Consider the following 72089-nt stretch of genomic DNA (forward strand, 5'->3'; position numbering starts at 1 on the left):
TCTATGAAATATTCCATGTTGTCTTCCCTTTCTTGAATATCATGCTCTGTTTATATATTGAAAAAGTATAAGTTGAATGAAGAAAATTAGTTATGTTCTAATTCTTAGGAAAAGTCCTCTTATTTCTCTTAATATTCTCTTACTATTTTTTTTCCAGTATTAATTTTCTTTGTCTTTGTTCCCTCTCATCTCCAGTGGGACTAAATTGGGGTATGGATCTTGAAGAAAAATATTCAGGAATATATAAGGTAAGTTTTCAAATACAAGCACAAATACAGACATTCATGATAAATGTAATCAATAGTCAGGAATGTTAGAAGTCAGAATTCTAGAAAACTTAGCCAGGTTTCTGAGAAGTATACTTATCTTGAAGCAAACAGTTTGACTTTATTAGTCAGATAGCTAAAGCCCCTAAACAATCATTAAACTTATCTTAATATTACTATAGTCAAAGTGGAAACTAAATGACTCCATAGAATTTTAGAGCCCCAAGCACCTTGATGAGGTACTTTTTCAATAAATGAGTTTAACACACAGGAAGGGAGATCATCTCTTTTATTTCAAAATATATTGTTGAGCTGACATGACACTTTAAGTTTCAAGACTGTATTTTACTGACTATAAATTCCTATACAACCCAAGTCAGTCAGAAAACAGAGCTCTAGAACTGCTAGTCCAAAGGCTGCTGTCAAATCTTTTTCAATGACTATGATTCTGAAAAGTATACAATAGCCTGGTTGATTTGCAGACTTATCAATGTCACACTTGGGGATTCACAGAAATTCTCAAAAGAGAGAACTGTTCAAATGTCTGGAATTTTTCATGAATAAGTGAGCTCTAGATTTTCAAATCTTGGTGCACATTCTTTCCCCTCTATTTCTCTTCTCTAGCTCTCCTGAGATATTATTAGCCAGTAGTGTTCTGAAGATATTTTGAAAATACTCATTGCAGTGGTCTGAAAGACTGTTGTCTTTTTGGTTATTATAATTCTGACAGGTGTGAGATGATACCTCATTGTAGTTTTGATTTACATTTCCCTGATGGTTAGTAACATTGAGCATCTTTTCATGTGCCTATTGGCCACTTGCATGTTTTCTTTAGAAAAATGCTTATTTGAGACCTTTGCCCATTTCTCCATTGGGTTGTAGTTTGTTTTACATATTGATTTGTACGAGTTCTTCAAATCGTTTGTATGCATGTGTGCTAAGTCGCTTCAGTTATATCTGACTCTTTGTGACCCTGTGAGCTGTAGACCACCAGGATCCTCTGTCCATGGGATTCTACAGGCAAGAATACCAGAGTGGGTTGCCATTCCCTCCTCCAGAGGATCTTCCTGCCCCAGGGATGGAACCTGCATCTCTTATGACTCCTGCACTGGCATGAGGGTTTTTTAGCACTAGTGTTAAAAGTTTGTAGAACTTGAGAACACCTGAGAAGTTCACAGTTTGTATATTAACCCTTTATTGGACATCACGCTTATGCTCCTGCTTAGTTGCTCAGCCATGCCCGACTCTGTGACTTCATGGACTGTAGCTGGCCAGGATTTTCTGTCAATGTGATTTTCCAGTCAAAAATACTGGAGTGGGCTACCTTTTCTTCCTCCAAGTGTTTTTCCCAACCCAGGGACTGAATCCATATCTTCAGAGGTTCCTTCATTGTCAGGCAGATTCTTTTACCACTGAGCAACCTCGGAAGCCTTCATTTACAAATATCTTTTCTCATACAGTGAGCTTCCTATGTGGCACAGTGGTAAAGAATCCACCTGCCATTGCAGGTGATGCAAGAGACTCAGATTTGATCCCTGGATTGGGAAAATCCCCTGGGAGAATAGAGTAGGTAGTGGCAATCTGCTCAAGTATTCTTGCCTGGAAAATTCTATGGACAGATGAACCTGGCGGGCTACCGTCCACGGGGTCACAAAGAGTTGGACACAACTGAGCACATGCACACGCACTCTCCCATGCAGTAGGTTGCCTTTTCATTTTGTTGATTATTTCCTTCACTGCTGCAAAGCTTTTAAATTTGATTTGGTCTCACTTGTTTCTTTTTGCTTCTGTTTCCTTTGCCTGATGAGACACTTTCAAAAAATATTGCTGAGACCTATGTCAAAGAGTATATGCCTATATTTTCTTCTGAGAGTTTTATGATTTCAGGTCTTAAATTTGAGTTTGTAATACATTTTGAGTTTATTTTTATATGGCATGAGGAAATGTTCTATTTTCATTGTTTCATATGTAGTTGTTCAGCTCTCCCATCACCAGTTATTGCAGAGATTATCTTTTCCCTGTTATATAATTTTTGCCCCTTTTGTCACAGATTAATCAACCATATGTGTGTGGGTTTATTTTGACTCTATTCTCTTCAATTGATCTATGTGTCTGTTTTTGTGCTAGTACTATATTGCTTTGATCATTATAACTTGTACGATAGTCTGAAGTCAGGGAGTGTGATGCCTCTAGCTCTTGTCTTTTTTTCTCAACAGACCTGGAGGGTATTATCCTTAGTGACATAAGTTAAACAGAGAAAGACAAATCCTGTATGTTTTCACTTATATGTGGATTCTAAAGTATAAAACAAATAAATATAACAAAGCAGAATCAGAGTCACAGATACAGAGAACACACTAGTGGTTATCAGGATGGAGAGGGTTAGGAGGAGGGGCAGAATATGTGAAAAGAATTAAGAGGTACAACTACTAGGTATAAAATAAGTGTTACAAGGATGCAGTCTACAGTATGGGGAATATAGCCAATATTTTTAATGACCTTAAATGCAGTAAAACCTTTACAAATAATTGAAACACTATGTTAAACACCTGAAACTAATATAATATTGCAAATCAACTACATTTCAACACATTAAAAAAGCTTATCCTGAGAAAAACTTATTGATGCTTGTATAGTACTTTAATTATAAATGCTCTTGATTATTTAAAAAATGAAGAATTTGTGTTTCAGTAGAAAATGAACTTAAATGCTCAGCAATATGTGATCAAAAATTTCACACAATGAAATGTTGTATAGTCATTAAAATGTTGGTTATGAAAGCATTAAGATAGAAAATAACGTATTTTAAAAAAGTAAAATTGTAGAGTGTAGTTTCAACTAGATAGAAAATCATGGAAAATAGACTCAATAAAAATACACCAAAAAAATTAAGGTGATAGAATAACGTTGGACACACTCAGGACTAGTTCCCCCAGCTATACACATGCACCTTGCTAGCTTGACTCCCATCAGAGGACTTCACTGCCATGTCCACACCTGTGGCAGGAATGTAGCCACAGGAGTGTATGTTGACAACCAGTGCCCAGGCAGCTGCTACTGGGACCAGATCCAGCCTTGTCTCCCATCAATAGTTTGCACAACTGGGTTCACCAGCAGAAAATGACTCCAGATATTCACCACAGGGCCCCTACCCAACAGGTAGCAATTCTCATATCAAAGAAAAGAGACCTTAAAATAAAGGTTACAAGAGATAAGGCAGGACAATACATAATGATCGAAGGATCAATCCAAGAGGAAGACATAACAACTGTAAATATCTATGCACCCAACATAGGAGCACCTCAATACATAAGACAAACAGTAACAGACATAAAAGAAGAAATTGACAGTAACAATAATAGTAGGAAACTTTAATACCCCACTCACACCAATAGACAAATCATCAAAACAGAAAATTAATAAGGAAACACAAATCTTAAGTGATACATTAGGTGAGATGTATCTCATTGATATCTTCAGGACATTCCATCAAAATGCAGAAGAATACACCTTCTTCTCAAGTGCACATAAAACATTCTCCAGGATAGACCATATCTTGAGTCAAAAATCAAACCTCACTAAACTTAAGAAAATTGAAATCGTATCAAGCATCTTCTCCAACCACAATGCTATGAGATTAGATATAAATTGCAAGAGAAAAAAAAAAAACTGTAAAAAACACAAACACTTGGAGATTAAATAACACATTTCTGAATAACCAACAGGTTACTGAAGAAATCAAATGGGAAATCAAAAAATTTCTAGAAACAAATGCCAATGAAAACATGGCAACTCAAAACCTATGGGATGTAGTAAAAGTAGTTCTAAGAGGGAAGTTTATAGTAATACAATCCTACCTCAAGAAACAAGGGAAACATTGAACAGACAGCCTAACTTTACACCTAAAACACTGGAAAAACAAGAACCAAAATCCCCAAAATTAGTAGAAGGAAATAAATCATAAAGATCTGAGCAGAAATAAATGTAACAAAAATGAAAGAAACAATAGTAAAGGTTAATAAACTAAAAGCTGGTTCCTTGAGAAGATAAACAAAATTGACAAAACTTTAGCTAGGCTCATCAAGAAAAAAAGAGAAGAATCAAATCAACAAAATTAGAAATGAAAAAGGAGAGGTTACATCAGACAATGCAGGGCTACAGAGGATTATAAGAGAAGATTATGAGCAACTATATGGTAATAAAATAGATAACCTGTAAGGAATGGACAGATTCTTAGAAAAGTTCAATCTTCCAAAACTGAACTAGGAAGAATTAGAAAATATGAACAGCCCAATTACAAGCACTGAACTTGAAACTGTGATCAAAAACCTCCCAAAAAACAAAAGCCCAGGACCAAATGGCTTCACAGGAGAATTCTATCAAACAATTAGAGAAGAGCTAATGCCTATCATTCTAAATCTCTTTCAAAAATTTGAAGAAGGAAAACTTCCAAATATTTTCTACAAGGCCACCATCACCCTGATACCAAAACCAGACAAAGACAACACACATAAAAGAAAACTACAGGCTAATATCTCTGAAGAGCATAGATGCAAAAATCCTCAACACAATTTTAGCAATCAGAATTCAGCAAAACATCAACAAACTCATACACCATTATGAAGTTGGGTTTACTCCAGAGATGAAAAGATTCTTCAATATATGCAAGCAAATCAATGTTATACACCTTATTAACAAATTGAAAGATAAAAGCCATATGATAAACTCAATAGATGCAGAAAAAACCTTTGATAGAAATCCTTTTAATCAATGCCCATTTATGATTAAAACTCTTTAAATAATGTGCATAGAAGGAAACTACCTCAACATAGTAAAGGCCATATGTGATAAGCCTAAAGCAAACATTATTCTCAATGGTGAAAAACTGAAAGCATTCCCCCTAAGATCAGGATCAAGACAAGGGTGTCCACTTTCACCACTATTATTCAACATAGTTCTGGAAGTAATCATAGTTCAGCAATCAGAGAAGAAAAAGAAATAAAAGGAATCCAGATTGGAAAAGAAGAAGTAATGCTCTTATTATTTGCAGATGACATGACACTGTTCATAGAAAACCCCAAAGATACTATCAAAGTATTACTAGAGCAAATCAGTGAATTTAGCAAAATTTCAGGATACAAAATCAATATACAGAAATCACTTGCATTTTTATATATGAACAATGAAAAATCAGAAAGAGAAATTAAGGAATCAATCCCATTTGCATTGCAACAAAAATAAATAAATATCTAGGAATAAACTTACCTAAGTAGGCAAAAGAACTGTACATGAAAAATTATAAGATATTAAAGAAAGAAATCAAAGACTACATAAACAGATGGAGAGATATTCCATGTTTTTGGGCAGAAAGAATCAATATTTTGATATATATACTACCAACATAATCTACAGATTCAATGTGATCGTTGTCAATTTACCAATGGCATTTTTCACAGATCTAGAACAAAATATTTCACAATTCATGTGGAAACACAAAAGACCCCAAACTGACAAAACAGTCTTGAGAAAGAAGAATGGAACAGGAAGAATCAAACTTCCTGACTTCAGATTATACTACAAAGCTACAGTCATCAAGGCAGTATGGTAATGACACTAAAGCAGATATATAGACCAATGGAACAAGATAGAAAGCCCAGAAATAAACCCATGCACCTTGGGTACCTTATTTTTGACAAAGGAGGCAAGAATATACAATGGGGCAAAGACAGCCTCTTCAATAAATGGTGCTGGGAAAACTGGACAACTACATGTAAAGAATGAAATTAGAACACTTCTTAACACCATACACAAAGATAAACTCAAAATTGAATAAAGACCTAAATGTAAGACCAGAAAGTATAAAACTCTTAAAGGAAAATATAGGCAGAACATTCAACGACATAACGAAGCAAGATTCTCTATGACCCACCTCCTCGAGTGACGTGAATAAAAACAAAAGTAAAGAAGTGAGATCTGGTTAAACTTAAAAGCTTTTGCACAGCAAAGGAAACTATAAGCTAGGTGAAATGACAACCCTCAGAATGGGAGAAAATAATGACAAGTGAAGAAACTGACAAAGGATTAATTTCCAAAATATACAAGCAGCTCATACAACTCAATACCAAAAAAACAAAAAATGCAATCAAAAAGTGGGAAAAAGACCTAAACAGACATTTCTCAAAGAAGACATGCAGAGGGCTAAGAAACATAGAAAAGATGCTCAACATTGCTCATTATTAGGGAGATTCAAATAAAAACTTCATTGAGATATCACCTCACACTGGTCAGAATGGCCCTCATCAAAAAGTCAACAAACAATAAATTCTGGAGAGGGTGAGAAGAAAAAGGAATGCTCTTGCACTGTTGGTGGGAATGTAAATTGATATAGCTACTGTGGAAGATGGTATGAGATTCCTTAAAAAAACTCGGAATAAAATCACCACATGACCCAGCAATCCCACTCCTAGGCATATACCCTGAGGAAACCAAAATTGAAAAAGACACATGTATCCCACTGTTTATTGCAGCACTATTTACAATAGCTAGAACATGGAAGTGACCAAGATGCCTATTGACAGATGATTGGATATGGGGGTTATGGTACATATATCCAGTGGAATATTGCTCAGCCATAAAAATGAACACATTTGAGTCAGTTCTAGAGGTGGATGAACCTAGACCCTACTATAAAGAGTGATGTCAGTGAGAAAGAAAAAGATAAATATTATATTCTAATGCATATATATGGAATCTAGAAAAATGGTACTGAAGAATTTATTTACAGGGCAGCAATGGAGACACAGACATATAGTAAAGAGTTGTTGGCATGGGGAGATGGGAGGAGAGGGTGAGATATATGGAAAGAGTAACATGGAAACTTACATTACCATATGTAAAATAGATTAGATCAAATCAGTCGATCAATCGTGTCCAACTCTTTGCAACTCCATGAATCGCAGCACGCCAGGCCTCCCTGTCCATCACCAACTCCCAGAGTTCACCCAGACTCACGTCCATCGAGTCAGTGATGCCATCCAGCCATCTCATCCTCCGTTGTTCCCTTCTCCTCCTGCCCCCAATCCCTCCCAGCATCAGAGTCTTTTCCAATGAGTCAACTCTTCCCATGAGGTGGCCAAAGTACTGGAGTTTCAGCTTCAGCATCATTCCCTCCAAAGAAATCCCAGGGCTGATCTCCTTCAGAATGGACTGGCTGGATCTCCCTGCAGTCCAAGGGACTCTCAAGAGTCTTCTTCAACACCACAGTTCAAAAGCATCAATTCTTTGGTGCTCAGCCTTCTTCACAGTCCAACTCTCACATCCATACATGACCACAGGGAAAACCATAGCTTTGACTAGACGAACCTTCGTTGGCAAAGTAATGTCTCTGCTTTTGAATATGCTATCTAGATTGGTCATAACTTTCCTTCCAAGGAGTAAGCGTCTTTTAATTCCATGGCTGCAGTAACCATCTGTAGTGATTTTGGAGCCCAGAAAAATAAAGTCTGACACTGTTTCCACTATTTCCCCATCTATTTCCCATGGAGTGGTGGGACCGGATGCCATGATCTTCGTTTTCTGAATGTTGAACTTTAAGCCAACTTTTTCACTCTCCACCTTCACTTTCATCAAGAGGCTTTTGAGTTCCTCTTCACTTTCTGCCATAAGGGTGGTGTCATCTGCATATCTGAGGTTATTGATTTCTCCCGGCAATCTTGATTCCAACTTGTGTTTCTTCCAGTCCAGCGTTTCTCATGATGTACTCTGCATATAAGTTAAATAAACAGGGTGACAATATACAGCCTTGATGAACTCCTTTTCCTATTTGGAACCAGTCTGTTGTTCCATGTCCAGTTCTAACTGTTGCTTCCTGACCTGCATACAAAGTTCTCAAGAGGCAGATCAGGTGGTCTGGTATTCCCATCTCTTTCAGAATTTTCCACAGTTGATTGTGATCCACACAGTCAAAGGCTTTGGCATAGTGATAGCCCACAGAAATTTGCTGTATGGCTCAGGAAACTCAAACAGGGCCTCTGTATCAACCTAGAGGGGTGAGATGGGGAGAGAAATGGGAGGGAGGTTCCAAAGGGAGGGGATGTATACATACCTATGGCTGATTCATACTGAGGTTTGACAGGAAACAACAAAATTCTGTAAAGCAATTATCCTTCAATAAAAAATAAATTAATTTTTAAAAAGTGAATGGAAACTGCCATTTGCAGCAATATGGGTGGTTCTGGAGATAATCATACTAAGTCAGGTAAGTCAGACAGAGAAAGACAAGTATCACATTATATCACTTTTATGTGGAATCTTAAACATTTTGACAGAAATGACCTTATCTACAGAACAGAAACAGACTCACAAACATAGAAAATGAACTTATGGTTACTGAGGAGAACAGTTGAGGGCAGGGATAGACTAGGAGCTTGAAACTGACATGTACATTCTGCTATATTTAGAACAGATAGCCAGTAGATCCCTACCATGTACCCCAAGGAACTGTGCTCAGTATTCTGTGATAACTTCAATGGAAAAATAATTTGAAAAGAACAGAAAGGAAATAAATGAATACAATGCAAATAATTTAATTGAAAATGATCAAAGGACATGAATAAACATTTTTCTAAAGATAAATTGTCAATAGGTACACTACAGGTGCTTGACATTACTAATTATCAGGGAAATGTAAATCAGAAACACAATGAGGTTTTACCTCATACATGTTAGAATATTTATTATCAAATACAAGAAATAATAAATGCTGGTGGTGATGTAGAGACATGAGAAACCTGGTATTCTTCTTGGGGAATATGTATTTGCATAGTCACTATAGAAAACAGTGTAGAGATTTCTGCACAAATATATATATATATATATATATATATATATATATATATATAAGCAATATCATATATTTGTCTTTCTCTGTCTGACTTATTTCACTTAGTATGACAATCTCTAAGTCCATCTATGTTGCTGAAAATGGCATTATTTCATTCTTTTCTTGTGGCTGAGGAATAATCTCTTGTACATGTGTACCATGTACAGTAGCTTTTTTGTCCATTTCTCTGTTGATGAACATTTTGGTTGCTTCCATGTCCTGGCTATTGTAAATAGTGCTGCGGTGAATATTAAAGTGCATGTATATTTTTAAATTATAGCTTTCTCTAGGTAAATGCTCTCTCTAGGTAAATGCTCAGGAGGGGGATTGTTGCATCATATGGTAGTTCTATTTTTAGATTTTAAGAAACTTCTCTACTGTTCTTCATAGTGTCTATACCAATTTACATTCCCTTCAAAAGTGTAGGAGGGTTCCCATTCCTCTACATTCTCTCCAGTATTTCCTTTTTTGTAGATTTGTTGATTATGGTCAAAAATAGAACTACTATATGATTCAGAATTCCCACTTCTGGTTATTTGTCCAGAGGAAATACAATTATAATCTCCTAGGGAGATCTGCATCCCCATGTTCATTGTAGCATCATTCACAATAGCCAACATACAGAAACAATATAAGTGTAAGTCAAGAGATAAATTAATACAGAAGATGTGTTGTTGTATGAAGTGAAATATTATTCAGTCATAAAATAGAAAGAAAGTCTCCCATTTGTGACAATATGGATGGATCCTGATGGCATTATGCTAAGTGAAGTATGTCAGGGAGAGAAAGACAAACACAGTACGATCTCATTTATTTTTGGAAGAAAATAAAGTCGTAGAAACAGGAAAGAGGTGGTTAATAGGAGCTGAGCCCAGGAGAGGTAATGCAGATTGTGAGTCAAATAATACAAAACTTTTATTTATAGATAAATAAGTCTGGAGATCTCAGGTACAGCATGGTGACTACAGTTAACATTATTGTATTATATTGCTATTTTTGTTGTTGCTAAGTCACTTGAGTCATGTCTGACTCTGTGTGACCCCATAGATGGCAGCCCACAAGGCTCCCCCGTCCCTGGGATTCTCCAGGCAAGAACACTGGAGTAGGTTGCCATTTCCTTCTCCAATGCATGAAAGTGAAAAGTGAAAAGGAAGTAGCTCAATCGTGTCTGACTCTTCGCGACCCCATGGACTGCAGCCTACCAGGCTCCTCCGTCCGTGGGATTTTCCAGGCAAGAGTACTGGAGCGGGGTGCCATCGCCTTCTCTGATTGCATTATATGAATCACAACAAACTGGAAAATTCTTAAAAAGATGGGATTATAAAATCACTTCATCTGCCTCCTTAGAAACCTGCATGCAGGTCAAGAAGCAACAGTTAGAACTGGATGTGGAACAATGGATTGGTTCAAAATTGGGAAAGGAGTACATCAAAGCTGTATATTGAACCCTGCTTATTTAACTTATATGCAGAGTACATCATGCGAAATGCTGGGCTGTGTTAATCACTTGCTGTCATCAAGATTGCCAGGAGAAATATCAATAACCTCAGATATGCAGATGGCACCACACTTAAGGCAGAAAGTGAGGAGTAACTAAAAAGCCTCTTGATGAAAATGAAAGACAAGAGTGAAAGAGCTGGCTTAAAACTCAACATTCAAAAAACTAAGATCATGGCATCCAATCCCATCACTTCATGGCAAATAGATGGGGAAACAATGACAGATTTTATTTTCTTAGGCTCCAAAATCACTGCAGATGGTGACTGCAGCAATTAAATTAAAAGATGCTTGCTCCTTGGAAGAAAAGCTATGACAGACATAGACAGCACATTAAAAGCAGAGACATTACTTTGGCAACAAAGGTCCATATAGTCAAAGCTTTGCTTTTTCCACTTGTCGTGTATGGATGTGAGAATTGGACCATAAAGAAGACTGATTACCAAAGAATTGATGCTTTCGAACTGTGGTGTTGGAGAGTCCCTTGGATTGTGAATAGAACAGATCAGCCAATCCTAAAGGAAATAAATCCTTAATATTCATTGGAAGGACTGATGTTAAAGCTGAAACTCCAATACTTTGGCCACCCGATGCAAAGAACTGACTCATTTGAAAAGACCCTGATGCTGGGAAAGATTGAAGGCAGGAGGAGAAGGGGACCACAGAAGATGAGATGTTTGGATGACATCACCAGCTCAATGGGCATAAGTTTGGGTAAGCTCCAGGAGAAGGACAGGGAAGCCTGATGTGCTGTAATCCATGGGGTTGCAAAGAGTCAAACATGACTGAGTAACTGAACAACAGCAAACCTATTGTATAATTTAAAGTTGCTATGAGACTAAATCTTAAATGTTCTCATTATGGCAGCAACAACAAAAATGATAACCATGTGAGATGAATGATGTGTAAATTAACCTTATTTAATAAAAAATTGCTATATATACATGTTCCAAATCATCACATTGCATTACACCTTAAATTAAGGCATTGTTAATTATGTATGACTAAAACTTCGGGGGTGGGGGGAAGCATGTGATTCATGATAGCATTAAGGATTTTTGTCACAAAGGCAATACAGCAATTGTAGGGTATATGTATATTATGTAAATTCAGTTCTGTGCTATGTTGTAGAAGTAGAACAAACAGCTTATAATGGATATTATGCAAAGACATGGGATCATGAAATTTTAAGGACTGTATATATAAAAAACTGATTGATTGTTCTATACGTTGGTATGAAATACAATAAAGTATTTTGTACATTTACAAATGATTGAAATTGAAGCTGAGTTCTAAAACTGAGTTTCGCTACTTAGTGTTATGATTAATATCTCTATTCAAAGCATCATTCCATCTCTTCTCCCCTCTGACCTGTACTAAATAAACACTATCAACCAGAGTCAGATGGTTCTGTTGCTGATGACGTTGTTACTGTACTTTTACATTGTAAAAGTCCTGTTGTCAGTATTATCATTAACATAAAACCTCAGTTGTTTCTTTTTTTTTTTTTTTTTCTTTAGGAAAGGATAGCAAACCCCTGATCCATGAAATACCTGGCCTTGGAATTATAAACCAGAGACATTCTTTCTCCTAAAACTATGGTAAAGAAGTGTCACAAGACAAGACATAACTCAACTTCTTTGCTCTTCCCCTTAAAAGAAGTCTTTAACACAAAGACTTAGATGGAGTGGATATGAGACTGGTCTCCCACCCCATTGCATGATGTCCTGCAAATAAATACTTACTTTGCTACAAACACCCCATGTCAGAGCTTGAATTTCAGAGTCATGGGTATCAGCAGGCTTTGGTTACAGAATGAAAGTCTAGACTAGATGCCACCAAGTAGTTGTATTTCAATTAAAAGCCAATATACCCTTCCCCCCTTATTTATCAACATCTAAATTCCGAAGGAGATCAGCCCTGGGATTTATTTGGAGGGAATGATGCTGAAGCTGAAACTCCAGTACTTTGGCCACCTCATGCAAAGAGTTGACTCATAGGAAAAGACTCTGATGCTGGGAGGCATTGGGGGCAGGAGGAGAAGGGGACGACAGAGGATGAGATGGCTGGATGGCATCACTGACTCGATGGATGTGAGTCTGAGTGAACTCTGGGAGTTGGTGATGGACAGGGAGGCCTGGCGTGCTGCAATTCATGGAGTTGCAAAGAGTCGGACACGGCTGAGCGACTGAACTGAACTGAACTGAACGCTAGCAGTGTTCAATCTGTCTTTTTCTCAAAGAAACATTTCTATCCTGGTCTTTTTGAGAAGCTCTTTTCTTTCTTTTTTTTTTTTTCATATTTTTTTTTAAATTTTATTTTATTTTTAAACTTTACATAACTGTATTAGTTTTGCCAAATATCAAAATGAATCCGCCACAGGTATGGAATGGGGAGGGAGGAGGGAGGAGGGTTCAGGATGGGGAACACATGTATACCTGTGGTGGAGAAGCTCTTTTCTTGAATCTGCATTTTATTAAAAATGACTGACCTAACAAAGAGGGAAAGATAATATATTTTAAAGATATTTAGTGTCACACAGAAATGAAGTTCTACATTTCTTTAAATTTAAGAAATAGAAGTCAAATTCAAGTATTATAAGGTGGGGCATTATTTTCTTTAAGAATAATTAACTGTTCTCTAGAAGGAAGCCTGAAGCATCAGAAAATCACTGATTAAAATCTTGAGAGAGAAATTTTTCAAAGCGTTATCAATAATAAAGACAAACATATAGGCAACTTCACTAATAGCTTTTACTTAGGTAAATATTAATCATCTACAGTGAGCCCAACCAGACTTAACAGTATAGGCTGTACCAGTGGTTTTAATCATTCTTAGAGATTTTTAAAATTTTATTTTATTGGTTTACAATACAACATTGCTTTACAATGTTGCATTAGCTTCTGCTGTACAAAGAAGCAGATCAGCTATATATATACACATATTCTTTCCTTCTTGGACCTCCTTCCCAGCCCCACTCCCCAATTCTGTCCATCCAGGTTATCAGGGACCACTGAGCTGAAATTCCTGTGCTTGATAGCAAGTTTCCACTAGCTGTGTTACATGTGGAAGTTTATATAAGTCAGTCCTCATCTCCCAGTTTGTCCCACCTGCCCCTCCACCCCCATGTCCACATGTCCATTCTCCACATCTGCATCTGTATTCCTGCCCTGGAAATAGATTCATCATAATAAGTTTTTTCTAAATTCCACATTTATGCATTAATGTGTGATATTTGTTTTTCTCTTTCTGACTTATTTCACCCTGAATGGCAGATTCTGTGGCCATCCACATCTCTAGAAAAGACTCAATTTTATTCTTTTTAAAAGTTCAGTAACATATCTGTGCATACATGTACCATATCTTCTTTATCTATTCATCTATCATTGGACATTTAGGTTGTTGCCAAGTACTGGGTATCATAGTTCTGCAGTGAACATTGGGGTACATGTGTCATTTTGAATTATGGTTTTCTCAGGGTATTCAAGGCATAAGCCCAGTAGAGAGATGGTTGGGTCATATGGTAGTTCTATGTTTAGTTTTTAAGAGAGACTTTATGCTGTTCTCCACAGTGACTGTCTCAATTTACACTTCCAACAACTGTTCAAGAGGGTTCCCTTTTCTCTATACTCTCTCCAAAATTTACCATTTGCAGATTTTTTTTTTTTTCTGATAATGGCCATTCTGACTGGTATGAGGTTATACCTCATTATAGTTTTGATTTTCACTTATCTAAAAACAGTAACTATTTATAATAAATAGCAGACAAGATGGTGGAGTAGAAAGAAATGTGCTTATCTTCTCCTGTGGGAACTCCAAAATTGCAACTTGCTGCTGAATAACCATCAACAGGAGAATGTTGGATCTCACCAAAAACAGATAACCAACATACAAGGACAAAGGAGCAGCTCCAACAAGATGGTTCAGCTCAGTTCAGTTTCTCAGTCATGTCCGATTGTTTGCTATTCCATGAGACGCAGCACACCAGGTCTCCCTGTTCATCACCAACTCCTGGAGTTTACCCAAACTAATGTCCATAGAGTTGGTGATGCCATCCAACCATCTCATCCTCTGTCGTCCCCATCCTGATGCTGGGAAAGCCCCCAATCTTTTGGGGATTCTTTTCAAATGAGTCAGCTCTTCGCATCACGTGGCCAAAATATTGGAGTTTCAGCTTCAACATCAGTCCTTCCAATGAACACGCAGGACTGATCTCCTTTAGGGTGGACTGGTTGGATCACCTTGCAGTCCAAGGGACTCTCAAGAGTCTTCTCCAACACCACAGTTCAAAAGCATCAATTCTGTGCTCAACTTTCTTCACTGTCCAACTCTCACAGCCATACGTGACTACTGGAAAAACCATACCCTTGATTAGATGGAACTTTGTTGACAAAGTAATGTCTCTGCTTTTTAATATGCTGTCTAGGTTGGTCATAGCTTTCCTTCCAAGGAGCAAGCGTCTTTTAATTTCATAGCTGCAATCACCATCTGCAGTGATTTTGGAGCACCCCCAAAATAAAGTCAGCCACTCTTTCCACTGTTTTTCCATCTGTTTGCCATGAAGTGAAGGGACCGGATGTCATGATCTTAGTTTTCTGAATGTTGAGCTTTAAGCCAACTTTTTTACCTTCCTCTTTCACTTTCCTCTTTCACTTTCATCAAGAGGCTCTTTAGTTCTTCTTCACTTTCTGCCATAAGGATGGTGTCATCTGCATATCTGAGGTTATTGATATTTCTCCTGGCAGTCTTGATTCCAGCTTGTGCTGCTGCTGCTCCTGCTAAGTCGCTTCAGTCGTGTCCAACTCTGTATGATCCCATAGATGGCAGCCCACCAGGCTCCCCCGTCCCTGGGATTCTCCAGGCAAGAACACTGGAGTGGGTTGCCATTTCCTTCTCCAATGCATGAAAGTGAAAAGTGAAAGTGAAGTTGTTCAGTCGTGTCTGACTCTGTGCGACCCTTCTAGCTTGTGCTAGGATGGGAAAAAATGAGTTTAGAATCAAACCCAATATCCACCAGAGATGCTCGGAGGGCTCAATCAAAACCTTGTGTGCACCAGGAGACCTGACAGAGACTGAGCCAGACCTGCCCTTTAGTGTTCGAGTATCTCCTGCAGAAGGACAGGTCAGCAGTGGCCTGTTACAGGGGTAGGGGCTCTGGGTGCAGCAGACCTGGGTGTGGCATAAGGCCTCTTGGAGGAAATCTCCATTAACTCCACCATAGAGCTGCCGAGCAGATGACCCACAAACTGCAGAACAATTATATCAAATAAATTCTTGCACTGTTAGAAAGTTCTAAAACCCACAACAGATTTCCCAATGTAGGGATCCGGCAAAAGGACTGAAATCCCCAGGGAATTTGACTTTGGAGGCTACTAGGATTTGATTACACATATTCCACAGGACTGGGGAAAAAGACTCTTGGAGGGCACAAACGAAATGTTGTGTGCACCAGGGGCCAGGAGAAAGGAGCAGTGACCCCATAGGAGACTGATCCAGACTTGCCTGTGAGTGTGCAGGAATGGAGGCATGGGTCAATAGGGAAGGAACACAGCCCCGCCCATTAACAGAAAACTGGATTAAAGATTTACTGAGCATGGCCTGCCCATGAGAATAAGATCCAGTTCCCCCCACAGTAAGTCTCTTATCCTATTCATCAGAGGGCAGGCAGAATGAAAACCATAATCACAGAAAACTAACCAAACTGATCACACAGAACAGAGCCTTGTCTAACTCAATGAAACCATGAGCCATACCATGTAGGATGGGTCATAGTGGAGAGTTCTGGCAAAAAAATGGCCCACTAGAGAAGGGAAGGTAAACCACTTCAGTATTGTGCCTTGAGAACCCCATCAACAGTATGAAAGGTAAAAAGATGTGACACTGAAAGATGAACTCCCCAGATCAGTAGGTGTCCAATATGCTACTGGAGAAGAGTGGAGAAATAACACCAGAAAGAATGGGAAGAAAGAACCAAAGCAAAAACAACACCCAGTGTGGATGTAGCTGGTGATGGAAGTAAAGTTCAATGCTGTAAAGAAAAATATTTCATAGCAACTTGGAATGTTAGATCCATGAATCAAGGGAATCTAGAAGTGGTCAAACAGAAGATGGTAAGAGTAAACATTGACATTTTAGGAATCAGTGAAATAAAATGGATGCATTTAATTCAGATGATCATTTTATCTACTAATACGGGCAAGAATACCTTAGAAGAAATGGAGTACCCATCATAATCAACAAAGAGTCTGAAACGCAGTACTTGGCTGCAATCTCAAAAATCTCAAAAATGAAAGAAAGATCTCTGTTCATTTCCAAGGCAAATCATTCAATATCACAGTAATCCAAGTCCATACCCCAACCACTAATGTCAAAGAAGCTGACGTTGAATGGTTCTATGATGTTCTATAAGACCAGAGCTTCTAGAACTAACTCCTAGAACTAACTTCTAGAACTAAAAAAAGAAAAATTTTTCATCATAGGGGACTGGAATGCAAAAGTAGGAAGTCAAGAGATACTTGGAATAACAGCCAAGTTTAGCCTTGGAGTACAAAATAAAGCAGGGAAAAGGCTAACAGAATTCTGTGAAGAGAACACAATGGTCATCGCAAACACCCTCTTTCAACAACACAAGTGATGACTTTACACATGGACATCACCAAATGATCAATACTGAAATCAGATTGATTATATTCTTTGTAGCAAAGATAGATAACCTCTATACAGTCAGCAAAAACAAGACCAGGAGCTGACTGTGGCTCAGATCATGAATTCCTTATTGCCAAATACAGACTGAAATTGAAGAAAGTAGGGAAAACTACTAGACCATTCAGGTACGATCTAAATCAAATCCCTTATGATTATACAGTAGAAGTGACAGATTCAAGGAATTAGATCTAATAGACAGAGTGCCTGAAGAACTATGGACAGAGGTTTGTGACATTGTGCAGGAGGCAGTGATCAAGACCATCCCCAAGAAAAGAAATGCAAAAAGGTTGTCTGAGGAGGCCTTAACAAATAGCTGAGAAAAGAAGAGAAGCTAAAGGTAAAGGAGAAAAGGAAAGATATACCCATCTGAATGCTGAGTTCCAAAGAACAGCAAGGAGAAATAAGAAAATCTTCCTCAGTGATCAATGCAAAGTGATCTAAAGGGAAAAAAAAAAAAAAAAAAGAAAAGAAATTAGAATAAGAAAGACTAGAGATCTCTTCAAGAAAATCAGAGATACTGAGGGAATATTTCATGCAAAGATGGGAACAATAAAGGACAGAAATGGTATGAACATAAAGAAGTAGAAGTTATTAAGAAAAGGTGGCAAGAATAAACAGAAGAAGTATACAAAAAAATATCTTCATGACCCAAATAACCATGATGGTGTGATCACTCACCTAGAGCCAGACATCCTGGAGTCTAAAATCAAGTGGGTCTTAGGAAGTATCAGTATGAACAAAGCTACTGGAGGTGATAGAATTCCAGCTGAACCATTTCAAGTCCTAAAGGATGATGCTGTGAAAGTGCTGCACTCAACATGTCAGCAAATTTGGAAAACTGAACAGTGGCCACAGGACTGGAAAAGATGATTTTTCAATTCAATCACAAAGAAAGGCAATGCCAAACAATGTTCAAGTTGCCACACAATTGCACTCATCTCACATGCTAGCAAAGTAATACTCAAAATTCTGCAAGCCAGGCTTCAACAGTACATGAACTATGAACTTTCAGATGTTCAAGCTAGATTTAGGGAAGGCAGAGGAACCAGATGTCAAATTGCTAACACCTGTTGCATCATTAAAAAAGCAAGAGAGTTCCATAAAAAAAAATCTAGTTCTGCTTTATTGATTACGTCAAAGCCTTTGACTGTGTAAATCACAACAAACAGTGAAAAATTCTTAAGAAGATGGGAATACCAAACCACCTGACCTGTCCCTTGAGAAATATGTATGCAGGTCAGGAAGCAAAAGTTAGAACTGGATGTGGAACAATGGGCTGGTTCCAAATTGGGACAGGAATACATCAAGGTTGTATATTGTCACCCTGCTTATTTATCTTCTCTATTCAGAGTACATCATGGGAAATGTCAGGCTGCATGAAGCACAAGCTGGAATCAAAATTGCCAGGAGAAATATCAATCACTTCAGATATGCAGATGACACCACCCTTATGGCAGAAAAGGAAGAAGAACTAAAGAGCCTCATGATGAAAGTGAAAGAGGAGAGTGAAAAAGTTGGCTTAAAACTCAACATTCATAAACTAAGATCATGGCATCTGGTTCCATCACTTCATGGCAAATAGATGGGGACACAATGGAAACAGTAACAGTCTTTATTTTCTTGGGCTCCAAAATCACTGCAGATGGTGACTGCAGCCATGAAATTAAAAGACACTTTCTCCTTGCAAGAAAATCTATGACAAAAGTTGACAACATATTAAAAAGCAGAGGCATTCCTTTGCTGACAAAAATCTATCTACTCAAAGCTATGATTTTTCTAGTAGTCATATATGGTGTGAGAGTTGGACTATAAAGAAAGCTGAGGGCACAGAACTGATGCTTTGGAACTGTGGTGTTTTATCTTATTTTTTAAATTTAATTTTATTTAACTTTACAATATTGTATTGGTTTTGCCATATATCAAAATGAATCTGCCACACGTATACATGTGTTCCTGAAACCTCCTCCCTCCTCCCTCCCCATACCATCCCTCTGGGTCATCCCAGTGCACCAGCCCCAAACATCCAGTATCGTGCATCGAACCTGGACTGGGGACTCGTTTCATATATGATATTATACATATTTCAATGCTATTCTCCCAAATCATCCCACCCTCTCCCTCTCCCACAGAGTCCAAAAGACTGTTCTATGCATCTATGCCTCTTTTGCTGTCTCGCATACAGGGTTACTGTTACCATCTTTCTAAATTCCATATATATGCATTAGTATACTGTATTGGTGTTTTTCTTTCTGGCTTACTTCACTCTGTATAATACGCTCCAGTTTCATCCACTTCATTAGAACTGATTCAAATGTATTCTTTTTAATGGCTGAGTAATACTCCATTGTGTATATGTACCACTGCTTTCTTATCCATTCATCTGCTGATGGACATCTAGGTTTTTTCCATGTTCTGGCTATTATAAACAGTGCTGTGATGAACATTGGGGTACACGTGTCTCTTTCCCTTCTGGTTTCCTCAGTGTGTATGCCCACCAGTGGGATTGCTGGATCATAAGGCAGTTCTATTTCCAGTTTTTTAAGGAATCTCTACACTGTTCTCCATAGTGGCTGTAGTAGTTTGCACTCCCACCAACAGTGTAAGAGGGTTCCTTTTTCTCCACACCCTCTCCAGCATTTATTGCTTGTAGACTCTTGGATCGCAGCCATTCTGACTGGAGTGAAATGGTACCTCATAGTGGTTTTGATTTGCATTTCTCTGATAATGAATGATGTTGACCATCTTTTCATGTGTTTGTTAGCCATCTGTATGTCTTCTTTGGAGAAATGTCTATTTAGTTCTTTGGCCCATTTTTTGATTGGGTCATTTATTTTTCTGGAATTGAGCTGTAGGAGTTGCTTGTATATTTTTGAGGTTAGTTGTTTGTCAGTTGCTTCATTTGCTATTATTTTCTCCCATTCTGAAGGCTGTCTTTTCACTTTGCTTATAGTTTCCTTCATTGCATAGAAGCTTTTAAGTTTAATTAGGCCCCATTTGTTTATTTTTTTTTCCTTCAACTCCTGGAAATATTTATTTATTTATTCACTTGTTTGTTATTTAGTTTTTCCTATCTGTCCAATTTTTTGTTTTCTTTTGTATTTTTTTAACTTTATTTTTAAACTGTACAAAATTGTAATAGTTTTGCCAAATATCAAAATGAATCCGTTATTTTTGCCTTTATTTCCAATATTCTGGGAGGTGGGTCATAGAGGATCCTGCTGTGATGTATGTTGGAGAGTGTTTTGCCTATGTTCTCCTCTAGGAGTTTTATAGTTTCTGGTCTTATGTTTAGATCTTTAATCCACTTTGAGTTTATTTTTGTGTATGGTGTTAGAAAGTGCTCTAGTTTCATTCTTTTACAAGTGGTTGACCAGTTTTCCCAGCACCATTTGTTAAAAAGATTGTCTTTAATCCATTGTATATTCTTGCTTCCATTGTCAAAAATAAGTTGTTCATATGTGCGTGGATTTATCTCTGGGCTTTCTATTTTGTTCCATTGATCTATATTTCTGTCTTTGTGCCAGTACCATACTGTCTTGATGACTGTGGCTTTGTAGTAGAGCCTGAAGTCAGGCAGGTTGATTCTTCCAGTTCCATTCTTCTTTCTCAAGATAGCTTTGTTTATTCGAGGTTTTTTTGTGTTTCCATACAAATTGTGAAATTATTTGTTCTAGTTCTGTGAAGTTAGAAGACCCTTGACAGTCCCTTGGACTGCAAGGAGATCAAACCAGTTAACCCTAAAAGAAATCAATCCTGAATATTCTTTGGAAGGACTGATGCTGAGGCTAAAACTCTAATACTTTGGCTACCTTATGTGAAGACCTGACTCAAAAGAAAGAAAAGACCCAGATACTGGGAAAGGTTGAAGGCAGGAGGAGAAGGGGATGACAGAGGATGAGATTGGTGGATGACATTACTAACTTGATGGACTTTAGCAAGTTCCAGGAGTTGATGATGGACAGATAAGCCTGGCATGCTGCTTCCATGGGGTTGCAAAGAGTCAGACACAACTGAGCAACTGAACAGAACTGTTAGTTACTTTATAATGTTGTGTTAGTTTATTCTGTACAGCCAAGTGAGCTAGCTATGTGTATACATATATCCCATCTCTTCTGGATTCCTTTCCCATTTAGGTTAGCATACTAACTTTTAATTAAATTTTAATTAAAACAAATTTTAATTAAACTAAATTTTAATTAAAACAAAATTCAAATTTTTAAGAAGCTGAGTTGGTAGTATGGATATGCTTTATTAAAATAAAGAAATGTATACTTTAATTATTATTTAAGAGGGTAATTTATATAGCAACACAAAGAAAAGAAAATAAAGATATGCTTAATCGTGCCTGATAGATATTTTTTATTCGTTGATGTATAGGAAATTCAGGAACTAATAGTAAAGGAGTGTATTAGGATAATCATCTCTTTGTCTGTTTACATATTTACTGGTAAAGTAGGTTTACAAATTTCAATAGACCTAATCTGCTTCAGTTTTAAATATTTACTATTGCCAATTAAGACTTTTGTCAGTCAAATATTCACATAAAAGTACATATTGAATTCAGCCATTACTCATGCTTTAAGTGAAATTTATGAAGGAGAAAGTAACTTTCCAAATTGTTAAGCTATTTTGTTATTAGAGAGAAAGTGAGTACCCTAGTTCTTGTTTACCTTTGAAAGATGGACTATTATAAGTCTCAGTAATTAACACAAACAAAAAAAGAAAACAAGACAAGGCTCTAGAAAATGCATTAAGGGGAATCAATTATCTGCCAGAACATCTTGGATACTGAGTAGTTCACTATGTCAATAAAAACATAACCACATCTCAAAGAATTTTCTTTTATTACAGTGGTTCACAAATCTATGTGAAAGACTTACACAGAATCAAAATATTCCGGCTATGTTTCTCTATTATCAATCTTTGAGTACTGTACACCATTTTTACTCTAAATACTACAAAATAGTAGACAAGGTTGGCATCAAGTTAATTTCTACAAGTTTGCTTTCCTGTAATATTTTGACTCTGATATGTCCTTCATGACATGTTTACATAGATTGAGAGATTAAAATGTACAATTCTAAGGTAATCTTTAAATTTTCACTTTATTTCATTCTTTACCCTTTTAATTACCACTGCAAATTCAGGTTGTATGAAAATACTGTTTTCATGGCATTTGAAGAGAAGAAAGTCCTTATATGAGAAGATGTCAGTTTGATTGTCACTGAATCTGAATTGAGAAAATAAAGCTTGCTTAAATATATGTTGGAAGATCCTAAGAAACAAAAGCAATAGTAACAGGGAGAAGCTGTTCTGAGTTTGTACCAATAGCTAACTTTTGTGCTGTCAGACCCAATATCAAAACAAAACAAACAACCCAATCAAAAGATGGGCAGAAAATCTAAACAGACATTTCTCCAAAGAAGACATACTGGTGACCAAAAAGTGGATGAACAGTTGCCAATATCAGTTCAGTTCAGTTCAGTTGCTCAGTTGTGTCCGACTCTTTGTGACCCCATGAATCGCAGCACGCCAGGCCTCCCTGTCCATCACAAACACCCGGAGTTCACCCAGACTCAAGTACATCAAGTCAGTGGTGCCATCCAGCCATCTCATCCTCTGGTGTCCCCTTCTCCTCCTGCCCTCAATCCCTCCCAGCATCAGAGTCTTTTCCAGTGAGTCAACTCTTCGCATGAGGTGGCCAAAGTATTGGAGTTTCAGCTTCAGCATCATTCCCTCCAAAGAAATCCCAGGGCTGATCTCCTTCAGAATGGACTGGTTGGATCTCCTTGCAGTCCAAGGGACTCGCAAGAGTCTTCTCCAACACCACAGTTCAAAAACATCAATTTTTCGGTGCTCAGCCTTCTTCACAGTCCAACTCTCACATCCATACATGACCACAGGAAAAACCATAGCCTTGACTAGACGAACCTTCGTTGGCAAAGTAATGTCTCTGCTTTTCAATATGCTATCTAGGTTGGTCATAACTTTTCTTCCGAGGAGTAAGCGTCTTTTAATTTCATGGCTGAAGTCACCATCTGCAGTGATTTTGGAACCCAGAAAAATAAGGTCTTATGCTGTTTCCACTATGTCCCCATCTATTTCCTATGAAGTGATGGAATCAGATGCCATGATCTTCGTTTTCTGAATGTTGAGCTTTAAACCAACTTTTTCACTTTCCATATTCAATTTCATCAAGAGGCTTTTGAGTTCCTCTTCACTTTCTGCCATAAGGGTGGTGTCATCTGCGTATCTAAGGTTATTGATATTTTTCCCGGCAATCTTGATTCCAGCTTGTGTTTCTTCCAGTCCAGTGTTTCTCATGATGTACTCTGCATAGAAGTTAAATAACCAGGGTGACAATATACAGCCTTGACATATTCCTTTTCCTATTTGGAACCAGTCTGTTGTTCCATGTCCAGTTCTAACTGTTGCTTCCTGACCTGCATACAAATTTCTCAAGAGGCAGATCAGGTGGTCTGGTATTCCCATCATTTCAGATTTTTCCAGTTTATTGCGGTCCACAGAGTCAAAGGCTTTGGCATAGTCAATAAAGCACAAATAGCTGTTTTTCTGTAATTCTTTTTGTTTTTCCATGATCCAGAAGATGTTGGCAATTTGATCTCTGGTTCTTCTGCCTTATCTAAAACCAGCTTGAACATCAGGAAGTTCACGGTTCACATGTTGCTGAAGCCTGGCTTGGAGAATTTTGAGCATTACTTTACTAGCATGTGATATGAATGCAATTGTGTGGTAGTTTGAGCATTCTTTGGCATTGCCTTTCTTTGGGATTGGAATGAAAACTGACCTTTTCCAGTCCTGTGGCCACTGCTGAATTGTCCAAATTTGCTGACATATTGAGTGCAGCACTTTCACAGCATCATCTTTCAGGATTTGAAAGAGCTCAACTGGAATGCCATCACCTCCACTAGCTTTGTTCATAGTGATGCTTTCTAAGGCTCACTGGACTTCACATTTCAGGATGTCTGGCTCTAGGTCAGTGATCACACCATTGTGATTATCTGGGTCGTGAAGATCTTTTTTGTACAGTTCTTCTGTGTATTCTTGCCACCTTTTCTTAATATCTTCTGCTTCTGTTAGGTCCATACCATTTCTGTCCTTTACCGAGCCCATCTTTGCATGAAATGTTCCCTTCATATCTTTAATTTTCTTGAAGAGATCTCTAGTCTTTCCCATTCTGTTGTTTTCCTCTATTTCTTTGCATTGATCACTGAGGAAGGCTTTCCTATCTCTTCTTGTCATTCTTTGGAACTCTGCATTCAGATGCTTATATTTTTCTTTTCTTCTTTGCTTTTCTCTTCTCTTCTTTTCACAGCTATTTGTAAGGCCTCCCCAGACAGCCATTTTGCTTTTCTACATTTCTTTTCCCTGGGGATGGTCTTGATCCCTGTCTCCTGTACAATATCAGGAACCTCATTCCATAGTTCATCAGGCACTCTGTCTATCAGATCTAGGCTCTTAAATCTATTTCTCACTTCCACTGTATAATCATAAGGGATTTGATTTAGGTCATAACTGAATGGTCTAGTGATTTTCCCTACTTTCTTCAATTTAAGTCTGAATTTGGTAATAAGGAGTTCATGATCTGTGCCACAGTCAGCTACTGGTCTTGTTTTTGTTGACTCTATAGAGCTTCTCCGTCTTTGGCTGCAGAGAACATAATCAATCTGATTTTGGTGTTGACCATCTGGTGATGCCAATATCACTATGTATTAAACAAAAGCAAATCAAAACTACAATGAGGTTATCACCTCAAAGCAGTCAGAGTGGCCATCATCAAAAAGTCTACAAATAATAAATACTGGAAAGGGTGTGAAGAAAACAGAATCCTCCTACACTGTCAGTGGGAATACAAACTGGCACAGTCACTATGGAGAACATCATGGTGATTTCTTCAAACACTAAAAATAGAGCTACCATACGATCCAGCAACTTCAGTCCTGGGAATTTATAGAGAAAAGCATACTTATAAAAGACACATGTACTCCAAAGTTCATTACAGCACTATTTACAATAGGCAGGACATGATGGCAGCCTATATGCCAACTGAGAGGGGAACGGATAAAGAAGATGTGATACGTACATGCAATGGAATACTACTCAGCCACAAAAGAATAAAATGATGCCATTTGCAGCAGCCTAGATGAACCTAGAGATTATCATACTAAGTGAAATGTCAGACAGAAACTTATATGTGAAATCTTAAAAAATGATACAAATGAACTTATTTACAAAACAGAAACAGACTCACAGACAGAGAAAACACACTATAGTTACCAAAGGGAAAAACTAAGGGTGAAGCACACATTAGGAGTTTGAGATTAATATATCACATATATGTAAAGTAGATGATCAACAAGGACCTACTGTATAGCACAGAAAACTCTACTCAATACTTGTAGTAATCTAAATGGGAAAATAATCTGAAAGAAAAAATGGATATATGCATATGTATTGGACTCCAGTAGTGTTGCCCAGAAAATTTCATGGACAGAGGGGCCTGGCTGGCTACAACCCATGGAGTCACAGAGTTGAACGTGACTGAGCACACAGCACATGTACATGTATATGTATAACTGAGTCACTTTGTTGTACATCTGAAACTACCCCAGTATTGTAAATCAATTACACTCCAATATAAAATTAAAAAATACAATAGTGAAGTAAAAGTTGCTTGATTATCATGTCTGACTCTTTGCAACCCCACGGACTATACAGTCTATGGAATTCTCCAGGCCAGAATACTGGAATGGGTAGCCATTCTCATCTCCATCGGATCTTCCCAACCCAAGAATCGAATCCAGGTCTCTCATACTGCAGGCAGATTCTTTACCAGCTGACCCACCAGGGAAGCACAAAAATACAATAATATCTGTAATAATTAAATGAACAGATTAAATATTGGAATTATAGCTTTTGCAGATAATTCTCATAATTTTGGGTTCTTACATGTAAAATTCGACATTTCTTCCAAGAATCATTTGGGAAGTAAATAAGTTTTTATATAATTCTGAAATATATAATTAAACTGATTATCAACATTTGTCCCTTTGTAGTATTAAATAGAGAAAACAAAAATTGTAAGTAATTGAGAACTGCAGATTTCTTTCCTTAGGAAACACAATGCTATGAGACTTTCTAAATGTTTGTTTTATTCTTAAAATTACAATAAATAGTAAGAATAATTTTAGAATTTCATATACATTCAAAATTGTACATGATTTGCTACTTTTACTCTGTACTGTAGATCATTAAAGGAATCTGTGGATATTAGTGATGCCTGCACAGTCTGTGTTATATATTGTGCTCTATCCAAATCTCCTTGAGCTCAGAAAATAATTTTTTTTTTTCAATAGAGAGAAAAAGTGGAGGGACAAAGCCTTTAAATTATATTCCAAATGGTGGTGGCTTAGTTTTTTTATTTTCAAAATGATTTCACTATTGTTACTCTGTGATGATACTAGTTTGCAATTCTCTGATGCAATATTTTTTTGGGGGGAATATCCTTGTGTGACAAACCTGGACAGTGTGCTGAAAAGCAGAGACATTACTCTTCCAACAAAGTTATGTATGCTGCTAAGTCACTTCAGTCATGTCTGACTCTGTGCGACCCCCATAGATGGCAGCCCACCAGGCTCCCCTGTCCCTGGGATTCTCCAGGCAAGAACACTGGAGTGGGTTGCCATTTCCTTCTCCAATGCATGAAAGTGAAAAGTGAAAGTGAAGTCGCTCAGTCGTGTCCTACTCTTCACCACCCCACGGACTGCAGCCCACCAGGCTCCTCCGTCCATGGGATTTTCTAGGCAAGAGTACTGGAGTGGGGTGCCATCGCCTTCTCTGAAATTATGTGTAATCAAGGCGATTCTTTCCAGTGGTCACATAGAGTTGTGAGAGATGGATTGTAAAGAAGGCAGAATGCCTAAGAATTGATGTTTTTGAACTGTGGTGCTGTAGAAGACTTTTGAGAGTCCCTTAGGCAGCAAGAAGATCAAACCAGTCAATCTTAAGGGAAATCAACTCTGAATACTCAATAGAAGGATTAATGCTGAAGCTGAGACTCTAGGTCATCTGATGTGAACAGCTGACTCATTGGAAAAGTCCCTGATGTTGGGAAAGATTGAAGGCATAAGAAAAAGAGGGTGTCAGAAGATAAGATGGCTGGATGACATCACCAATGCAATGGACAGAAAGTTGGGCACATTTTGGGAGATGTTGAGGGACAGGGAGGTCTGGTGTGCCAACTGGGTGACTGAACAACAACAATCCTTGTGTGAAATTATAGTCACTGACCATAGAAACATCTATTTTTATCATCACTCATGCTTCTGCTCTACTAAGAAAGAGTGATTCCCATAAGACAGAATTATATACTAAATCTAATTTAAAAATTCAACTCAGCTTTTGCTGAAGAATGCAGGAAAAATGCATCCATCCATTCATTCAAAAGACATTTATTATAAGAGTATATCAAACCAAGATCTCTGTTTGATATAAAGAAAACTGAGGTACAGCAAACAAGCAGCTTATATACAAGCCATGATGACTTGTATATTCCACACTATAATGAAGGATATAGAAGAGTTACAAGTAACATGTATGGTAGATCAAATAGCTGATACTTTTAGATTTCCTAGCACATTCTGTTTGTCTTCTTACTCCAATAAAATAAACCCTTTTTTATATGCCAAAAAAAAAAAAAAAAGTCAGTCCAGGAGGATTTGGGGAGATGAGTGTTGGATTTTAGATTTAAATAGTAAACCAGGTCTGTTCAATCAATGTCCTTTTACTCTTGGCCTCACAGATAAATTCAGTCAGACTAGAGTCCTATGGGGGTCATTCTCTGTGGTAACAAGGAAGATGGGTTCTTTCTGTTGTTGCTAAGTTGATTAAACGTAAGCCTGCATCTGCTCGAGAACACATTTCTTACACATAACTATTTGCTTGAAAATAATACTGACTCAGTGGGGATCAGAGCTGAAAGATAAAAAGAGATAAACAGTAATCCTGGTATTTTGATACCATTTCTAAAGCCTGGATCCTGTAATTTCTGTGAAGATCAGCCTCTATGTTTTTATGGTATAAGTTAATTTATCTTTCAACCTTAAGTTGTGTTGAGTTTATTTTACTTAGCTTCATTACCACGTAGAGAAGAGACTTAGAGAAGAGAGAGGATACCTATACACGAAAGGATCACATGAGACTCCATGATGGATATATTATTTTTTAACTGAACTCCTCCTCTGTACTAGTGTGGTAGACGCTAAGTATCTAACGTAAAAGAATATCAGATGTGGTCCTATATCCATCAAATTAGTTGTGGTGGTGAAAGTAATAAAGAAGCACTTTTATAGTAGTGCTGATCTTGGGTGACCTCAGTCTGCAGTGGTTTAAAGCAGGGCATTTGTTTCCAGCCAGAAGGTGAGGCCAGATCATGGCAATGAGAGCACCGAATCCTATCCATTAGACCAGTGGACAGTGCCAAGCCCCTGGCCCTTCAGCTTTGTGGAAAGTAATTCCCATAATGATGGAAAGTAGTAAAACAAGTAAAGTGTTTATTAGAAAGAAAAAGAGTACAGTACATGTGGATAGCCACATGAGCAGGCTCAGAGAGAGTCACACACTCTTGGTGACTTGAATCACTTTTATGGGGCATTTCTTCCAGATTTCCTTTGGTTAATCATTTTGATTTTCCTGGTCCTAAGGCCATACTTGGTATATCTCAGGAACCCCCATGTGTGGGTGTTCATTTCTTACTTAGCCAAGATGAATTTCAGTGAAGAGGCCATGGGTGGTTGACATCACTTACTGTGAGGTGACATTCCTTTCCATTTTGACCTCCTTGAAGCCTTTCTGTGCATGTGTAGCTGGGGAGGTCTCCTTGACTTTAAGAATGAGGGATATGTGATCTTTTATCTCTTATCTGCACAAAGAACAGTCTCCTTCATCATATTACTTTTATGGAATTTCTGCTATTATGGAGTTTCTGTCAACAGAGGAGCAACTGTTTATCCTGGAGTCCCATCTATCTCCTGCTTCACTGTAATGTGACAAGGTCCATGAAGGAAAAAAATAGATGCTGAGACTGAGATAAGGTAGTCAAGAAAGGCCTCTCAGAAGAGGAAGTGACATTCAGACTCAATCTGAAGAATGAGAAGAGATTGTGGAGGAGAGTTGAAGTGTGTGTGTTGCATACATAAAGAGTCTTTGTAAATACATACAAAAGAAAAAGAGTCTTTATTTCAATAAGGCCAACTTCTATGGGTTCAGGCTTCTGAAATGTTTTTGGATGGAAGCCATACTTAGTTCAGTATTGCCCAACTCTTTGCAACCCCAGGGATTGTAGCCCACAAGTCTCCTCTGTCTATGCAGATTTTCCAGGCAAGAATACTGGAGTGGGTCGCCATGCCCTCTTCCAGAGGATCTTTCCAACCCAGGGATGAAACCCAGGTCTTCCACATTGCACATTGCTTTACCATCTGAGCCACCAGAGAAGCCAAGAACTCTGGAAAATTCATGTCAATTAAGTATTTCTTAGATTCACTACATTAAAGTTTTCTCTGATTTTAAATTAACTGATCTATTTATACATTTCAGTAAGTTCTTTTGTTTGTGAGATATAAATTCTATGATAAATTGGGACTATTTCTGGGGTGGGATCTTCACTTTTAGAAGAACTGAAGGATTCTGTAAAATGAAAACTGAATAGTTGTAAATTTCAAATACCTGCAATTTCCCCCATACCTCATTTGGCAGCTTAGATCCATTCCAAGCACATTTTAGTCAAATGCCTCACTTAGCCTTCAAGCTAACATAGCTTCTTTGTGGCACTGAAACTCTTGTCAAATTCATTGCTGACTGCATCATTTGTGTTCCTCTTAAGAATGATTGGAGAGAGAGAGGAAGGGAAAGAAAAAGAGAAAAAAGATAAAGAAATAATACTTGGAACATTTGAGGAATGTCCTTGGGTGAACCCTTACTGGTATTTTTTCTCTCCTGCCTGGTTCTGCAGAGTAAGCAAGTTAATTCCTGCCTTGAAATCATTTTGTGAAAGGTTTATAACTTGACATCTGCTGAGTCATAACATCAAAATGGTTTTCCCAAGTTCATTGTAAGATAAATCAGGTCGACTCTTAGGTAGTAGCATTGATTCTGCATTAATCACCCAATTCCCTCTGCAATTTTTCTAAAGTGTATGAGCCTGTTATTTCTTCTAGAAAAATGTGCCTTTTAGAGATATGAATGTAACACTGCTAAACCTAAGTTTTTATAATTGCAAATTATGTCTATATGTTTTAGTTATTGTTGGTTCATTTGCTTTACTTTGCTTTGGTTGATCTCCAAACTTTAGTATGCTAAAATTGTATTGTTTGAATTCTAATGTGTCCTATATCATGAATACTGAAAACTCTAAGTTGATTATCTAAGGTAATTACATAAATGGTGATAGTAAGATTCTATTTAGCTGCTGTGATGATAACATACTCCTGCTTTTTCACAGGAGGATAAACCTGGAATTTTGTTATGAATTCAACGTTCATAAAAGTAACAAAGGCAAACCAATAGAAAATGTTTCCTTCCAACAAGCAAACTACCTCTTAATATATAAGAAATGTTCTATTTTTAAAGGTCTAACATGTAATGTTAAACATTTTTAAACCACTTCCTTTGGTCAAAGTAGAACCAAATAAATAGGGTAAACTATTAAGTTTTACCCTATTTATTTACTATTCTGATAATTGTAGAGTATTTGGAAACAAATCAAGATATAGAAAGTCACAAGAGATTGTCTCTTTTTCCGTAAGAAAACAAGCTGAATAAACTACAAAAACTATAGTTTCTCTAAGTCCATCTGAAAAATCTAAATGTGAGGAAAACATGAACTTTAGAAAGTGATGAGTCATCTTTTAAAACAAAGAGAATCTGGACACATCTTTGGCAGAATGATGAGAATGAGGAATTTGACACTAACAGGAATAGGAAGAGACCTGCTTTTAAGATCTACATTTGGACTTACATACTACCTGTCTCCTGAGAAACCTGTATGCAGGTCAAGAAGCAAAAGTTAGAACCAGACATGGAGCAATAGACTGGTTCAAAAATGGGAAAGGGATACATCAGGGCTGTATATTGTCACTCTGCTTATTTAACTTATATGCACAGTGCATCACGTGAAATACCCAGCTGGATAAAGCTCAAGCTGGAATCAAGATTTATGAGAAAAATAGCAATAACCTCAGATATGCAGATGATACCACCTCATGGCAGAAAGTCAAGAGGAACTAAAGAGCCTCTTGAAGAAGTTGAAAGAGGACAGTGGAAAAGCTGGCTTGAAACTTAGCGTTCAAAAAACTAAGAACTAAGATTATGGCATATGGCCCCATCACTTCATGGCAAATATATGGGGAAATAATGGAAACAGTGGCAAACTTTATTGTGTGTTGGGGGGAGGGCTCCAAAATCACTGCAGACAATAACAGCAGCCATGAAATTAAAAGATGCTTGATCCTTGGAAAAGAGCTATGACAAAGCTAGAGAGAATATTTAAAAGTCAAAACTGTTTTTCCAGTAGTCATGTATGGATGAGAGAGTTGGACCATAAAGAAGACTGAGCATGAAAGAATTGATGCTTTTGAATTGTGGTGTTCGAGAAGACTCTTGACAGTCTCTTGGATTGTAAAGAGACCAAACCAATCAACCCTAAAGGAAATCAACCCTGAAGATTCATTAGAAGGACAGATGCTGAAGCTGAAGTTCCAATACTTTGGCCACTTGATGTGAAGAGTCAACTCATTAGAAAAGACCCTGATGCTGGGAAAGATTGAGGGCAAAAGGAGAAGAGGGTGGCAGAAGATGAGATGGTTAAATATCACCACAATTCAATGGACATGAATTTGAGCAAACTCTGGGAAGTAGTGAAGGACAGGGAAGCCTAGTGTGCTGAAGTCCATGGGTTGCAAAGAGTCAGACACAACTTAGCAACTGAACAGGGAAGTGGCAGATTTTAAGGGGGGAAAAAAAACCTAGAAGCAAAAATAATTCTAGCCTGGCAAGAAGAAGAGGGAATTTTTCCATAATTTGGAAAGCCAGCAGCTCAGCTGTAAAGTGCAAAGATACCTCCAGAATCTTAAAAGTTCTCATACCCCAAGCCTCATAGAAACAAAAAAAAAAAAAAAAAAAAGACATGGGACCAATCTCTAAACATAAAAAAGCAGTAATGAAACAACACAAACTAAAAAGATGTCAAATAGATGTGTCATAAAAATCAGGCTTAGCTTACTACAAATGAAATTAATTGAGTCCCCAATTAAAGCAGCCTAACATAAGAAGGTAAATTATTTATTTCTAAATAAAAAATAATTTATTTCTGTCTATACTGTTTTTTTTTAATTTTATTTTATTTTTAAACTTTACATAACTGTATTAAAATAAATGGCCATTATATAATAACAAATTTACAAAACTCACAAACAAACAAAAACTAAGGGAGAGAGAAAGAGAGGTCCATAGTGAAGAGAGGAAAGTCATAAAAGTAGATATAGAGATTGCTCAAATATTAAAATTATAATTCAGGGATTTCATGATAACTTTCCTTTACAAAACCTTCTGGAACTTTTTTTTTTAAAGTGGCTTTACAGTATATAAATTCAACAAAATTGGCAAAAAAATAAAATAACTGCCAAAATACTAAAGGATAGAACTGAAAATGTGGGAAGCATATAAATATATAGGGCATTTTAGCAGAAATAAGGACTCTTTTAAAATGAATAAAATAGGAATGTCGCAAGTGTTGCCATATAAAAAAAAATAAAGAATTTGAATACAAAGCAATACAAATTTTAACTTAAAGAGAAAAAAAAATAGAACAGAGTATCTAAGATGATGTGATCTAAGATGCCTGAAGAAGGAAATGAAAGTGAATTGGAGCAGACAACATATTTCAAGAAATAATGGCTATGAACGTTCCAAAGTAAGGATACAACATCATGGATAAATCCCCAAATTATTACATTGAATAAAAGAAGCTACACACACACACGGATATAGAACCAGCTGTATTATTTTATTTCCACAAACTTTAAGAACATGAAACTAAATGATGACCATCAAAGACAAAAGAGTTGTTGCAATACAAAGGACATGGAAGAGAGAAAGGGATGAAAGTGAACTTACCTTGGTGATGAAAACATCCTGTCTTGTTTTTGTAGAATTTCAAGGTCATTTAGATTGGTGAACCTAACTGAGCTGAACCCCAAGAACTGGTGTAAATATGTGTAATACATATATGTAAACAGGAAATCATAAAAGTTTTATTTAAAATGGAGTTGGGGAGCCATGAAAGAGGACCTGTCATGCATATACTTTCCCTCACTGCTGCTGCTGCTACTGCTGCAAAGTCGCTTCAGTTGTGTCCGACTCTGTGTGACCCCATAGACGGCAGCCCACCAGGCTTCCCCGTCCCTGGGATTCTCCAGGCAAGAACACTGGAGTGGGTTGCCATTTCCTTCTCCAATGCATGAAATGAAAAGTGAAAGTGAAGTCTCTCAGTCGTGTCTGACTCTTAGCGACCCCATAGACTGCAGCCTTACCAGGCTCCTCCCTCCATGGGATTTTCTAGGCAAGAGTACTGGAGTGGGGTGCCATTGCCTTCTCCAACCTTCCCTCACAGCTTATATTAAATTCTGAACAGAAAGACATTTATTTTACGTCCCAAGCAGGAGGAAGGAATATTTTCTCTTTGACCAGCAATAGTACAGGCAATGAGAAACCTTCGCCATCCCAAATTCTCACTTTCCTCCAATGCACTTCTGTACAGAGTAGCCACTTCTGACTTTTTTTTTTTTTTTTTTTCCTGTAAAGTAATGAGGTGCCCTTTTTTCTCTGAATTTGCCTTTGGTTTACCATAGTTTGCATGTCTCAGATTACATTTCCTCTGTCATTTGCAAACAAAGTCACTTTTGCTGGTAAAATAACTGGCCATTTTATTTTTAAGCTTGACAAAATATAAATAAACAGTTTATAGTACAATCATTCAGGAACTATCATGGGAAAACCCCTCTCTTGTACTTCATTTTTATTTATTTATTTATTTTAATTGGAGGCTAATTACTTTACAATATTGTATTGGTTCTGCCATACATCAACATGAATCCGCCACAGGTATACATCCTGAACCCCCCTCCCACCTCCCTCCCCATACCATCCCCCTGGGTCATCCCAGTGCACCAGCCCCAAGCATCCTGTATCCTGCATCGAATCTGGACTGGTGATTCAATTCTTATATGATATACATATTTCAATGTCATTCTCCCAAATCATCCCACCCTCTCCCTCTCCCACAGAGTCAAAAAGACTGTTCTATACATCTATGTCTCTTTTGCTGTCTCACATACAGGGTTATTGTTACCATCTTTCTAAATTCCATACATATGTGTTAGTATACTATTTGGCATTTTTCTTTCTGGCTTACTTCACTCAGTATAATAGGCTCCAGTTTCATCCACCTCATTAGAACTGATTCAAATGTATTCTTTTGAATGGCTGAGTAATATTCCATTATGTATATGTACCACAGCTTTCTTATCTATTTGTCTGGGGATGGACATCTAGGTTGCTTCAATGTCCTGGCTATTATAAACAGTGCTGCGACGAACATTGGGGTACAGGTGTCTTTTTCCCTTCTGGTTTCCTCAGTGTGTATGCCCAGCAATGGGATTGCTGGGTCATAAGGCAGTTCTATTTCCAGTTTTTTAAGAAATCTCCACACTGTTCTCCATAGTGGCTGTACTAGTTTGCACTCCCACCAACAATGTAAGAGGGTTCCCTTTTCTCCACACCCTCTCCAGCATTTATTGCTTGTAGAATTTTGGATCACAGTCATTCTGACTGGTGTGAAATGGTACCTCATTGTGGTTTTGATTTGCATTTCTCTGATAATGAGTGATGTTGAGCATCTTTTCATGTGTTTGTTAGCCATCTGTATGTCTTCTTTGGAGAAATGTCTATTTAGTTCTTTGGCCCATTTTTTTATTGGGTCGTTTATTTTTCTGGAATTGAGCTGCAGGAGTAAGAAACTAAAGACCTATATATAGAAAACTATAAAACACTGGTGAAAGAAATCAAAGATGACACTAATAGATGGAGAAATATACCATGTTCATGGATTGGAAGAATCAATATAGTGAAAAAGAGTATACTACCCAAAGCAGTCTATAGATTCAATGCAATACCTATGAAGATACCAACGGTATTTTTCACAAACTAGAACAAATAATTTTACAATGTGTATGGAAATATAAAACAACTGAAATAGCCCAAGCAATCTTGAGAAAGAAGAATGGAACTGGAAGAATCAACCTCCTTGACTTCAGGCTCTACTACAAAGCCATAGTCATCAAGACAGTATGGTACTGGCACAAAAACAGAAATATAGATCAATGGAACAAAATAGGAAGCCCAGAGATAAATCCATGCACCTATGGACACCTTATCTTTGACAAAGGAGGCAAGAATATATAATGGAGAAAAGAAAATCTCTTTAACAAGTGGTGCTGGGAAACTGGTAAACCACTTGTAAAAGAATGAAACTAGAACACTTTCTAACACCATACACAAAAATAAATTCAAAATGGATTAAGATCTAAACGTAAGACCAGAAACTAACTCCTAGAGGAGAACATAGGCAAAACACTCTCTGACATAAATCACAGCAGCATCCTCTTTGACTCACCTCCCAGAATATTGGAAATAAAAGCAAAATGAACAAATGGGACCTAATTAATAATTAAAAGCTTCTGTACTTCATTTTTAATACAGATACATATTACACTAGTTCAGTTCAGTTCAGTCTCTCAGTCATGTCTGACTCTTTGGAACCCCATGAATCACAGCACGCCAGGCCTCCCTGTCCATCACTAACTCCCGGAGTTCACCCAAACTTATGTGCATCGAGCCAGTGATGCCATCTAGCCACCTCATCCTCTGTTGTCCCCTTTTCCTCCTGCCCCCAATCCCTCCCAGCGTCAGGGTCTTCTCCAATAAGTCAACACTTCGCATGAGGTGGCCAAAGTACTGGAATTTCAGCCTCAGCATCAGTCCTTCCAATGAACACCCAGGACTGATCTAATTTTGGATGGACTGGTTGGCTCTCCTTGCAGTCGAAGTGACTCTCAAGAGTTTTCTCCAACACCACAGTTTAGAAGCATCAATTCTTCAGCGCTCAGATTTCTTCCCAGTCCAACTCTCACATTCATACATAATCACTTGAAAATCCATACTGTTGACTAGATGGACCTTTGTTGGCAAAATAATATCTCTGCTTTTCAATATGCTATCTAAGTTGGTCATAACTTTGCTTCCAAGGGGTAAAGCGTCTTTTAATTTCGTGGCTGCAATCACCATCTGCAGTGATCTTGGAGGCTAAAAAAATAAAGTTTGACACTGTTTACACTGTTTCCCCATCTATCTGCCATGAAGTGATGGGACCAGATGCCATGATCTTCGTTTTCTGAATGTTGAGCTTTAAGGTAACGTTTTCACTCTCCTCTTTCACTTTCATCAAGTGGCTCCTTGGTTCCTCTTCATTTTCTTTCATAAAGGTGCTGTCATCTGCATATCTGAGGTTATTGATATTTCTCCCCACAATCGTGATTCCAGCTTGTGCTTCTTCGAGCCCAGAGTTTTTCATTAATACTCTGCATATAAGTTAAATAAGCAGGGTGGCAATATATAGCTTTGACATACTCCTTTTCCTATTTGGAACCAGTCTGTTGCTCCATGTCCAGTTCTAACTGTGGCTTCCTGACCTGCATATAAGTTTCTCAAGAGGCAAGTCAGGTTGTCTGGTATTCCCATCTCTTGCAGAATTTTGCACAGTTTATTGTGGTCCACAGAGTCAAAGGCTTTGGCTTAGTCAATAAATCAGAAATAGATGTTTTTCTGGAACTCTCTTGCTTTTGCTATGATCCAGCACATGTTGGCAATTTGATCTCTGTTTCCTCTGCCTTTTCTAAAAGCAGCTTGAGCATCTGGAAGTTCACGGTTCATGTACTGCTTAAGCCTGGCTTGGAGAATTTTGAGCATTACTTTACTAGTGTGTGAGATGAGTACAATTGTGCAGTAGTTTGAGCATTCTTTGGCATTGCCCTTCTTTGGGATTGGAATAAAAACTGACCTTTTCCAGTCCTGTGGCCACTGCTGGGTTTTCCAAATTTGCTGGCATATTGAGTGCAGCACTTTCACAGCATCATCTTTCAGGATTTGAAATAGCTCAACTGGAATTCCATCACCTCCACTAGCTTTGTTCATAGTGATGCTTTCTAAGGCCCACTTGACTTTACATTCCAGGATGTCTGACTCTAGGTCAGTGATCACACCATCGTGATTATCTTGGTCATGAAGATCTTTTTTGTACAGTTCTTCTGTGTATTCTTGCCACCTCTTCTTAATAGTTTCTGCTTCTGTTAAGTCCATACCATTTCTGTCCTCTATTGAGCCCATCTTTGCATGGAATGTTCCCTTGGTATCTCTGATTTTCTTGAAGAGATCTCTAGTCTTTCCCATTCTGTTGTTTTCCTCTATTTCTTTTCATTGATCACTGAGGAAGACCTTCTTATCTTTACTTGCTATTTGTTGGAACTCTGCATTCAGATGCTTATATCTTTTCTTTTCTCCTTTGTTTTTCACTTCTCTTCTTTTCACAGCTATTTGTAAGGCCTCCTCAGACAGACATTTTGCTTTTTTGCATTTCTTTTCCATGGGAATGATCTTGATCCCTGTCTCCTGTACAATGCCATGAACCTCTGTCCATAGTTCATCAGGCACTCGGTCTATCAGATCTAGTCCCTTAAATCTATTGCTCACTTCCACTGTATAATCATAAAGGATTTGATTTAGGTCATACTTGAATGGTCTAGTGGTTTTCCCCAGTTTCTTCAACTTAAGTCTGAATTTGGAAATAAGGAGTTCATTATCAGAGCCACAGTCAGCTCCCGGTCTTGTTTTTGCTGACTGTGTAGAGCTTCTCCACCTTTGGCTGCAAAAAACATAATTAATATGATTTCGGTGTTGACCATCTGGTGATGTCCATGTGTAGCATCTTCTCTTGTGTTGTTGGAATAGGGTGTTTGCTATGACCAGTGCGTTCTCTTGGCAAAACTCTATTAGCCTTTGTCCTGCTTCCTTCCATATTCCAAGGCCAAATTTGCCTGTTACTCCAGATGTTTCTTGACTTCCTACTTTTGCATTCCAGTCCCCTATAATGAAAAGGACATCTTTTTTGGGTGTTAGTTCTAAAAGGTCTTGTAGATCTTCAGAGAACCGTTCAACTTCAGCTCCTTCAGCATTACTGGTTGGGGCATAGACTTGGATTACTGTGATATTGAATGGTTTGCCTTGAAAACGAACAGAGTTCATTCTGTGGTTTTTGAGATTGCATCCAAGTGCTCCATTTCGGACTCTTTTGTTGACCATGATGGCTACTCCATTTCTTCTAAGGGATTCCTGCCTGCAGTAGTAGATGTAATGGTCATCTGAGTTAAATTCACCCATTCCAGTCCATTTTGCTATCTCCTGTTTGACCACTTCCAGTTTGCCTTGATTCATGGACCTAGCATTCCAGGTTCCGATGCAATATTGCTCTTTACATCATCAGACCTTGCTTCTATCACCAGTCACATCCACAAACGGGTATTTTTGCTTTGGCTCCATCCATTCATTCTTTCTGGAGTTATTTCTCCACTGATCTCCAGTAGCATATTGATCACCTACTGACCTGGGGAGCTCCCCTTTCAGTATCCTATCATTTTACCTTTTCATACTGTTCATGGGTTTCTCAAGGCAAGAAAACTGAAGTGGTTTGCCATTCCTTTCTCCAGTGGATCACATTTTGTCAGACCTCTCTACCTTGACCCTCCAGTCTTTGGTGGCCCCATACAGCATGACTTGGTTTCATTGAGTTAGACAAGGCTGTGGTCCGTGTGAGCAGATTGGCTAGTTTTCTGTGATTATGGTTTCGGTGTGTCTGCCCTCTCACAATACCTACCATCTTACTTGGGTTTCTCCTACCTTGGACGTGGGGTATCTCTTCACGGCTGCTCCAGCAAAACGCAGCTGCTGCTCTTTACCTTAGATGAAGGGTATCTCCTCACGGCCGCCCCTCCTGACCTTGAATGTGGAGTAGCTCCTCTCAGTCTTCCTTTCTATTACATTAGTAATACATACAAATAAAACTTTGTATACCTAGTTAACTTGGCTTCGTACTAGGGTATTTCCATTAATATGCTCAAGGAGATCAATAAAAAAGAGGACATGCAACATATCTAGGATTCAAGTAGGAAAATAGCATTTTTCCATGTATTTTAACAAAGGATTAAAGCACATATAGTTTAGGTTAAGATGTTGCCAAAATTAGCTTACAGAAAAGAATGAGGGTGAGAAAATGAAGAAGGGATTGTATTTTGTTTTGGAACACAAAGAAGAGATTATAATGAAAACTCCTGAGGGTTGTCACCCAGAAACTAGAAAACCTAACCAGGCACTTGTACTATTTATTGCACTTGAGTCACACTTGCCTTGTGTCTCACTGAGAATTCTCTCAGAGATCTATCTTCTTAATTATTTATTTGTGGCGATGACTGACTGCTTTCCAGGGTTAACTCAAGCTCCATTTTGAATATTGTGGCTAAATATCGGATAGTCCTATGTAATAGCCTGTCTTTACCACAGGCTTGGCCCTGTAACATTTTCTTTTATATCCATAACCTATCTAGTATCTTAATGTGGTTAAATATAAACTTGCTGCTAAGTAGAAATGGTCTAAGGCTAATAATCCAATTGAATGTAGCTGAAAAACATAGTGTAAAACAAGATGCAGACCCAGAGTCCAATCAAGAGACTTTCAGTTCAGTTCAGTCGCTCAGTCATGTCCAACTCTTTGTGACTCCATGAATTGCAGCACGCCAGGCCTCCCTGTCCGTCACCAACTCCCAGAGTCCACCCAAACCCATGTGCATCGAGTCAGTGATACCATCCCGCCATCTCATCCTCTGTCTTCCCCTTCTCCTCTTGCCCAATCCCTCCCAGCATCAGGGTCTTTTCCAGTGAGTCAACTCTTTGGATCAGGTGGCCAAGTATTGGAGTTTCAGCTTCAACATCAGTCCTTCCAATGAACACCCAGAACTGATCTCCTTTAGGATGGATTGGTTGGTCTCCTTGCAGCCAAGGGACTCTCAAGAGTCTTCTTGAACACCACAGTTCAAAAGCATCAATTCTTTGGCGCTCAACTTTCTTCACAGTCCAACTCTCACAACCATACATGACCACTGGAAAAACCATAGCCTTGACTAGATGGGCCTTTGTTGGCAATGTAATGTCTCTGCTTTTAAATATGCTATCTAGGTTGGTCATAACTTTTCTTCCAAGGAATAAGTGTCTTTTAATTTCATGGCTGCAATCACCATCTGCAGTGATTTTGGAGCCCCCCAAAATAAAGTCTGATACTCTTTCCACTGTTTCCCCATCTATTTCCCATGAAGTGATGGGACCAGATGCCATGATCTTCGTTTTCTGAATGTTGAGCTTTTAGCCAAATTTTTCACTCTCCTCTTTCACTTTCATCAAGAGGCTCTTTAGTTCTTCTTCACTTTCTGCCATAAGGGTGGTATTATCTGCATATCTGAGGTTATTGATATTTCTCCTGGCAATCTTGATTCCAGCTTGTGCTTCTTCCAGCCTAGAGTTTCTCATGATGTACTCTGCATACCATTCTTCAAGTTGCAACACAAAAATGCTTGCCAAGAAATTTCAGAATGACTAAAAGACCCAGTAGCTGCTACTAAGTGCCTCTTTAAATGGGAATTTCAAATTCTGATCTCTTGTCTTTCCCTATTCCACTACTCTATTATGTGTCAGGGGATAGAGGAGGCATGAACAATTTGTTTACGTAGTTCATAGTTCTCCATATTAGGGATATCCATGTTTAGATGTTTTTTTTGGTTTTTGAACCTGTAGACATGATTAGATAAGATGAGACTCTTGGAGCTCTTGGAAAAGAGTGACTATATTTGACATGTAGGAAGTAACTAATGTTTAGAGGAAAGACTGTGGTAATTGATTCTAGAAGGAAGGCTGCATTAATTGATTATTATTCTGGCATGAATTAATTGCCCTTTTGTATCTATTCTCTTTGCTCTTTAATTCTGTACTTTACCATCCATACTCTGATTCTGGGATGGCCTTTATTCATGTTTTGTGTAATAGAACATGGCAGATGTGTTTATGTTTGCAAGTTCTGAGCCGAGGCCTGAAAAATCTGTAAGGACTTTAGAAGTTTAGCAGGATTTTTTGTGTGTGCTTTGGGGCTTGCTTGAACTTATACTTCAGCCTTGTCTGAGAACATACCATACTAGGCTGCTGGAAGGATATGAGTCATATAGAAATAAGAATCAGTCCTGGTGGCTCAGATGATAAAGAGTCTGTCTGTAATGCAGGAAACCCAAGTTCAACTCCTGGATTGAATGATCCCCTGGAGAAATAAATGGCAATCTACTCCAGTATTCTTGCCTGGGAAATCCCATGGACAGAAGAGGCTGGTGGGCTATTGTCCATGGGGTCTCAAGGAGTTGGACAGGACTGAGTGACTGAACAACAACAATGACAAAAACTCTGTTTCTAGTTGGATCACCTTCCATTTTTCCCCCTTAGTCTTATTTCTGTGTGTTAGTGTTCGTCTCACTCTCATGGACTGCAGCACACCAGGCTTCTCTGCCCTTCACTGTCTCCTGGAGCTTGCTCAAACTCATGTCCATTGAGTTAGTAATGCTTCCAAACATCTCATCCTCTGTCACACACTTCTCTTCCTGCCCTAAATCTTTCCCAGCATCAGGGTCTTTTCCAAAGAGTCAGCTTTTTGTATCAGGTGGCCAAAATATTGGAACTTCAGCATCAATCCTTCCACTGAATATTCAGGGTTGATGACTTTTAGGATTGATGACTGGTTTGATCTCCTTTCAGCCAAGTGACTCTCAAGAGACTTCTCCAACACCACAGTTTGAAAGCATTAATTCTTTGGCACCAACTTGATTCACAGCTGATCAAAGATTCATGATATTGTCAAGCCAACAAAAGACACACATGATTCACTGGCCCTAGAATCATAAGCTTAAAAACATGAGTATTGTTCGATGATATTGCGTTTTGGGGTAGTTTGCTTTTCAGAAATTTCCAATAGAGATAACCTACAATTTCACCTTATAATTTATCTTTCATTCCCAAAATTGAACACACTCTCATAGCTACTTCATGTCTTAGTTTTTAATTACCAGAGGTAATACTGATTTCTTATTCTTCCTAAATTAGTTTATCTTGATTTAAATGTCTATCTTCTGAAATATAAGATACACTGAAGAAAGGAGATCAGGTAGTGCCTCTGAAACTATAGGAAGATTATGTTCCAAAAACCATAAAGTAATCGAGGGGTAGAAGTTTGGCCTTTTTTTTTTTTTTTTTTTTTCCTATAATAGAATAGTAGATAGAACTACTTTCCTACTATTTAGTTACCAAAAAAAAAAAAAGAAAGAAAGAAAGAAAGAAAGAAAGTCAATAAAATAAAAAGAAAATATTCCACATTTCATATTCTTTAGGAAAAAATGCAAAACTTAAGATATAAGCAATCTCTAGTATAGCAATACTTAGGTTAAAATTATTTAATTTCCTAGAATTCAGGATAGGGCATACTGTTATAATTATTATTTTATTAAACACAAATATACCCCATAATAAGAGACTTTGGAAGGAGAATGAAAATAATTATACACATATTTAACTTAATAGAATATACATTTTTCTCATAGATAATTAATAGTTTTGAGTATTTCCATTTTTCAAAAAGTGTGTAAAGTACATAAATTAATAACAAAAATAAAACCAAACCTAACAGCAACATAATATTTGGGGGAAATACTCAAGATTAAGAAAAACAAAAATTAATAAAACAGTAAAGTATGGAATGAGGGGTCAACCAGGCTCAGAAATAATACATAAATAATTCTTAAAACTGGCATATTACAAGTTAATGCTTGTGATTTAGCAAATATAATTCAAAGGAAATGGAAAAACATAACTATACAAAATGAGAGTATTAAATAGATACTGATGAAATTATTAGATAAGAAACATAAACCTCCAGATATAAATTGATAGCAAACTTTTTTCTACCCAGTTCTGAAAGCAATAGGAAAGAAAAAAAGGGTGAAATAGAAACTGAAATCCCACCTTCAGTAATAATAGTAAGTACTGAAAAATATAATTAACACTAAGCATGAAGTGTAGCAAAATTTCATAAACAAACAAAAAACATTATTTTTTAAAAAAACAGGCTGTATTTTGAAAAAACAGCTATCTCCAAAATAGGCAGTACTTAAACAGAGGCAGAGGCTGAAAGTACTGTGTGGTTCCAGTGTGGGTTGTCTAACTGCAGAGTCTCACTACCCCTACTTGAACCCAGTGTGCCAAGGATGCAATGCCAAAGGAGGTGAGGCATAAAGAGGGAATCCCACAGGCATACTATCTGGCCATGTATATAACATTACATAAGAAATCTGTGAGTGGTAATTGGCCCTGTGAGTAGGGTTTTCAGGAAAAAAAAAAAAAAATATATATATATATATATATATATACCTAAACTTGAATTTCAGATTTAATTAAAGATATATGTGTGTCCCAAATATTTCATATGACATTCCTACACACACATACACACACAGCTATTTATCATTTATTTGAAATTCAACTTTAATTGTTTATTCTGTATTTTTATTTTCTAAATCTGAAAACCTACTTATTCATCATTGTTAACTGAAACAAAAACTAGTTATCTATTAGATACTGAAACCCTGATTCATATAGAGGTTGATTTGTGAGCCAAGGATACTTTTCACTAGCCAAGGTATTTCCTTATCTTCTCTTTAATACAGTGTTCACAAAATATCACTTATTTGGGAAGACTTCCCCATACTTAAAAGTAAGTAGTAGTGAAATACACAACATAAACATTTAGGCTCTATAAAAAAATAAAAATAAAAAAAGACAAAAAAACGATCAAAATAAAATTAAAAAATCACCATTAGAAAAAGTAAGAAATGAACAGAGGAGAAAAAGGGAAATAAAACTAATACAGCAGTAAGAATTTGCCAGAAAATTGAAAATCAACACATATTTCCCAACTAACGCATTCTGAAGCCATCATCAGAGAAAAACATATCATATACACAAAAAACTACAAACTAATATTTTTTGTAAACATAGATTCAAAATGTCTAAACAAAATTTCAATAAATTGCATTCAACAAATATCCAGAATAAATGTTACATCACGACAAAATGATATTCAACTAAGGGAACTAAAGTAACATTCAAAAGAAACAATGTGAAAGGGGATTCTGGAAAGATGGTGAAATAGGAAGCACCAGAAATCTGCTTCCCCGCCCAGACAGCATCTGCACTGAAATAATCTGTCTGCTGTAACTATTTTGAAACTCTGGAGTCTATTGAAAGCTTACAACTTCCAGGGGAAAACTTGGAAAGTACAGGCATACCTCAGAGATATTGAGTTATGTTTATACTATACTGTAGTCTTTAAAAGTGCAATAGCATTATGTCTAGAGAAGTGCATACACTTTAATTTAAAAAAAAAAATACTTTACTGCTAAAATATGCTAATCATCATTTGAGTCTTCAGTGAGTTGTAATCTTATTTAAGGTCTTCTGTTGTCATTTTAATCATCTTCACAGCTTCTTCACTAGGTGTAGATTTTGTCTTAGAAATAATTTTCTTTGTCAATTTGTAAGAACTGACTTCTTATCCATTAGTTTATTTTGAGATTGCAACAATTCAGTCATATCTTCAGGCTCCATCCGCCACTGAAGTCTTGAACCCCTTAAAGTCATCTCTGAGGATTAAAATCAACTTCTTCCAAATTGTTAATGTTATCATCTTGATCTCTTTCCATGAATCATAGATGCTTTTAATGGCATCTAGAATTATGAATACTTTCCAAAAGATTTTCAATTTACTTTGCCCAGATCCAGCAGAAAAATCACTGTCCATGGCAGCTATAGCCCTACAAAGGGCATTTTATAAAGAATAAGACTTAAAAGCCAAAGTGACTCCTTGATCTATGGACTGCAGAATAAATGTCATGTTAGTGAGCATGAAAACAACACTGTAGTGGGTGGGTCTAGGGATGGGCCCTGAAGAATCAATAGAATTTAGGAAGAGAGGGAGGAATAAGAGTATTCTTTATAAAAGTAGCTATATGAAGAAAAAACACATAACGTGAAGGCTTTGACTTTTATTATTAATATCAGAAGCACTTCTGTAATTTTAAAAATGCTTATTTAATTTTTTTTTAATTGGATGATGATTATTTCACACTGTTGTGTGGTTTCTGCCATAAAACAACATGAATTAGCTGCAAGTTATATATCCCCTCCTTCTTGAACTGCTGTCCCACACCACCCCATTCCACCCTCCATCCCACCCTCTAAACTGTCACAGGGAACCAGGTTGAGCTCCCTGCGTTATTCAGCAATGCCCCACTATCTATCTATTTTGTATATGGTGATGTGTATATTTCAATGCTACTATTTCAATTCATGCCATGCTCTCCCTCCCCCAAAACCTCCACAAGTCTGTTCTCTTTGTCTGTGTCTCTGGTCTTGCCCTGCAAATAGGTTCATCAAAACTATTTTTCTAGATTCTATGTATATGCATTAATATATGATATTTGTTTTTTCTCTTTCTGACTTACTTAATTCTGCATAACAGGCTCTAGGTTCATCCACCTCAGTTCAACTCACACTTGTTCCTTTTTAAGGTTGAGTACTATTCCATTGTATATATATGCTATAGTTTCTTTTATTTTTTTAAATAACAAATTTTGTGTTTTTATTTTAGGGTACTTTTGGTCTTTCAAGTGAGGCTGCCTCTGTTTTTTTTTTTTTTTTTAATTTAAATTTATTTATTTCAATTGGAGGCTAATTACTTTAAAATATTGTATTGGTTTTGCCATACATCAATATGAATCCTCCACGAGTGTACACGTGTTCCCAATCCTGAGCCCCCCTTCCACCTCCCTCCCCATATCATCCCTCTGGGTCATCCCAGTGCATCAGCACCAAGCTTCCTGTATCATGCATCAAACCTGGACTGGCAATTCATTTCTTATATTATATTATACATGTTTCAATGCCATTCTCCCAAATCTCCCCACCCTCTCCCTCTCCCACAGAGTCCAAAAGATTGTTCTATACATCTGTGTCTCTTTTGCTGTCTTGCATACAGGGTTATTGTTACCATCTTTCTAAATTCCATATATATGCATTAGTATACTGTATTGGTGTTTTTCTTTCTGGTTTACTTCACTCTGTATAATAGGCTCCAGTTTCATCCACCTCATTAGAATTGATTCACATGTATTTTTTTAATGGCTGAGTAATACTCCATTGTTTATATGTACCACAGCTTTATTATCCATTCATCTCCTTATGGACATCTAGGTTGCTTCCATGTCCTGGCTATTATAAACAGTGCCACAATGAACATTGGAGTACATGTGTCTCTTTCGTTTCTGGTTTTCTCGTTGTGTATGCCCAGCAGTGGGATTTCTGGGTCATACAGCAGTTCTATTTCCAGTTTTTTAAGGAATCTCCACACTGTTCTCCATAGTGGCTGTACTAGTTTGCATTCCCATCAACAGTATAAGAGGGTTCCCTTTTCTTCACACCCTTTCCAGCATTTATTGCTTGTAGACTTTTGGATCACAACCATTCGGACTGGCATGAAATGGTACCTCATTGTGGTTTTGATGTGCATTTCTCTGATAATGAGTGATGTTGAGCATACTTTCATGTGTTTATTAGCCATCTGTATGACTTCTTTGGAGAAATGTCTATTTAGTTCTTTGGTCCATTTTTTGATTGGGTCGTTTATTTTTCTGGAATTGAGCTGCAAGGGTTGCTTGTATATTTTTGAGATTAGTTGTTTGTCAGTTGCTTCATTTGCTATTATTTTCTCCCATTCTGAAGGCTATCTTTTCACTTTGCTTATAGTTTCCTTTCTTGTGCAGAAACTTTTAATTTTAATTAGGTCCCATTTGTTTATTTTTGCTTTTATTTCCAATATTCTAGGAGGTAGGTCATGAGGATCCTGGTGTGATGTATGTCGGAGAGTGTTTTGCCTATGTTCTCCTCTAGGATATTTATAGTTTCTGGTCTTATATTTAGATCTTTAATCCATTTTGAGTTTATTTTTGTGTATGGTGTTAGAAATTGTTCTAGTTTCATTCTTTTACAAGCGGTTGACCAGTTTTCCCAGCACCACTTGTTAAAGAGATTGTCTTTAATTCATTGTATATTCTTGTGTTTTTGTGTTTCCTGTCTAGAGAATATCCTTTAGCATTTGTTGGAGAGCTGGTTTGGTGGTGCTGAATTCTCTCAGCTTTTGCTTGTCTGTAAAGCTTTTTATTTCTCCTTCATATTTGAATGAGATCCTTGCTAGGTAGAGTGATCTGAGCTGTAGGTTATTTTCTTTCATCACTTTAAGCATGTCTTGCCATTCCCTCCTGGCCTGAAGAGTTTCTATTGAAAGATCAGCTGTTATCCTTATGGGTATTCCCTTGTGTGTTTTTTGTTGTTTTTCCCTTGCTGCTTTTAATATTTGTTCTTTGTGTTCGATCTTTGTTAATTTGATTAATATGTGTCTTGGCGTGTTTCGCCTTGGGTTTATCCTGTTTGGGACTCACTGGGTTTCTTGGATTGGGTGATTATTTCCTTCCCCATTTTAGGGAAGTTTTCAACTATTATCTCCTTAAGTATTTTCTCATGGTCTTTCTTTTTGTCTTCTTCTTCTGGAACTCCTATGATTCGAATGCTGGGGCATTTAATATTGTCCTGGAGGTGTCTCTGAGATTGTCCTCATTTCTTTGAATTAGTTTTTCTTGTTTCCTCTCTGATTCATTTATGTCTACAATTCTATCTTCTACTTCACTAATCCTATCTTCTGCCTCTGTTATTCTATTTGTTGCCTCCAGAGTGTTTTTGATCTCATTTATTGCATTATTCATTATATATTGACTCTTTTTTTTTTTTTATTTCTTCTAGGTCCTTGTTAAACCTTTCTTGCATCTTCTCAATCTTTGTTTCCAGGTTATTTATCTGTGATTCCATTTTGATTTCAAGATTTTGGATTATTTTCACTATCATTATTTGGAATTCTTTATCAGGTAGATTCCCTATTTCTTCCTCTTTTGTTTGGTTTGGTGGGCATTTATCCTGTTCCTTTACCTACTGGGTATTCCTCTGTCTCTTCATCTTGTTTATATTGTTGAGTTTGGGGTGGCCTTTCTATATTCTGGCAGTTTGTGGAATTTTCTTTATTGTGGAGTTTCCTTGCTGTGGGTGAGGTTGTAGGGGTGGCTTGTTAATGTTTCTTGGTTAGGGAAACTTGTGTAGGTATTCTGGTGGGAGGAGCTGGATTTCTTCTCTCTGGAGTACAATGAAGTGTCCAGTAATTAGTTATGAGATGTCAATGGTTTTGGAGTAACTTTGGACAACCTGTATATTGAAGCTCAGGGCTGTGTTCCTGTGTTGCTGGAGAATTTGCATGGTATGTCTTGCTCTGGAACTTGTTGGCCCTTGGATAGTGCTTGGTTTCAGTGTAGGTATGGAGGCGTTTGATGCGCTCCTATCGATTAATGTTCTCTGGAGTCAGGAATTCTCTGGTATTCTCAGGATTTGGCCTTAAGCTTCCTGCTTCTGGTTTTCAGTCTTATTTTTACAGTAGTCTCAAGACTTCTCCTTCTATACAGCACCATTGATAAAACATCTATGTTAAAGATGAAAATTTCTCCACAGTGAGGGACACCCAGAGAGGTTCACAGAGTTACATGGATAAGAGAAGAGGGAGGAGGGAGTTAGAGGTGACCCGAATGAGATGATGTGGAATCAAAAGAGGACAGAGCAAGCTAGCCAGTAATCACTTCCTTATGTGTGCTCCACAGTCTGGACCCCTCAGAGATGTTCACAGAGTTATACAGAGAAGAGAAGAGGGAGGAAGGAGAAAGAGGTGGCCAGGAGGATAACAGGGGGGAATGAAAAGGAGAGAGACAGATCCAGCCAGTAATCAGTTCCCTAAGTGTTACCCACCATATAGAACACAAAGAGATTCACCGAGTTGGGTAGAGAAGAGAAGGGGAAGGGAGGAGACAGATGCGACCTAGTGGAGAAAAAGTAGAGTCCAAAGCGGGAGACAGCAGTCAAGCCAGTAGTCTTGCTCCCAAGTTAAAATGGGTACTGAAGATTACATTCCTAAAGGTACAAAATTGATAACCAATAACAAAAAGCAAAGATTAAAAATCTAGAGTAGCGGCTGGATTTTCAAAAATGCAATATTAAAGAAAAGAAGAAGAAAAATAAAAAAATAAGTCACAAAAATTATTAAAAAAATATATATGAAATTTGCTTTAAAAAATAGGGTCTTTTTTTGACAAGTAATAGTAGGGTATAAAAATGAAAATTAAAGGAGTAATAGAGGACTTAAAATTTTTTAAAAATTAAAAAAAAGAATGATAGTAAAAATAGTAAAAATATATCTAGGACTTCCTCTAGTGTTGTTGTGGGCAGTGCGGGGTCAGTTCATTTTCAGATAGTTCCTCGGTCGGACTTATATTTCTCAAGATCTATAGGCCCCTTCCTATGTAGTTTGTACTAACGACAGGGTTTTAATCTATTGCACCTGTCACTTCCAAGGCGGTTCCCTGTGTTTTAGCTTCTTCTGTTTGCTGGTCTCTTCAGTGTCTGATTTCCACCCTGACACAAAGGGGGCGGTGGTGGACACTTTTTTTAGGCTCACTTGTTCAGTCGCGCTGTAGGGAGGGAGGGACGCTGCAAACAAATAACACTGGCGTGTGCTTGCAGTGTCTCAGCCACACTGGGCCTGCCCCTGCTCACAGCGCATGTGCCTTCCCTGCCCACACTGCTCAGGCTCTAGGTTGCTCCACCAGGAACCGTCGGAGGCCGGCCCTGGGCTCCATGCACCTCCCAGGTCTAAGCTGCTCAGGTTCAGGCACTCAGGTAGTCCCCAGAGGCGCAGACTCCGTTGGGCCTGCGTTTTGTGCCCTTCCCAGGTCCGAGCAGCTCAGGTGATGAGGTGTTTGGTGAGCGCTGTCTTTGGGACTTATTGCCTCCCCCATCCCTGCCGCTCGGTTTTCTGGGTGTACAACCGGCGCACTTTCTCAGGCGGATGTTGACTATCCAGAACCCCAAGAAGTCTTAGTTAGCAAAGAAGCCTGCTTGCAGTTTGGTAGATAATGTGTCTGTGGGGCTGCGATTGCCCCCTTCCAGCTCTGGCTGCCTGTCACTGGAGGGGGATGGTCTGCAGCCGGCTAGTTCTGTTCAGTCCTTTGTTCTGTGCGCGGGCCTGGCGGTGTCTTAGGTTAGGGCTTTCACGTGGTACCTATTCCACTGTCTGGTTTGCTAGCACAAGTTAGTTTGCTTTGATTGCCCTCAGGGCATTCAAGCCCAGTCCTTACTCTAAGAAATGCAGTCCGCGCCTCCCTGCCCAGCCCCCGCTTGCTAGTGGCAGATGCAGGTGTCTGCGCTGCTTCTTCACTGGGGGAGTTACTGTTGGGCTCATAATCTGTGGGTTTTAATTATTTATTTATTTTTCCTCACTGTTATGTTGCCCTCTGTGCTTCCAAGGCTCACCACAGACTTGGCAGTGAGAGTGTTTCCTGGTGTTTGGAAACTTCTCTCTTTTTAAGACTCCTTTCCTGGGATGGAACTCCATCCCTACCTCTTTTGTCTCTCCTTTTGTCTTTTATATTTTTCCTATCTCCTTTCAAAAACAATGGGCTGCTTTTCCGGGTGCCTGATGTCCTCTGCCAGCATTCAGAAAATTGTTTTGTGGAATTTACTCAGCTTTTAAATGTTCTTTTGATGAATTTGTGGAGGAGAAAGTGGTCTCCCCGTCCTATTCCTCTGCCATCTTAGGACCTCCTCCTTATGCTATAGTTTCTTTATCCATTCATCTGTAGATGGACATCTAAGTTACTTCCATGTCCTGGTTATAGTAAGTTATGCTACAATGAATATTGGAGTATATGTGACCTTTTGAATTATGATTTTCTTGGGGCACATGCTCAGTAGACAGAATGCTGGGTCATATAGTGGTTTTATTCCTATTTTTTCAAGGAATCTCCCAAGGGCTCTCCATAGGCCATATCAATTTGCATTCCTACCAACAATGCAAGAAGATTCATTTTTCTCCACATCCTCTCCAGCATTTATTATTTTCAGGCTTTTTTTTTTTAATTCCCCCTTCATAACCATGTATTGAGGGTCAATGTTACGCTGGAACCCATAAATTCTGGAAACAAAAAGTCAGGTCCTATAAGACCTCTATTCTTCAGAGGCTGACACCTTAGTACAGCCATGGAGAGTAGTCAATAATTTCAGTGTGGTAATATCAAGGTTCAGTTCAGTCTCTCAGTCGCATCTGACTCTTTGAAATCCCATGGACTATAGCATGTCAGGCCTTCCTGTTCATCACCAATACCCAGAGTTTATCCAAACTCATGTGAATTGAGTTGGTGATGCCATCCAACTGTCTCATCCTCTGTCATACCCTTCTTCTTCTGCCTTCAATCTTTCTCAGCATCAGGGTCTTTTCAAATGAGTCAGAACTTTGCATCAAGTGGCCAAAGTATTGGAGTTTCAGTTTCAACATCAGTCCTTCCAATAAAACCCAGGACTGATATCCTTTAGGATGGACTGGTTGGATCTCCTTGCAGTTCAAGAGACGCTTAAGAGTCTTCTCCAGCACCACAGTTCAAAAGTATCAATTCTTTGGCGCTCAGCTTTCTTTATAATCCAACTCTCACGTCTATACATGACTACTGGAAAAACCATAGCTTTGACAATATGGACTTTGTTGGCAAAGTAATGTCTCTGCTATTTAATATGCTGTCTAGGCTGGTCATAACTTTCCTGCCAAGGAGTAAGCGTCTTTTAATTTCATGGCTGCAATCACCATCCGCAGTGATTTTGGAGCCCCTCAAAATAAAGTCTACCACTGTTTCCACTGTTTCTCCATCTATTTGTCATTGAGTGGTAGAACTGGGTGCCATTATCTTAGTTTTCTGAATGTTACACTTTAAGCCAAATTTTTCACTCTCCTCTAACTTTCATCAAGAGGCTCTTTAGTTCTTTACTTTCTACAGTAAGTGTGGCATCATCTGCATATCTGAGTTTATTGATATTTCTCCCGGCAATCTTGATTCCAGCTTGTGCTTCATCCAGCACTGCGTTTCTCATGATGTACTCTGCATAGAAGTTAAATAAATGGGGTGACAATATATAGCCTTGACGTACTCTTTTCCCTTTTTGGAATCAGTCTGTTTTTCCATGCCCAGTTCTAACTGTTGCTTCCTGACTTGCAAACAAATTTCTTAAGAGGCAGGTCGGGTGATCTGATGTTCCCATCTCTTTCAGAATTTTCCACAGTTTGTTGTGACCCACATGGTCAAAGGCTTTGGCATAGTCAATAAAGCAGAAATAGATGTTTTTCTGGGACTCTCTTGCTTTTTTGATGATCCAGCAGATGTTGGCATTTGATCTCTGGCTCCTCTGCCTTTTCTAAAACCAACTTGAGCATCTGGAAGTTCATGGTTCACATATTGTTGAAGCCTGACCCGGAGAATTTTGAGCATTACTTTGCTAGCGTGTGAGATGAGTGCAATTGTGCAGTAGTTTGAGCATTCTTTGGCATTGCCTTTCTTTGGGATTGGAATGAACACTGACATTTTCCAGTCCTGTGGCCACTGCTGAGTTTTCCAAATTTGCTGGTATATTGAATGCAGCACTTTCACAGCATCATCTTTAAGGATATGAGACAGCTCAGCTGGAATTCCATCACCTCCACTAGCTTTGTTCATGTAACCTTTCCTAAGGGCCATTTGACTTCACATTCCAGGGTGTCTGGCTCTAGGTGAGTGATCACACCATCGTGATTATTTGGGTAGTTAATATATTTTTTGTACAGTTCTTCTGTGTATTCTTGCCACCTCTTCTTAATATCTTCTGCTTCTGTTAGGTCCATACCATTTCTGTCCTTTATCGAGCCCATCTTTGCATGAAATCTTCCCTTGGTATCTCTAATTTTCTTGAAGAGATCTCTGGTCTTTTCCTTTTTATTGTTTTCCTCTATTTCTTTGCATTGATCACTGAGGGAGTCTTTCTTATCTTTCCTTGCTATTCTTTGGAACTCTGCATTCAAATAGGTGTATCTTTCCTTTTATCCTTTACCTTTAGCTTCTCTTCTTTTCTCAGCTATTTGTAAGGCCTCCTTTGCTCAAGGTAGATATAGTTATATCAAATGGTGAGTATACAGACAGATCTCTGACCTAGATTTTGGGATCAATGACAATTATCTAGTAGAAATTATGTTCAAACTGAGAGTTGAACTATCACAAGGCTGAAGATGTCAGTCAACTTTAGACAGAATTGTTAGCACATTAGAAAACATAAACTATGGGGAACAAAGGCAGGGGAGCATACAGCTTGCTGTGGCAAGGTCAGAGGGATGGGAGTTGGGAGGAGAGTTATAAACTTAGGGCAAGATCCTATTGTATGTCCTTTGCTATCATCTGCAAAATATTTTTTGGCATGAAATACTTGTGTATTTAATGAATGTTGCATAAGCACACTCATCCCTGACTGAGAAGAAAATTTAATTACTGCAATAAATAAATTGTAGTTTGTACCAATTGTTCCTGTTCTCTCTTCTCTCATTCGTTACTTCAGGATTCTACAGGAATCTAAAATAATGCAATGGGCAGATAAAATAAAATTCTTATTCTGAAGGGATTTATAATTTAGTTTGTGGGAACACAAATGAACATTACCCAGCAACTAGGAGGTGACTAGACTGCTTAGAAAATTCCATGGATGGAGGAGCCTGTTAGGCTGCAATCCATGGGGTCGCTAAAAGTCAGATACGACTGAGAGACTTCACTTTCACTTTTTACTTTCATGCATTGGAGAAGGAAATGGCAACCCATTCTAGTGTTCTTGCCTGGAGAATCCCAGGGATGGGGGAGCCTGGTGGGCTGCCGCCTATGGGGTTGCACAGAGTCGGACACTACTGAAGTGACTTAGCATAGCATAGACTGGAGTTAGAAGTGGTGGCTGTGGTATTGATTGTCTATAAGCCTTAAGGTTGTCTGGTAATGAGATGTCTCTTGCAGACATTTTCAGCACTAAAGTTGAATGAATAGTCATTATAATGAGGTTTTACAATACTGGAAAAATAAAACTCTCTGAGGTAATTAACTTATTTTTAAGTGATTTTAAAGACTTTAGGGATGATTGGAACTGAATGTAAGTCACAAAAGAATGCTTTCCTTTGGCACGTCACCCCCTGTTTTTGTTTAATGACCAGTGTGGGCATAATTTTATAGAAAATGAGACATCTCAAGTGCAATAGGGCATATCTTCATTGGCTGAGGAGTGAATTGACTTCTCCAGGATAAAAATGTACTGATTATCAACCAATATGGGGTTAAATAGTCCAGCTCTATAGATTCTTCTACACAGCTGAATCTATAGAGATTGCATTTATTAGTCAAAAGCAGATTCCAGGGACTGGAGACTTAGAGAGTCTTCTATTTCAAGCTTTATAATGCTTCCTGGATGGCTTCCCTGGTAATTAAGCTGATAAAGAATATTCCTATAATGCAGAAGACCCCAGTTCAATTCCTGGGTCGGAAAGATCCCCTGGAGAAGGAATAGACTACTGACTTCAGTATTCTTGGGCCTCCCTGGTGGCTCAGATGATAAAGAATCTACCTGCAATCTGGGAGACCTGGGTTCAATCCCTGGGTTATAAAGAGCACCTGGAGAAGGTGCTCTTTATACCCACTCCAGTATTCTTGCCTGGAGTACCCACAAGGACAAAGGAACCTGGCAGGCTACAGTATATAGGGTCACAAAGAGTCAGACACAACTGAATGACTAAGCACAGCACAGCACAGCAATACATTGGAAGAGATCTTAAGCAGAATTTTAGAAAGAAATTGCCTAGAAACTATAAACTTAAAGTCCAGGGAAAGTTTATAAACCTCTTGGAAAAGAACTTTATTCTGTGTTGACTATAATCTACCATTGAGTGGATGGCTTTTGTTGTTGTTGTTCAGTCGCTCAGTCCTATCTGACTCTTTGTGACTCCATGGACTGAAGCACACAAGGCTTCCCTGTCCTTCACCATTTCCAGGAGTTTTCTCAAGCAACCATCCAACCATCTCAACATCTGGCATCCTCATCTCCTTCTGCCTTCAATTCTTCCCAGCTTCAGGGTCATTTCCAACAAGTTGACTCTTCACATCAGGTGGCCAAAGTATTGGAGCTTCAGCTTCAGTATCAGTCCTCCAAATAAATACTCAGGACTGATTTTCTTTAGGATGAACTGATTGGATCTCCTTGGAGTCCAAGTGATTCTCAAGAGTCTTCTTCAACACCACGGTTCAAAAACATCCATTCTTCAGTGTTCAGCCTTCTTTATGGTCCAACACTCATATTCATATATGACTACTGGAAAAACCATAGCTTTGACTAGACGGACGTTTTTCAGCAAAATGTCTCTGCTTTTGAATATGCTGTCTGATGTTGTCATAGCTTTTCTTTCAAGGAGCAAGAATCTCTTAATTTAATGGCTGCAGTCACCATCTGCAGTGATTTTTGGAGCCCAGAAAAATAAAGTCTGCCACTGTTTCCATTGTTTCCCCATCTACTGGCCACGAAGTGATGGTACTGGAAGCCATGATCTTAGTTTTTTGAATACTGAGTTTTAAGCCAAATTTTTCACTCTCCTCTTTCACCTTCAAGAGGCTCTTTAGTTCTTTTTCACTTTCTGCCATAAGGGTGGTGTCATCTGCATATCTGAGGTTATTGATGTTTCTCCCAGGAATCTTGATTCCAGCTGGTGCTTATCCACCCTGGCATTTTGAATGATGTACTCTGAATATAAGTTAAACAATCAGGTTGACACTATCCAGCCTTGCCATACTCCTTTTCCAATTTGGAACCAGTCCGTTCATCCATCCAAGAGTTTATGTTCAGTTAGAAACAGTTCTAACTGTTTCTTCTTGACCTTCATACAGGTTCTGGGGAGGCAGTTAAGGTGGTCTGGTATTCCTATCTTTTTAAGAATTGTGCACAGTTTGCTGTGATCCACACAGTCAGAGGCTTTAGTGTAATCATGAAGCAGAAGTCGATTTTTTTTTTTTTTTTCTGGAACTCTCTTGCTTTTTCTATGATCCACCAGATGTTGGCAATTTGATCTCTGGTTCCTTTTCCCTTTCCAAATCCACCTTGAACATCTGGAAGTTCTTGGTTCACATACTGTTGAAGCCCAGGTTGAAGGATTTTGAGTATTACCTTGCAAGCATGTAAAATGAGTACAATTGTGTGGTAGTTTGAACTTTCTTTAGCAGTACCGTTCTTTGGGATTGAAATGAGTGGATCATATTAGTTAAAAAGAACAAAGCTAGAACTTTAATTTCATTAGGCATAAAATTAAATTAGACTTAAATAAATAAGACCAGTTGGAAACATTATGAAAACTATAAAATACTTCTCAAAATAAGAGTTTCTGGGACAAGTTAGAACTTTTAAACTAAACATTTCATTCTTTTCCTCTGCTTTCATGGAAGGAGTATACTTCCCCATCGCTTGATTTGGAAAGTTAGTCAATAGGATTTTGGAAATGATGAGAACATCATTTAGAAATGATGAGAACAGAGGGTTGATAAGTGCTTTCATTATTGAAGTATGTCAAAGTCAGTACACTGAAAAGAAATTTTGAAGAATTTTACGTTAGCTGCCAAACACAACCATTATTCAAAAATAGTAAAAATTAAAAATAAAGGTAATACATACTCGAATCTCATCATTTCCTAAATTTTATACCTCTATACACTTGAGATTATTCACAGCTACTAAATCTATATGATGGGAATTCTATATAAGGATGTGCTATTCTACATCTCTTACCAACTCTGCATTTGAACACATATTTTGCACTGTCATGGTGGAAATAGTCTTAAGAGATATGACAAAAATGACTATAATGGAAACAACTAAATTCCTTGGATGGTGTTTGTGCAGAGAAGAATTAACATAGAAAATCCTGCTTGCGAGTTTCAGCCTTGGCTAGTATCTGACTCTAGAATTTTTACCTTTCCCAGGTAATTGTACCTAGCCTGTACAGACAATGTGCTTTTTGTTGAACATCTGCTTTTGTTCTGGGAGCCAGGGAATCTGATACATGTTAAACAGAGGGTGTTTATGTGATTTTCTCCAAATTGAAGTCTTGGACACTGACTTTCAAATATGCTTTGTTAGTAGATAATGCTTCACACACACTAGCACTAATGATGCTAGAGAAATTAAGTATGCCCTGTGTGATACCACAGGGAGAAGACATTGGAAGCTTGGGCCTGGTCACTTTGAACTTCACCCCACGCAACTTCATGCTTTACTGGATTTATTCTTTGTCACTTTGATGTAATAAATCCTATGCTGATTCTTGTGAGTCTTTCTAATAAATCACTGAACCTGGGTGTGGTCTTGGGCCTCCTAACATAGCATCGTATAAACAGAGTTAAAAGAATATATTGGCATAAAGAGTTTATGTTTGATAAATTCTTACCTTGGATTTCTTGATTCTAGTTCAGAAGATTAAGGACTGCTTAATATGATGATACTTTAAATGCTTAAACTTTATGAATTTCTCCCTAAACCCTAAACTTTGTATTGTGTGGGATCTTTATGTACTGAAGATTTCCGTAAATCTTCTGTTTATGTATTTGAATGATTTCAACTTTTGATGGTGAGTTGGGGGGCTTTGTTTATATATTAATAAATATAAATTTGAGCCTCCTTAAGACTTTTTTTGCTGTTTTCAATCAGTGACATAGTATACTTCTTTTAAAATACAGCATAGCAAGCTTATGAGGGCTGCACTGTATGTATGCTTAAAAACTAAACATAAGACAGGGTGAATATAGAAACTGCCATACATAATTCATTTATTGTAAGTTGTTATGCAACTTCCATGCTCTAGAGAAGGGTTACATAAAATTTTAATGAAAGTTTTGGCAACTTAAAACTCATCTTATGCTCTTGAGTGACACAGGGGAATATCACTTTTCCCAAGGTTGGATCTGGGCAGCTAAATCACAAGCTGTCAAGGAGCTAAATTCATTAAGGTTCTTATAGACTTGCAGGAAATTAGATAGGATTTCCATTTATATTGTAGTTTCAACTATCACCTTTTTAATATTTTTTTAAAGAGTAAACACAGCATTTACCAAAGAGGCCCATTGAATGTATTATATGTTATATTAGTATTTAGTGCCTTGATTGTTATTAAAAATAATGCATTGCAAATTCTGGTTGGATTTTGCCTATATACCATCTAGAATGAAAGGAATAAAGTGTTCTGTTTGGGGAATTATCCTTTAAGTGGTATCTAGGAGTTTGGCATGAGATTTTAGTAAGCATGAATAGTTCATTAGATTGACTTGTGAGAATATTATTCCTTAACCATCCACAATGGAGAGATAGAATTTTTATTTTTATAGAAGACAAAGATTGCATATGGGGCTCAATACACAGCTTTCATACTAAGTGTATTAAAATGCAAATATATATTTAAGGCAGTTTTATCCGGGAATAGCCTTTTTTTTTTTTTTCCTACTTTATGTTGATATCTAAATGGACTAGGATTTTGGGAATGAAAGCTTGACAAAAGTCATAAGAGACCATAAAGTTCATGCCCTTGATGAGCTAGTTACTCTAGGCAAACCTGTGACAGATATAAACATATATTCAGTGAAAAATGAAAATGTGAAAAGCAAATCAGGAGGTAAAGTAGAGAGTATGATCACTTATTTTGATAACATTCCCCCTTTGCTTTTTATCCAGGAGCTCTATTTAAAAAAAAAAAAAAAAAAAAAAAAAAGATCTTGATGTTTTTCTTTGATGTAAATCAATCAGCTGAAGATTGATTAAATTAACAGGTCTTGAGCTTTTCAGATATACTGTCTGAAAGAAGAAAAATTCCTTCACAGGCTAAAAAATGAAATTTGTTTATGCTATGACATAAATATATTATTTAAGAAACCATGGGTGATGCTAAGTGAAGAAAGTGACCACATTGTTATGTACAGCATGCTTTAGCTATATAAAGCCACCTGAATCTGAGGGAAAAGAAGCTATATAATTATAAACAATGACTACCTCTGAGTTATTAAAGACTATAGTCTTTAGGATGTAACACACTTTAACAAATGAACACATGATTTTATTGTTTATTCAAAAAAGCAAGAGAATGCGTCTAAGGTAATATATAGATAGACATACCCAAGGGCAAGCTAATATGCATCCTGATTTTCTTTCAGACTTGGCTCTCTTATGATTGAAACTAATGAGCTCCATTCCTGACATTTGAAACCCTACTTATGCAGCTAACTTCAGCCTTAAATCTTACCTAACTGTATGGCTTGTGTTTTGCTTCTGTTGCACTTTTTTTTTTTTAATAGTAAATATTTGTCAAATTTTTAGAATAATTTTTGAGGATTAAGTTTATCATTACCTTGGATCTGGAGTTACTTGGCAATAAGTAACCATTTCCCAGGTGGCTCAGTGGTAAAGAATCTCCCTGCAAAACAGGAGATGTGGGTTTGATCCCTGGGTCAACAAGATCCCCTGGAGAAGGAAATGAAAACCCACTCCAGTATTCTTCCCTGGAAAATCCCAGAAACACAGGAGATTGGTGGGATACAGTTCATGGAGTCACAAACAGTTGGACATGACTTAACAACTAAACAACAACAACAACAACAATATTGCATTTCTCCTTGAACTGATGTACCTCTACATACCAAATTTATTCCTCTATTCTCTCTAGCCAACCTCATCCAAACATATTTTTTCACATGTATCCTTGGGTAATTTATTTACTATACTATAGAATTACTTCTCGCTTGCACCCATTAAGTTTTTCCTATGTTCTCAATCAGTTCAGTCTGACTCTTTGCAAACCCATAGACTGCAGGACACTAGGCTTCACTGACCATCACCAACTCCTGGAGCTTACTCAAATTCATGTCCATCGAGTCAGTGATGCCATCCAACCATCTCATCCTCTGTCATTCCTTTCTAATACCGTCAAACTTTCCCAGCATCAGGGTCTTTTTCCATGAGTTAGTTCTTCCCAACTTTGGTGGCCAAAGTATTGCAATTTATGCTTCAGCATCAGTTCTTCCAATGAATACTCAGGACTGATTTCCTTTAGGATCAACTGGTTGGATCTTTCAGTCCAAGGGACCCTCAAGAGTCTTCTTCAACACCACAGTTCAAAAGCATCAATTATGCACTCCATTTTCTTACAGTCCAATTCTCATATCCATACATGACCACTGGAAAAACCATAGCTTTGATTAGATGGAACTTTGTTGGCAGAGTAATGTCTCTGCTTTTTAATATGCTGTCTAGGTTGGTCATAGCTTTTCTTCCAAGGAACAAGAATCTTTTACCTTCATGGCTGCAGTCACCATCTGCAGTGATTTTGGAGCCCCAAAAATAAAGTCACTGTTTCCAGTGTTTGCCTATCTATTTGCCATGAAGTGATGGGAGTGGATGCCATGATCTTAGTCTTCTGAATGTTGAGTTTTAAGTTTACTCTCCTCTTTCACTTTCATCACGAAGCTCTTTAGTTCTTCTGTGCTTTCTGTTATAATTGTGGTGTCATCTGTGTATCTGAGGTTATTGATATTTCTCCAGGCAATCTTGTTTCCAGCTTGTGCTCCATCCACCCTGGCATTTTGCATGATGTACTCTGCATATAAGTTATATAAGCAAAGTGACAATATACAGCCTTGAAGTACTCTTTTCCAAATTTGGAACCAGTCTTTTGTTCCATGTCTGGTTCTAACTGTTGATTCTTGGTCTGCATACAGATTTCTCAAGAGGAAGATAAGGTGTTCTGGTACCCCCATCTGTTTAAGAATTTTCCACAGTCTGTTGTGATCCACACTGTCAAAGGTTTTGGCTTAGTTAATAAAGCAGAAGTAGATGCTTTTCTGGAACTATCTTGTTTTTTCTATGATCCAATGGATGTTGGCAATTTGATCTCTGGTTCCTCTTTCTTTTCTAAATCCAACTTACACATCTGAAAGTTCACGGTTCACACACTGTTGAAGACTGGCTTGGATAATCTTGAGCATTACTTTGCTAGTGTGTGAGAAGAATGCAATTGTGTGGTAGTTTGAAGATTCTTTGGCATTGCCTTCCTTTGGGATTGGAATGAAAACCGGTCTTATAGCCACTGCTGAGTTTTCCAACTTTGCTGGCATATTGAGTGCAGCACTTTCACAGCTTTATTTTTTAGGATTTGAAAAAGCTCAACTGGAATCCCATCACTTCCACTAGCTTTGTTTATAGTGATGCTTCCTAAGACTCACTTGACTTCACACTCCAGGATGTCTGGCTCTAGGTACTCACTTAGAGTGATCACACCATCATGGTTATCTGGGTCATGAAGATCTCTTTTGTATAGTTCTTCTGTGTATTCTTGCCACCTCTTCTTAATATCTTCTTCTGCTAGGTCCATACCATCTGTCTGTTATTGTGCCCATCTTTTCATGGAATGTAATTTTCTTGAAGAGATCTCTAGTCTTTCCCATTCTGTTGTTTCCCTCTATTTCTTTGCATTGATCATTGATAAGAATGCTTTCCTCAATGATCATTGCAAAAGTCCTCAATCTAAACTTAACAATTTGCTACTTTTACACTCCCTGTCTTGATCACTGTAGGCCCTCATCAAGTTTTTTTTTTTTTTTTTTTTTTTTTTTTAGGATGAATGAATAAATATAAATGAATGAATTAGTACTTTAAAGGAGACTTCCAGAATTATATATCCCTTCTATGCATAGTGTACTTTCCTAGTTGACTAAATGCTTCCACATCTTCAATCCCTGAATACTCAGCATTTGCTGTCTGAGGACCAGGTTTTTAGAGAGGATCTGAAAACCAGAGAGGTTTTTAGATTATATCTTTAGTTTTACAGCTTGGTTTTGTCTGAATGCTTGTATCTCCCCAAAATTTTATGCTGAAATCCTAACCCACAATGTGATGATTTTAGGTGGTAGGGCATTTGCATGGGTAATTAGGTTATAAGTGCAGAGTCTTCACAAATAGGATTGCTGCTGCTGCTGCTAAGTCGCTTCAGTTGTGTCTGACTCTGTGAGAGCCCATGGACTGCAGCCTACCAGGCTTCTCTGTCCATGGGATTCTCCAGGCAAGAACATTGGAGTGGGTTGCCATTTCCTTCTCCAATGCATGAAAGTGGAAAATGAAAGTGAAGTCGCTTAGTCGTGTCCATGTCGGACTCTTAGCGACCCCATGGACTGCAGCCTACCAGGCTCCTCCATCCGTGGGATTTTCCAGGCAACAAATAGGATTAGTGTCCTTATAAAAGCAGTCTCAGAGAGGTCCCTTGTCCTTTCCCACATATAAGAATACAGTGAAAATTTAGACACCAAACTGTCAGTAGCATAATCTTGGACTTTCCAGTCTTCAGAACTGTAAGAAATAAATATGTTTATAAGCCACACAGTTGATTGTATATCTGTTATAGAAGCCCAAATGGATTAAGACATAGCTAGCTGTTATTGCTGCTCATAAAAAATAATCAAAATCATGTTTTTTGCATCTACAAATAAGGGAAGTTGAATCCCCAAAATTTTAAATTACACTTTTCCCAAACCTGCTTTTGGATTCTCTGTCCCAACTATTATGTAAGGGTTTCCCTGGTGACTCAGACAGTAAAGAATCCACCTGCAAGGCAAGAGATGTGGATACCTGGAGAAGAGAATGGAAGCTACCTACTCCAGTAATCCTGCCTGGTGGGATACAGTCCATAGGTTGCAAAGGGTTGAACACAACTAAGTAACTAACACTTTTCAATATTATATAAAAATCATATATAGCAGTATAAATTGCAAAGCAGTTTAAATTTTAAAGTGTTATCAAATATCAAGCTTATGGTTTAAGGATATAAAGTATAAACTATGGTAGATTTGATGGTACAAACATTAGCTTCCTAATAATCAAAATATCATATGTCCTAGGGAGCCTTAGGAATGCTGTTTGGTAATCAAAAAATATATATATTAGCATTCTAACAAACTGTAAATGCTAAATAATTAGACACAAAATCCTGGAAATATTTCAAGTACTATATTTTTTAAACTATTCATTGAACAATTCAACATGTGTAATCAAGAAGCAGGAAATTCTCTTAAAATTCTCTTGTAGATAGTTATAAAGAAAAAAAGATAATTGTTTTAAATAACAAAAGCAGACAGTATTAATTTTTTGACTTTATTCTTTTATTGAAACCAAGCCCTGTCTTTGCAATTTTAGCAATTTGCAATAGCAATAACAACAAGAACAAAACAATATAACCCATAATATAAACCCATAATATAACTTGAGGTTATATTATTTAGCAAGTGCCCAAGAGGGATGGAATCTGGGTAATGGACAGTTCTTTCCCAACTGTGGAAGGGAAGACTTTTCTAATAAGTTTCCATTTAATTTGGGTTATTTACAGGCTGATTTAACTAGCAGCTGTACTGTTATCTTCCTGCAGTGAACCTGAGACTATAGTCTTGGTCAGTCTGAGATAACATTAACTACTGTGCTCCCAAAAGGTCTTGACAGTTTGGATGGCTTGTCTCAGCATAGTTAAGCTGAACCCAGAATTCATTTGTAAAAAAAGAGTTTCAAAAGAGATTATCAATTTGCATGGAATATATTTAGCTGTTTTGCTTTTTTATGAATATATCAATCAACAAAAAAGCAAAAATAATTCTTAGAATTACATAAATGCATTGTATTTCCATTCATCTATGAATATATTTTGGTAGGATTCTGGAACAAAATAGGTTATAAAACATCAATATACTACACATGAAAAAATTAAAATTTAAAATATTTATGCTCACAAACACAACTGAAGCACAAGAAAGTCAAGCTGGAGATTTGTGGTGACAGAAATTAAACTGATATTTCAGACTTGGTGACAGGTTACTTATCATTGCTATTACATATACATTATTTTGGCAGTTTATTCTCATGTGTAGCACTGAGCATTTTTTCCTCCTTATTAGTAGTTTTGAGCCAGTGCTATTTGCACTAACAAGGCATATTAAAATAAAATAAAAGAATACCACAAAGCAAACAAATGTTCTATTGGCCAGCAATCCTCTCTGGGGCCAAGTTGACAGTTCAATTATCCAAACAGATTACAAATGATTGCATTGAAGACAAATGGCTGTCTATTTCCCTCTGTGAGCATCACTCAATAAAATTGAAAAATGTCAAAGAGAAGATGCCTTGTCTCTAAAGAACTGTATATTTGTGAGATGCAATAAAGATTGTGTGTGTGTGTGTGTGTGTGTGTGTGTGTAGTGCTTAAATATTTAAGATAAATCAAGGATTGGGACATTTTTTTAAACGGCAAGTTTACTGAAATTTTACCACTATAAAGACAATTATCTCTTGCCCCTATGACATTACAATGAAAACTATTGTCACTGTGAATATCCTGAAGTATTATAACATTCTAAATAACTTTTAGAATCACCACAGAAAAATTAAGTTTTGTGTTTAATATGAGAGCAGTGATTCTATTTTTTGCTGATAAACTAGAAATCATCAAATGAAACCTAGGGCAATCACTATCTATTGCATTTAATTAACAAAATACCTAATTTTACCAGTTGGATAGCTGTTTACCTAAAATTGAAAAGAACAGCTGCAGAATAAATATGTGATTGAAATCTTTACTTTGTTCTTTTAATGAGAGTGAGACTCTCTCTTAAAAAAAATATATATATATATACACACACACACACACACACACACACACACACAGATCAAGACAGAAGAAACCTATTGGAGGGTTCACTAAAGAATGGTAAAGATAATGACTGAGTGGAGTCTTACAAGTGAATAAGGAGTATCTAGACAAAAGTGTTAGACAATAAGTGAAGGAATGTGTTAAAATCATTTGCTAATCCATTTATATTTGGGAAGGAAATTATAAAAATGTGCTTCCTAGGGTTATACCTGTGGATAGCTATTCTAGTAAAAGGGTATACAGAATTACTACAGTCATGTAAAGATGTAGAATTGGAAAATATTAGCTACACATGGACAAACATTTTAAAAAATCCTATAGATATTTGTGGGTCCATATCTCTAGATAGAGTTCTTTATAGATCTGACTTACCTAATCTAAAACATCTCCATTCACAAAAGCAAAATATGTTGCATTTTATCATAAAAAGCATAAAAATTAAAACAACAGCTTGACATTGTTTTGTCAAAGTAAATGGCAGCCATTTATACCAAATTTGTATAGACAAAAAAATTGTTTTTTAAAGGCAGTGTTCTTTTAATCATAACTAGCTATTTTCTCTCTCTCTCTCTCTCTCTCTCTCTCTCTCTTATCATTTCAGTCATGCAGTAATGTGTGGATCAGTGTTAACTTTAGTAACAAACAGTTGCATACACATCTGTACATATTGTTGAATTAAGTCTCATAAAAGGAGAATTAGATATACAATGACAATTAGACATTAGCCCATGAGTATGGGCTTCCTTGGTGGCTCAGATGGTAAAGTGTGTGCCTGCAATGCGGGAGACCTGGGTTCGATCCCTGGGTCGGGAAGGTCCCCTGGAGAAGTATATGGAAACCCACTCCAGTACTTTTGCCTGGAAAATTTCATGAACAGAGGAGCCCATGGGGTCGCAAAGAGTCGGACATGACTGAGCAACTTCACTTTCATTTTCATTTCATAAAACATGAAAGAAATGCATTAATATGTAGCATTGCTTAATTTTAATTTTTTAAGTGTTATTTCCATTTTTTATCATTATACAATATTGGATATATTCCCTATATTGTACAATAAATACATCCTTAAATCTATGTTATGCCAAATAATTTGTATCACCCACTCCTTCACTCCTATACGCCCTGCTCCTTCTCTACTAACCACTAGTTTTTTCTCCGTATCTGTGAGTCTGCTTCTTTTATTTTATATTCACTACTTTCTTGTGTATTTTAGATTTCACATATTATTAATATCATACTGTGTTTATCTCTCTGTTTAACTTATTTCACCTTATGATGAAGGCATTTCATCATAATGCCTTCTGAGTCTATTGTTGCAAATGACAAAATTTCATCCATTTTTATGTCTGAACAACATTCCATATATCTACATATATGTACCACATCTTCTTTCTTTATTCATTTATCTATTTATGGACACTTATTTTGTTTCCATATCTTGGCAGTAGCAAATAAGGCTGCTATAAACATTGAGGTGCATGCTGTGCTGTGCTGTGCTAAGTTGCTTCAGCTGTGTCTGACTCTTTGCAACCCAATGGACTGTAGGCCACCAGGCTCCTCTGTCCATGGGATGTGCCAGGCAAGAATATTGGAGGGGGTTGCCATGCCCTTCTCCAGGAGATCTTCCTGGCCTAGGGTTTGAACCCATGTCTCTCACATCTCCTGCACTGGCAAGTGGGTTTGTTACCGCTAGTGCCATGGCCAGATCCCATCAAGGTGCATATATCTTTTCAATTTAGTGTTTTCTCCTTCATGTATATACTCAGGTGTGGAATTGCTGGGTCCTATAGTAGTTCTTTTTTTCTTTTGTTGAGAAAACCCCCTCTGGTTTTCCATAATGGCTAACCCAATTTGAATTACCACCAACAGTGTACAAGAGTACATTTTCTTCATATATTTTCCAATATTTGTTACTTGTAGGGTTTTTAATGATCACTTTCTGACAGGTGTGAGGAGATATCACATGGTTTTGATTTGCATTTCCTGATAATTAGAGATGTTGAGTATCTTTTCATGTGCTGTTGGCCATGTACATTTCCTCTTTTTAAAAATATCTATTTAGCTCTTCTGTTCTTTTTTTTTTTTTTTTTTCATGTTGAGTTGCTAGCATGACCTATTAATAGTGTGCCAGACAAAGAACCAAACACATGTTAGGGAAATTAAACAGTCTTGTTTAGGCTTCAGAGACAAAGCAGAGAAAGTCTATGACCTTGTTTCTAACTTGCTTGGAAACTGTCCTGACAGTGAGTGACTGCCTGCTCTGAGTACAAGACTGGAAGTACCATAGATAAGATAGGAGTAATCTTGAGATTCTTGAGCCACTTGGAGGGGCCTGGCCAATCAAGCCCCAGGCTTAACAACATTCCAAGTTTTATATGACAAAATAAACACCATTAACATGAAACCAGAGCTGCAATTTGCTCACAGATCGATTATAATATTAGTTTGCATTCTGGAATTATAAGCAGGAATCCCACCCAAAAAATGCATATATATATGTATATATCTTTGAAGTTCACCCACAGAAATGACCTGCTGCCTGGGACTTTCTCCCAACTGGGAATCCAGATGGCTTGTGACATGGGACTTCCAAGCACTGTTTTAAGTCTGGATGTTGGTCAAAACGTAATTTGGCAAAGTATCCTACTGCTTCTATTTCTCTAATGTTAGTATAGTGAAGGTAAGCTACATAATTAAGTTTGGTTCAGTTTAGTCACTCAGTCATGTTCAACACTTTGTGACCCCCATGGACTGCAGAACACAAGGTTCCCTGTCCATCACCCATTCCCAGAGCTTGCTTAAACTCATGTCCATTGAGTCACTGATACCATACAAACATTTCAACCTCGCTTGTTCCACTCTACTAATGCCTTCAGACTTTCCCAGCATCAGGATCTTTTCTAGTTAGTCAACTCATCATCACATCAGGTGGCCAAAGTAATGGGCTTCAGCTTCAGCATCAGTCCTTCCAGTGCATTTTGAGGACTAACTTCCTTTAGAATTGACTGATTGGATCTCCTTGCCATTCAAGGGACTCTCAAGAGTCTTCTCCAATACCACAGTTCAAAAACATCAATTATTCGGTGCTCAGCTTTCTTTCAGAGAAGGCAATGGCACTCCACTCCAGTACTCTTGCCTGGAAAATCCCATGGATGGAGGAGCCTGGTAGGCTGCCGTCCATGGGGTCGCTGAGGGTCGGACACGACTGAACGACTTCACTTTCACATCTCACTTTCATGCACTGGAGAAGGAAATGGCAACCCACTCCAGTATTCTTGCCTGGAGAATCCCAGGGACGGGGGAGCCTGGTGGGCTGCCGTCTATGGGGTTGCACAGAGTCGGACACAACTGAAGTGACGTAGCAGCAGCAGCTTTCTGTATGGTCCAGTTCTCACATCCATACATGACTACTGAAAAAACAATAGATTGTCTATATGGATCTTTCTTGGCAAAGTGATGTCTCAGCTTTTTAGGTTGGTCATAGCGTTTCTTTCAAGGAGAAAACAAGTGTCTTTTAATTTCATGGCTGCCGTCACCATCTGCAATGGTTATGGAACCCCTCCCCCCAAATAAAATCTGTCACTGCTGCCATTGTTTCCCCATCTATTTGTCATGAGTGATGAGATTAGATGCTATGACCTTGTTTTTGAATGTTGAGTTTTAAGCCTACTTTTTCACCCTTCTCTTTCACTTTCATCAAAAAGCTCTTCAGTTTCTTTTCCCTTTCTGCCATGAGGGTGGTGCCATCTGCGTTTCTGAAGTTATTGATATTTCTCCTGGCAATCTTGATTCCAACGTGTGCTTCATCCAGCCCGGCATTTTTCATGATGTATTCTGCATAGAAATTAAATAAGCAGGTTGACAATACACAGCCTTGACATACTCCTTTCCAAGTTTGGAACCAGTCCATTGTTTCATGTCTGGTTGGACTTTTGCTTCTTGACATGAATAAAGGGTTTCTCAGAAGGAAGGTCAGGTGGTCTGGTATTCCCATCTCTTGAACAATTTTCCATAGTTCCTTGCAATCCACACAATCAAAGGCTTTAGAATAGTCAAAGAATTGGAAATAGACACTTTTCTGGAATTCTCTTGCTTTTTCTATGATTCAATATATGTTAGCAATTTGATCTTTGTTTCCTCTATCTTTTCTAAATTCAACTTGGACATCAGTAAGTTCTTGGTTCACATATTGTTGAAGCCTAGCTTGGAGAATTTTGAGAATTATTTTGCTTGCATCTAAGATGAGTGCAATTGTGTGGTAGTATGAACATTCTTTGGCTTTGCCTTTCTTGGAATTGGAATGAAAACTGGCCTTTGCCAGTCCTGTGACCACTGCTGAGTTTTCCAAATTTGCTGGCAAACTGAGTGCATCAATAAAGCAAAAGCAACACCTAGTTGTGGATATCACTGATGATGAAAGTAAGTATGATGCTGTAAAGAAAAATATTGCATAGGAACCTGGAATGCTAGGTCCATGAATCAAGGTAAATTGGAAGTGGTCAAGCAGGAGATGGCAGGTATGAACATTAACACTTTACAGATTGGTGAACTAAAATGGACTGGAATGGGTGAATTTAACTCAGGTGACCATTATATGTACTACTGTGAACAAGAATCACATAAAAGAAATGGAGTAGCCCTTATAGTCAACAACAGAGTCTGAAATGCAGTACTTGGATGCAATCTCAAAAACGACAGAATGATTTCTGTTTGTTTCCAAGACAAACCATTCAATATCACAGTACTCCAAGTCTATGCCCCAACCAGTAATGCTGAAGAGGCTGAAATGAAATTGTTCTATGAAGAGCTACAAGACACTCTAGAACTAACACAAAAAATAAATGTCCATTTCATAGTAGGGAACTAGAATGCAAAAGTAGGAGGCCAAGAGATACCTGGAGTAAAGGCAAATTTGGCAATGGAGTACAAAATGAAGCAGGGCAAATGCTAACAGAGTTTTGCCAAAAGAATGCAATGGTCATAGCAAACACCTTCTTCCAAACACAGAAGAGAAGACTCTACATACACCACCAGACACCACCAGATGGCCAACACCAAAATGAGATTGATTATATTCTTTGGAGCCAAAGATGGACAAGCTCTATTCAGTCAGCAAAACAAGACTGGGAGCTGACTGTGGCTCAGATCATGAACTCCTTATCGCAAAATTCAGACTTAAATTGAAGAAAGTAGGGAAAACCACTAGACATTTCAGGTATGACCAAATAAAATCCATTATGATTATACAGTGGAAATGAGAAATAGATTCAAGGGATTAGATCTGATAGAGTGCCTGAAGAACTATGAATGGAGGTCCGTGACATTGTACAGGAGGCAGCAATCAAGTCCATGCCCAAGAATAACAAATGCAAAAAGGCAAAATGGTTGCCTGAGGAGGTCATATAAATACCTTAGAAATGAAGAGAAGCTAAAGGCAAAGGAGAAAATGATAGATATACCCATTTGAATGCAAAGTTCCAAAGTATAGCAAGGAGAGAAAAGAAAGACTTCTTCAGTGATCAATGCAAAGAAATAGAAGAAAACAATAGAATGGGAAAGACTAGAGATCTATTCAAGAAAATTTTAGATACCAAGGGAATATTTAATGCAAATATGGACACAACAAAGGGCAGGAGTGGTATGGACCTAACAGAAGCAGAAGATATTAAGAAGAGATAACAAGAATAACTAGAATAAGTCTATAAAAAAGATATTCATGACCAGATAATCATGGTGGTGTGTTCACTCACCTAGAGGCAGACATTGTGGAATGTGAAGTCAAGTGAGTCTTAGGAAGCATCACTATGAATAAACCTAGTGAAGGTGATGGAATTCCAGATGAACTATTTCAAGTCCTAAGAGATGATGCTGTTAAACTACTGCACTCAATATGTCAGCAAATTTCGAAAACTCAGCAGTGGCCACAGGACTGGAAAATAACAGTTTTTATTCTAATCCAAAGAAAGGCAATGCCAAGCAATGTTCAAACTACCACACAATGGCCCTCATCTCACATTTTAGCAAAGTAATGCTCAAAATTCTCATAGCTTGGTTTTAACAGTACATGAACTGTGAACTTCCAGATTTTCAAGCTGGATTTAGAAAAGTCAGAGGGACCAGAGATCATATTGCCAACATCCACTGGATCATGGAAAAAACAAGAGAGTTCCAGAAAAACATATACTTCTGCTTTATTGACTGTATCAAAGCCTTTCACTGTGAGGATCACAACAGTGATCTGGAAAATTCTTCAAGAGATGGGAATACCAGACCACCTGACCTGCCTCCTGAAAAAGTTTTATGCAGGTCAAAAAGCAACAGTTAGAACTGGACTTGGAACAACAGACTGGTTCCAAATTGGGAAAGGAGTATATCAAGGGTGTGTACTGTCACCCTGCTTATTTAACTTATATGCAGAGTACATCACGTGAAATGCCAGGCTGGATGAAGCATAAGCCGGAATCAAGATTGCCGGGAGAAATATCAATAACCTCAGATATGCAGATGACACCACTCTTATGGCAGAAAGCAAAGAAGAACCAAAGAGCCTCTTGATGAAAGTGAAAGAGGAGAGTGAAAAAGTTGGCTTAAACCTCAACATTCAGAAAACTAAGATCATAGCATCCAGTCATATCACTTCATGGAAAACAGATGAGGAAACAATGGAAACCGTGAGACA

This window comes from Bubalus kerabau, chromosome 4 (assembly GCF_029407905.1).
Source record: "Bubalus kerabau isolate K-KA32 ecotype Philippines breed swamp buffalo chromosome 4, PCC_UOA_SB_1v2, whole genome shotgun sequence".
NCBI classification, from domain to species: Eukaryota; Metazoa; Chordata; class Mammalia; order Artiodactyla; family Bovidae; genus Bubalus; species Bubalus kerabau.